Here is a 72,089-nt window from a genome sequence, read left to right as displayed (position 1 = left end):
TTTCCCCCTCCAATCCCCACCCTTCATTTTCCCCTTCCTTTTCCTAATATTCTCCATGCTATTCCTTATGTTCCACAAAAAAGTGAAACCATATGATAATTGACTTTCTCTGCTTGACTTATTTCATTTAGCATAATCTCCTCCAGATCCATTCATACTGTTGCAAAAGTTGGGTATTCATCTTTTCTGATGGCTGAGTAATATTCCATTGTGTATATGGATGACATCTTTTTTATCCATTCTTCTGTTGAAGGGCATCTCGTCTCTTTCCACGGTTTGGCTATTGTGGCCATTGCTGCTATGAACATGGGGTGCATGTGGCCCTTCTTTTCACTACATCTGTATCTTTGGGGTAAATACCCAGTAATATTCATAGGGTAGCTCTATTTTTAATTTTTTGAGGAACCTCCACGCTGTTTTCCAAAGTGGCTGCACCAACTTATATTCCCACCAACAGTGTAAGAGGGTCCCCTTTCTCCATAGCCTCTCCACTGCCTTATCAGTTTTGGCCATTCTAACTAGTGTAAGGTGGTATCTCAATGCTGTTTTGATTTGAATTTCCGTGATGGCTAATGATGATGAACATTTTTTCATGTGTCTGTTAGCCATTTGTATGTCTTCTTTGGGGAAGTGTCTGTTCATGTCTTCTGCCCATTATTTGACTTGAATATTTGTTTTTTGGGTGTTGAGTTTGAGAAGTTCTTTATAGAGCTTGGTATCAGCCCTTTGTCTGTAGGGTCATTTGAAAATATCTTCTTCCATCCCATGGGTTGCCTCTTTGTTTTGTTGACTGTTTCCTTTGCTGTGCAGAAGTTTTGATCTTGATGAAGTTCCAAAAGTTCATTTTTGCTTTTGTTTCCCTTGCCTTTGGAGACATGTCTTGAAAGAAGTTGCTGTGGCTGATGTCAAAGAGGTTACTGCTTATGTTCTCCTCTAGGATTTTGATGGATTCCTGTCTCACATTGAGGTCTTTCATCCATTTTGAGTTTATCTTTGTATGGTGAAAGATAATGGTCCAGTTTCATTCTTCTGAATATAGCTGTCCAATTTTCCCAGCACCATTTATTGAAGAGATTGTCTTTTATCCATTGGATATTTTTTCCTACTTTGTAGATTAGTTGACCATAGAGTTGAGGGTCCATATCTGGGCTCTCTATTGTGTTCCATTGGTCTATGTGTCTGTTTTTGTGCCAGTACCATACTGTCTTGGTGATCACAGCTTTGTAATATAGCTTGAAATCAGGCGAAGTGATGCCCCCAGCTTTGTTTTTCTTTTTCAACATTTCTTTGGTGATTCAGGGTCTTTTCTGGTGCCATATAATTTAGGATTGTTTGTTCCATCCCTTTGAAAAAGGCCATTGATATTTTGATCAGGATAACATTGAAAGTATAGATTGCCCTATGCAGCATAGACATTTTAACAATGTTTATTCTTCCAATCCATGAGCATGGAATGTTTTTCCATCTTTTTGTGTCTTTTGTGACAGTTTCTGTCATGAGTGTTCTGTAGTTTCTAGAGTATAGGTCCTTTACCTCTTTGGTTAGCTTTATTCCAAGGTTTCTTACAGTTTTGGTGCTATTGTAAGTGGAATCAACTTCCTAATTTCTCTTTCTACAGTTACATTTTTTAAAAAGATTTTATTTATTTATTTGACAGACTGAGATCACAAGTAGGCATAAAGGCAGGCAGAGATAAAGAGGAGGAAGCAGGCTCCCTGCCAAGCAGAGAGCCCAATGTAGGACTTGATCCCAGGACCCTGAGATCATGACCTGAGCCTAAGATAGAGGCTTAACCCACTGAGCCACCCAGGCGCCCTACAGTTACATTTTTAGTGTATAGGAAGACAACTGATCTCTGTGCATTGATTTTGTATCCTGCATCATTACTGAATTGTTGTATGAGTTCTAGTAATTTGGGGGTGGAGTCTTTTGGGTTTTCCACATAAAGTATCATGTCATCAGCAAAGAGAGAGAGTTTGAGTTCTTTTTTGTCAGCTTGAATACCTTTTATTTCTTTTTGTTGTCTGATTTAAGTGACCCACTCTTGAGTTTGGTTCAGGTCATGATCTGAGGATCATGAGATCAAGCTCCATGTGGGGCTCCTGGCTCTCCACTCAGCTCAGAGTCTGCTTATCTCTCTCCCTCTGCTCCTCCTTCCCAACCTCTCTCTCATAAATTAAAAAAAAAATCTTTAAAAATTATGGTATTTCAACTGACTTCTCACTTTCTAGGAACTAGTATTACACTAAGAACAAAATGTCTAAAATCAACAATCTTTGATATGATCCTTTCACAACCTGTTTATATACCAGATTTCCTTACCTAGTAAACTGTAATTGTTTTGCTGGCATTAGGTTTTCCAGACATGTTTATTCATTTATAAGTTCTAAAGCATATATTGAAGATTGAAGATCTCTGTGGTGCATTGTCTCTGTCATATGCTGCATGTGCTTTCAGCTTGATATGGGTGGGTCATAGGGAATGCAATTGGGTCAAGGGAATGATTATTTGAACAGAGCAGAGGGGAAAAGTGCCAGAGGAGGAGGACAGGAATCTGGTAAGGGACACCATGAGTCAGGATATCCAGGTCTATCTTAATGTCTGAGGGATGAACTCACAGCAAGAACTGTGAGCTGAGCACATAGTTCAGACACTGGTGGGATACTGAGACTGAGTGGGCAAACCCTGAGCAAGGCAAGGTCACCAGCATACTGAATGGATGCAGGAGGACGCAGGAATATTTTAGGTGTGTACTTTTCTCACACTGTTTCTTGTATGCTAAGTAGAAATAGTTCATTTTCTAAGTGGTCAGCTAGCTCTTAAAAGAACATACCTCAAGGGGTACCTGGGAGGCTCAGTCCATTAAGCGTCTGCCTTTGGCTCAGGTCATGATCCTGGGGTCCTGGGATAGAACCCTACATTATGCTCTCTGTTCAGCATGGAGCCTCCTTCTCCCTCTCCCTCTGTCTGCTGCTCCCCCTGCTTATGCTCTCCACCCTGCTCCCATCAAATAAGTAAATGAATTTTTTTTTTTAAAGAACATACTTCAAATGTTACAATCATTCTGAGTGATTCATCATGGGGTACTTTCTTTTTGCCCTGTTTGTTTCTGACTTGTTTTAATCTCTTAGACCATGACTCCAGATTCCAACTTATAACCCATTTCTGAGGGCTCTGCCTTGAGATGTATCAGAGCTCCTCTGTGTCTCCAGAGCTGTGCCAGTGTTGCCAGACCCTGGTTTTGTTTCATAGTTTTTACCACTTCTACTTGCTGCAAGGACTGCCAGCTTCAGCTTCAGTCCTACAGAAACTTGTCTCCAGCTAGCACCTGTCAGGGCCATCTTCATCCACAGAAAAGTGGACAGAAGTTCAGTGGAGACATGAGAATGGCAAAAGAGCAATGTGCAAAAGTGGACTGAGTTAGAATTTTCCCATAAGTATAGAGTTCTTTTTAAGATATTTAGATTTTATTTTTTCATCTTTAAATTCAATTAGCCAATATACAGTACATCATTAGATTAGAGTTCAATGATTCATCAGTTGCATATAATAGCCAGTGCTCATTACAACAAGTGCCTTCCTTAACGCGCATCACCCTGTTACCCCATCTCCACAACCCAGCCCTCCAGCAACCCTCAGTTTGTTTCCCAGAGTCAAGAGTCTCTCATGGTTTGTCTCCCTCTCTGATTTCTTCCCATTCAGTTTTCCTTCCCTTCCTCTATGATCCTCTGTGCTGTTTCTTATATTCCACAATTAGAAGATGGTTAGATTTTAAAATAGGTTTGGGTAAAATGATATATGCTGATTGTGTGTGTTGTCAATATTAATCCAACTGAACCATTAACATTTGTGTTTTTTTTATTATTTGTGCTTTTCACATCAATAAAAAAATAAATGAAAAATAGGTCTGCAGAAGCATGTGTACTGTAAACCCATTCATGCATAATGATAGTATACATATATTCATTTAAAAGAAGAAAATAAATAGCTGCATTCCCATTATTCAAAGGTAACAGCTTCACTCTTCTTGGCAAACATTCCTTCAGGTACCATTTCTTGTGTATATGTACATACAAATCAGTGGTTCTCAATCAGGGCAGGCCTCCACCCCCCACAATGCACCAGGAGATATTTGGCAATGTCTGGAGGAATTCTTGTCTGTCGCAACCGGGGGATGCTACTGACATGTAGTGGGTAGTGGTCAGAGATGCTTTTTTAAACATCCCGCAATGCACAGGACAACAATTTCTCCCACTCCTCAGCAAAGACTTATGTAGCTCAAAACATCATTAGTGTCAAGGTAGAGGAACTCTGATGTAAATGGTAATATATGTGTGTATTTGTCATATGAATGAATGGGTTCATGGTATAAATGCTTTTGCAGGTCTACTTTTATTTATTTTTTACTGTGGTAAAAAGCATAAATAATTAAAAAAACCCACCAATCTTAAAAGTTTTAGTTTCATTAACTTTGACAATTGTATATGTCTATTTAATCACCCCTCAAAATAACATAGGGAACATTTTTATCACTTGAAAAAAATCTCTTATGTGGTCTTCCAGTCAATTTCTTCCATGCAGAAAAGTATCATTTCTCACCTCCACTGTCATATTCTAGGAAGTCCTATGAATTCCATCATACAGTATGTGTGTGTGTATTCTTTTAGGGAATGAAAGCATTTCATTAAATATTTCTGAAATTTATCCGCGTTCTTGTGTCAATTCATAGACTATTCGTTTTTTTTTTTTTAAATCATTGAGTGGTGTTTTGTTGAGTGGCTATAAACAATTTGTTTATTCATTTTTTTTTGTTAATGGACTAATTAAGACAGTGTTTCACAAGGTCATATAACAGGAAATAAAATTTAAAGGAAAATATTAACAAATAGTATAAATTAAACTGCCTTAACAAAAATAGTATTGTAACTTTGATTGCATTATTTGTACCATAATCAATCTTAATATATGATATTATGATATAAAATACTTTTGAAGGAAGTTGGTGGGTGGTAGTAACAAATAACACAATTAAGGATTAATGAGTCCACTTGTCCACATGAGTGTATTTCAAAAATTTATTTGAAGGGGTTTGAACATCATTCCTTCTCACGGACCACTACAAGCCAAGTAAAATCCAACAGAGATCTGCACACATTAAAAAAGTCACTAAATCAGCCAAAGTTTTGGGAGAGGTTTTCACTTTACTATTCGTTGGAATGCGTCTGCATAGAAGTTTCTTAAGCTGGAATTATATCTCAATTGGTCTTAACAGGCACAGGGAGACCGGACCATTTGCTTTGAAAAATATTTATTTAGAAATGACCAAGCTTAGAAGTGGCTTAGGCTTTCAAAAGTCACTTCTGGAGCAAATATCTGATCTAAAACCTAGTAAAATGCATGAACACAGATGCAAAGTACAAGTTACTATGGGTGGGTTCAAGGTTAGTCTCTTTGGTCTGCCCCATCTGGATTTGAATTCTAACTTCACCATCTATTAGCTCCAGGACCTTGGGTGTTTGAACTTTATCTCTAAAAGTGGCTTAATTTCCTCAAGAGTGATGTGGAAACTTGAAACTGGCTTTGTGAGTTTTAAATGGAAAAATATTTGCGAAGTACTTAAAACAATGCCTGATACCTAGGAAACATTGAGAAACACTAGTTTTACTTAAAACATAACAGAAGTTTGATAGAGAAGTGATGTTCAGTTTTTCAAAGAAGTTGTATGGGTTTCAAGCTGGAAATAAAATCCAGTCAGCATCGGTTTGTGTTTCACAAACTATAAGTAACTTCCCCAAACCCACAAAGTTCTTCCGTACTAGAGATGAAAATCAGACTGAAATTTGTTTGGCCCAAATCCTTGCTCCTGAGCAATGTGCTGCATGGGAGTGGCTTCCCAGTGTTAAAAGATAAACTGAGGCATATTAAAATTTTTTTTACTGTTTAGTTGAGTGAAAATTGATTTGAATCGGGAAGCATCCAATCTAGCAGATAGGAAGGAGCTCCAAGTTGCTGTACAAAATGGAATACTTTTATGAGGAGAAAGGAGCGGAACAAGAAAGTTATACTAGGCCAAAAAGTGGGCTGATTATTGCAAAGTTTAGGGGATGGCAGAGGTCTATCAAGCAGATTATCTAACTAGTGCTGATCAGGAGATTCCCGATTGGCTGGTTTAGATTTTATTTCTGGGAGAGCAGAAACTGTAATTAAGTTAAGTCTCAGTTTGGTGACATGGGGCTTAGCATAAGCAACTCCATTTTGATCCTGTTGTCTTGATCTTAATGACAAGTTCCTATGCTATCTGCCGCACTACTTACAAGCCCAGGTCTGTTGTCCCCAGCTTGACCAAAAAATTGAAAAAGGAAACTCCCTCTTCAATCAGCCTAGAAAATTCAGATATGCAGATTTAAATGAATTTTAAGTGTTATTTTATAATAGCAACATTATAGAAGCTTGATTTTTTTCTCTTCCTATTCAGCTTTGGCTTCTTTCTGTTGTTTTTCTTTTGTGGTGTTGTAATAATTTATTTTCTTATCTGTTTTCCCTTCTAGACTATGAACTTTGTGAGTGAAGAATCTGCCTCTTGGTCATCTCTGTATCCAGGGCTCCTGATGTAATAAAGGGAAGATAGTTTTGAGTGAAAAAAAGTATATCAAAGATTGATGTGAAGCTTGAAATATGGATCGGTTTGAATTACAGCCTCAGGAATAGGGATCTCTATCTGTCTGTCTGTCTGTCTATCATTGGTCATCTTTCTATCTATTCGTCCATTTAGTTTCATTGGTCTTATGGATGTATCATTAAGACTTGTTTTATATTAGAGGCACTCTAGATAAGCATAGTATCTCTGAAGCAAGATAGCAGGAATTTGAGTCCATGTTGTGCATCTTACTAACTGTGTAAGGGAAATTTACTTAACCTCTCTTTCTCTTCATCAATAAAATAAGGACATGATAACACCTATCTCATAGTTTTATTGTGAAGACTACATGAGTTAATACATTTTTACCTTTAAGAAGAGTGGGAAGCATATATCAAGTGCTCAATAAATGTTGATGTCACTATTATTATTATTTTTTTTTTTTGGAGTTAATCTTCAGCTATTCAAATGGTTCTAGAGTAACCAAATTCATGTTTCTGGTTATATTTTATCAACTTATTCACTGAAAATTTCTCTATGTAATATAATAAAACTTTCCTAAAAGTCAACATAGAAAATCATCTTTGAGACTCATCATTCTCCTATTAAATTATGCTGCTATATTAAAAATTACAATACTAATTTAGAACTAAATACTAGAAGTGTCTGAACTAGGTATCTAAAACATAAATTGAGAAAATTAAAAAAAAAGTGTTCAAGACATTTATTTAACTGTACAGAAAGAAACTCCCAGTCTTTTTACATAACACGCTTTAGAGACAGTTTGAGAGAGCAGGGCATCACAGGTGTAGAGTGACTACGCAGGAATCCTGTGAGGGAGGAGACTCTCCCTGGTCCTAGCACGTAGCTCTGTACCCTGCACCTGGTTGCAGATAGATTTTGGCATGATGAGAGCACATGTTCTGCCTATGATAGAACAAAGATAGAAAGTAAAAATTGGTTTAAGGTCAGATACACTTTTCCAGTAATTGTCTGAGTATTCCAGTAAATGTCTGAGAAAGTAAACAAAGGATTCTGTAGAATGTTCCAGTCTTTCTGTGATAAATAAACCTGTGGAGTATTTTACACTGTTTGAGCATAATAGATTGGTCCATGAATTTATGGTAGGGACATAGCCATTGATGACAATGGTAACTGACCCACATCAATGAATGTAACATTCCATGAAGGAAACAACCAGAAAACAGAAAAAAAAAAAAAAAGAGCAGGTGAAACCCTTGTGAACACGTAGGTCCTTGTGAGTTCTTGCCAGATACTCTTGCTCACACTTCATTGTCTGCTGATTGGAATTGGAAAGATTGAAATCCTTCCGAATTCTATTTATTCATGGTCCTGAAGAAACTCATTCTTTCTTGACTTTAATAGTGCTAAGAAAGTTGTTATTCCTTCTATCAGAAGCAACAATTATTTTTACCTGGAAAATTTAATCGTGAAAATATAAAATTACACCATGGGACCCAAGAAGGGGATTGGAGGAAAATTTACTTGGGTAGTCAGGAAATAAATTTTTCCATGTGAAATGTAAAATGTGTAAAATGGCTGCTAGGCACTCATATTATGACAAATTATGTTTGTTTCTGAGCACATATGCGTCCCCCCCTCCCCCTGCCCATTAGGCAAAATGACCTTCTTCTCTCAGTAAGATGGCTACGTTTAAATTTTTTTTTCTTCTGGAGATTTATGTCAAATATTTAAGAAAAGTTTCCAATTAAAACAAACTATTTTTTTTTTTTAATCCCTGGACTCTCTCACTTGAGTTGTAGCTCTTGTTATGGATGTAAGACTTAGCATAAAACATGCCTAAATGGCGCTGCTCAGTATTACTCCTGCAGAAGCCCTAGCATATTGTTATGAATGAGAGCAGGTGTATCTGATGTTCCCCCTTCACATAGGAGACCAAATAAGAGAGGAAAGAATCCGTGGGTATACTCCTAACAAAGGAAGGAAAGAGAAGATCATAAGATAATTGTGAAAATCCTTGGGAAAGGGAGGATTATCTGGTGATTGGCAAGGAAGGAGTGGAGGGACAGACAAGGAGGTACAGATGGGCGGTTCAACCCCCTACCGCTACCAGCGCTGCCTGGAAGCCTGTGGACACCAATTGTCCCATCTGGATAATAAAATAGACCATGCAGGTCACTACTGTGTTTTTCTTCTTTTCTATTCTCATAAACCTGCAAGTTCTTCCTGAGCTCCTTGTCTGTTCAAGGAGATCATTCTACCCACCTCCCCGGCCCCATACTGGCCTTCAGGATGCTCTGGGACATGATTTAAAGTCTGCATCCCTTTCAGGCTCCTGTCAGGTGCAGGGGAAGCTCTTTGTTTTTGCAGATCTGCTGAGACTTGGGGAATTTTCTGAGGCTCTCTCAGTCTGATCAGCCTAGATAAATCCCTCCGGCTCTGCCCTGCTCTGGGGTTTTATTATTTCCTAGTGCTCCATCCAGGCAAGCGGGGAAATAGACAAAGGTACTTTCCACTTCCAAATTCCCCAACCCTCTCTGCCTAGCCTCCTTTCTTGCTCAGACTGGAAGCTTGGGTGGGCAGGTGTTGCTTTCTCAGGGACTCACAACATCTACTCACCTTTTCCTTTGCCTCTCTCTTTCCTCCGCTCCAGGCCAGGGAATGTTCATCACATCTAAATATTAATATTTGAAATTTTATACTACTCCATCACTCAGAGTATGTATTTGAAGTTGCCTGCTTCTCTGACAGTAGGCTGATGTGGGAGGAAAAGAGCGATGGTAGTAAATTGGGACATAGTGTGAAAAGCAAGAACAAGGCGTGCTTTCTTCTAAAAGCCTGCAATTCTGAAACACTTAAAGCATTGATTTTCACTTTCCTTCTTTAAATCCCCACACTTCTTTTTAGTCACTGGAAAGAACTGCTTTGAGTATTAAAATGAGATTTTACCGATTTCTGAGATTTTCAGCCAGAAGATGTCCTTTTGGAGGAAAGGACAGATACATGTGATGGAAGTAATTCCTTCACTTGACGTTATCAATTATTAACAATCAGCATGGGAAGTTTAAGACTTTAGTGGATGTTTGCAACTGCTTAGGAATTGCTTGGATAGGGCTGGTTTTTCCTTTTTTAAAAAAGTCTGTTGGAGACCTGAGAAAGAATAATTTAAGTTCGTCTTCATAAACAGACACTTCCACTGTGCCTTTGCAGAAAGTTGCTGGGTCTCCAGCTCCTATAAACTGGGTGGAAGTGTTCTCCATTGTTGTTCAGCTCAAGATCACACACGTTTTCATTTATTTATTTTTTTAAAAAAGATTTATTTATTTGGCAGAGAGAGACAATGAGAGAGCGAACACAAACAGGGGGAGTGGGAGAGGGAGAAGCAGGCTTCCCACTGAGCAGGGAGCCCGATGTGGGACTGGAACCCAGGGTCCTGGGATTATGACCGGAGCCGAACGCAGTCGCATAACGACTGAGCCACCCAGACACCTCACATGCATTTTTAGATCCAGACAGTAAATTCCTTCTTTTGCCTTCTACAAATAGTCGTGCACAATGTGTATTCAGTGGTGTTGATTTTTTATGATGGGACTGCTGTACAAATCTCTTGTACACTGAATGTTGAACAGCCATTACCATTATTTTGACAAATTTTCTAAGGTATTTGGCACGAGATGTGACAAATGGTCATGAAGAAGCTGATCCAGAGGGTTGATGGGCAGCTGTAGTGCTGTTGTACCAATTGATTTTTAGTCATGGAATGATTCAAAAAGGCTAAGGAAAGCATTAATCTGACTTGACAGTGGGAGACTGTTTTGCACTGTGAACTGCAGGTGATTGTTAATGGGTCAGAAATCCTTGGGAGAGGCTAACTTCTCTGAAGCTAATCGAGTAATTACCATTGTTAAACTAGTCCCTGCAAACCCTGGCCTGTATGGTTGTGCTTAAACGTTTAAGTATTTACATAAAACAAAACTAAACTTTATATGGGCCATGTAAAGTAGATTAGCTATGTCATTAGGGTTTATTTAGATAATGGGCGTGTGTGTGTGCGTGCGCGCGCGCGTGTGTGTGTGTGTGCATGCGCGTGCATGTGTGTATCAGAAAAACTCCATCAGAGAATCTGTGTCCAGGTTTCACCTCTGTAACTACACAGTTCATTTAATACAGTGTTTTCCAACCTTTTTTCATTATTGACTTTCTAAGGAGAACTTTCAGACACTTTTTTCTAATTAGCCTACTCCCATTGAAATTTTAATTACACAGGTATATTGGATACATGCTTATATACTGCAATACATCCATTATTGTATATTGTGCATGAAAGAGATATGACTTTGTTCGATTCTTCTCCAAAAGCCAATTTTTGTCTTCTTGGCAGTGATATCTCTCTTACTGAGAATGCATAATTTAGTACTTTGTTCACTAATGTAAGAGTCATTTATTAAGTACCTGCTCTGTGTCAGATATTGTAATATGTGTTGAGGTTATTGAAAAATATTCCTGCCTAATAGAAGTTTACAGATAGTGAAGAAGATTCCACCAAGCAAAAGCAATTATGATACTGTGAAAAGCTCTACCAGGACTATGTGCCTGGAGATAATGGGAGAGATTAATTCTGCAAAAGTCAGGGGAGGCAAAACAAGAGAAAGAGAGAGTCTAACTGGGTTTTGAAACCTGAGGAAGAATTTGTTGGATAAAGGTGGGGCTCAGGGCTCTCCAGGTAAACAAATAAAATATATGAATCATGTAAGTATGAGACTACAGTCTTTGAGTTTTGTTCTCGCCTATAAATAAAATAACATATACATTATAGGACTATCAGAGGCTTAGGGAAACACAACATGAGAAAAATCTTTTGAGTAGAATACTAGATACTTAGATGCATTTAAGAAATTATTAATATTACTGATATTTCTCTGATTAAACAATCTATTATTTGAAATATTAACTTAATCAGACATTCTGTTTCTAACAAGTTCTGGTAGCCTGAAAATCAAATATAAAAATCATTTTGATTTCAGCTTTTATTGAAAATGTAAATCTTAACAAATTAGAAAGGAAATGTATATCCTGTACAGACTAAGAAAAACAGATGGATCAAGATTTATTTATATATTTATTTGTAAATACTTATGAGCTTTATTGCTGGACAACAAATTACTCCAACATATAGCAGCTTAAAACAATGTTTATGGTTTCACAATTTCTGTAGGTTAGGAAATCTGGGTGTGGGTTAGTTAGGTTAATCTGGACACCTGTCACCCAGGGTCCTTCACGGAACTGCAGTCAGGGTGTGGGATGGGGCTGTGGTCTCCTCTGAGGGCTCCACATGTGGGATGTGGGTGGCCAGCAGGATTTGCTTCTAACTTCACTCATGGGTTGTTGTCAGCATTTAGTTACTCACGGGCTCTGGAAAGGAAAACCTCAGTTCCTTGCTTACTCTTAGCCATGGGCCATGTTCCTCGACATGTAGGTCTCTCTTTGAGTGAGCAGGAGAACAAGAGACAGCCCCAGACAGAAGTCCCATTCTTTTTGTAACCTAACCTCAGGGCTGATATACCATCATTTTTGTCATCTCTTATTCTTTGGAAGAAGTTTATTAGGTCTACCTACATTATACAAAGAAAGGGAGGAATCAATGGAGCCCATTTTTGAGGTTGTCTGCCATATTATTACCTCACTTTTCAATCCGGTTGAGATGACTATTGAAAAAGAGTAATATTTTCAAAAAGATTTATTTATTTATTTTAGGGAAATAGAGAGAGCGAGAGAGCAAGCATGAGCATGGCAGAAGGAGAAGGAGAGAATCCTGAAGCAGATTTCACACTGATGATGTAGTCAAGGGGCAAGGGGCTCGATCTCAGGACCTTGAGAACACGACCTGAGCCTAAACCAAGAGCTGGATGCTTAACTGATTGTTCCACTCAGTCACCCTGAAAATGAGTAATATTTTTATTGTCTTACAGAGAAGCATTTAGTTCTAAAGTATAGCCAACATTTGATTATTACTTGAAGATATCTAGTAACAGATAACTCATTGGTAACAAAGGCATAATTTTGATTTCTGGATTAGAGGCAATTATAGAGAAATCTTTCTTCATGATTTCTCAAGGGGGTGTTTGAAGACTGAGCCTCTTTGTGCATTTCAGTACTTACAAAAAAATGTTTGAGGCCATTAATCAGTTTCTTGAAGACAGGGAGTATAGGTTAGAAGAGTTTGGCTAAGGGAATACTGAGTCAAACCCCTTTGTTTTTGTGAGGGAGTCATCCTTTTATTCCAATATTTACTGAGAACATAGTAAAAGTGCTACAGTACTCATAGTTCCAAATACTGAAAATACAACAGAATAAAAAAAAAAAAAACAAACCTCAACTTTGTGCTGCTATTTCCAAGTGAGGGAAAGCATGTGAGAGTAGCAACGTCGAGAACTAGGGTCATAGAGCAAACTGATGCTAGGTAGGGGAAGGTTACTGGAAAGAAGAAGGCTGTGATATGTATTACCTTATTAAAATGGAGTTCTTAGTATCTCAGTGTCCATAGAGAGACAAAGGGAACAATAATACAACAGTTGCAGTGCATTCATTTATAAACAGGGGCTGGTGTTAGGGATTATCAATCACCAGCCTTAAAAACATTAGAAGGAATCTTTAGTGATAGAATTATTTGCAGAGTTGTTGAAATTCTGTGTGCCCCTCCCTATTGCTGTCTTTCTTCCTTCTCCCCTCACAACATGGGCAAAAATGAAGAGATATTTCCCCTTTATCTGAGGCTGAGAGAGAAATGATGAAGAAAAGCACTAGGAGAGTGGGGAGTTCCTATGTGTCACCTGTGGGCAGCATAAGGTGCTGCACAGGGAGGTGTGTCTAGATAGGCCAGAGAGAGAGGGAGGAGCAGGAGACAGGCTGCATTGTGTTGGAGATGACTTCAGCTGGTGGTGAAGCGAATGTCTGTGTTTTTTATGCTCACGCTCACGCTGAGTGAGCCCACAGATTATAATCCAGCAAAGCAAGCAACAAAGGGGAGTGCCAGAAACTCGGGGATTGAGACAGGAGCAAAGAATGGCCAGTAGAGGGCGCACTACCGCTTTATGAGAAGGCGGCTCCCCAGGGAGACTCTGAAAATGACCTCAGCATTTGAGAAAAAAAGACGACGCACATTGAAGCGTTTGTCAAACCTAGAGAACACTCTCATAGAGCCTGACAGCACCAGCCCTCTAAAATCTTTTTTAATTCTCTCACTTCTTGTGTCTGACCCTGGATGGGTCAGAACCTGAGCTGTAAAAGGAAAGAAACAGAGTAAAAGAGTGACCTGGGGAAGAAGATGCTCAGATGCTCCTCTCCCAAGAACTTCTGGAGCCCGAAGCCACCTCAAGCCTGAGGAAGGAAGGAGCTTTCTTTCTGAATTAAAAAGATGCTCGGTGACGATTTGTTGGAGGAGTAATTGAATGCGTGCTCTTCTGAGGTTGCATGAGAGCTATTCCAGGAGGGATTGGATGTATCTCATACACAAGGAAGAGAAATGGCAGAGGAACATTAAGGAGAGGAAGGGAGTTTCAGCTTAAGACTCCAGCTCCAGGGTCAAGATGACTTGGGTTGGATCCCCAGTGGTCTACTCAACTCTTGCGCATTCTTGGACAAATTACGAAATCTCTTGAAGACTGCGTTTTTTTTTTCATCAATGAATTGGGAATAATAATAGACTCACCTCTCTCAGGGCTGGCTTGAGGATTAAATGTGAGAATGGTGGCAGAGTGCCAGACACAGAGGAAAGCTCAGAAAATGATTTTTTGTTAAATAATTTCAGTGTTTGAAATTGTGGCTTAATAAAGGTTACATAAAAACAACAGCTGATATCTCATGTAGGCTGTATTTTGCTTCAAATATTACTGAATTGACATTTTGAAACTCAGTCGTTCTGGGTTACCTTTTTCTTTCTCTAAAACATCACAACTTTTGTTAATAAGATGTAAATCTTTTGCTTTCCTGAAAAAAAAAGTCATTTGAGTAGAAGAAGCTTAGCCAGAAAAATTTCATGTGTCATGTTTCACAAGTCAAAGGCATGCAAAATGATGAAATCCACAAAATTAAAAATAAACGAGTTTTTACAGGATCAAATAGCAGTAATACACAAAAGCTAACACCTATCAGAGGATGTGAATGAGTTTATTGAAAAAACATTTACATTTTCTGACAAATCATATAAAATCTAGCATCTGGGAAATACATATTTATCAATGTTATTTCTTGTTCAAAAGATGTTACAACAAACATAGTCAGTTAAAAACAATACAAAAAAACTTTGTTTTCAAAATCTTAATAATACTTTTTTCTGTGTAATACCCCACTTTCCTTTTCCATATTTTTACAAGCTTCAGATTTTATATTTAGATAATATTAAATAGTAATATATTCATGTTTCAATGATATTTTTATAATGATCATTTTAATATTATGAAAACTTTAAAACTATTTAAAGATAATGTGTGAAACTAAAGTAGAAAAAAATCCCTCTTAATTCCAAAAACAATCATCATAGCCACTTGATATATTGCTTTTCTGGTCTTGTCTTCATTATATATACATGTACTTTGAACACTATGGTTATTTTCTTTAAAGTAGATACTATACAGTTTGCTGCCTTTTCTACTTAGTTGTCTACAAAATAAATATACTAGTTTCCCAGAAGTGTAGTGGTTTTATTTTATTTTCATTGGCATTTGACTTTCTGCTCAGAGTTTTGCCTATTCTTAAGTATGTTAGTAAAATATAACATCTTAATTGCTTGCATTTCCATTTACATGACTATTAATGATATTAAATATGAACCACAAGTTTGCTTTAATCTGTATTTCTTCCTTTGTATCAGTTTTTTGCCTTTTAATATTTTGGGATTTTTAGGTATTTTTGATTTTTGTGAAAATTTTATATGATAAAATGTTTCCTTATTTGGTAACATTTTAAGGCTACATATTTCCTCCATGGTAAACTTCTCAGTTGTTATTTCAAGAAAGACAAATTTTATTTTATTTTTAAAGATGTTTTTTATTTATTTGACAGAGAGAGTCACAAGTAGGCAGAGAGGCAGGCAGAGAGAGTTGGGGAAGCAGGCTTCCCAATGAGGAGAGAGCCCGATGCGGGGCTTGATCCCAGGACCCTGGGATCATGACCCGAGCCAAAGGCAGAGGCTTTAACCCACTGAGCTACCCAGGTGCCCCAAGAATGACAAATTTTATAAAATATTTATAACAGCAAGATTTTTAAACTAATATATACCCTATAATGGATATTTTTAATCTTCATCTGTTATCTCCGCCTCCCCCAATGGAAGATTGGATAAGTTAGTATCTTCAAATGAGTGCCGAAGATTTCCTGTGATTCTGTTTAATCTGATTAATAATGTTCATTCCTTTTAAATGAGCTATTTTAAACCACAGATTTATAAAGATAATTCGAAAGATTTTTCCAGTTGAATCTTACATAGGACATAGTGACACTCCGGGAGCGAGACTAGACAGTTTCTATCTAGGTTTGAAATTCTTATGACATTTCAAGTCCATTTTTAACTTAAAGAGAATGAGAAATTGCAAGGACTTCAAATTCACGATGTGCCTGAGGCAGAGATGGAAGTGAATTCAGCTGGTACTATTATTCATGGTAGACAAAGCTAAAAATTGAAGTTGCATTCTTTAAATAGTATATTAAATGTGTCTTGAGAAAAAGTTCATTTAATGAGGGAAGAAGTTTTTCGATTTTAGGCTTCCAAATGACTAACATCATTATAAAATGCAAATAATCTGAATTAAAGTTAATGTATTTTGTCTTCAGTTTTGAGGGAAACTTTATATGTGTTTTTATTTTTAAGAAACAGTTAGGGTATAGATAGTGAAATACAGCCTGTAAATTCCCATAGTTTCAAGTTAAAAGAATATATGGATATTTTAAAACTTTTAAAATGCAGATTTCTTACATGTGGATTTAAAATGCTAATAAAAAATAAAAAAACAAAATGGCTAACATAATTCATCAAGTGAAAAAAATGACCATATTTCATTATAAATGTGAAGTCTTAGAACATTTGGGTCATCAAGAAAATGACATCTTACAAGTTATGACGGTTAATTTATGTGTCAACTTGACTGGGCTGGGGGATGCCCAAATAGCTGGTAAAACATTATTTCTGGGTATGTCTTTGAAGGTGTTTCAGCAGAAATTAGTGTCTGAATCTGTAGGCTGAATAAAGATTCCTTCACTGATGCAGGTGACTACTGTACAATTTTTTGAGGGCCATATTGAACAAAAAAGCAGAGGAAAGGAGAACCAGTTCTTTTTGAGCTGAGACATACATCTTCTCCTGTCCTCAGACTTCTGTGATTCTGGTACTCTGGTATTTAGACTTGGACTGGAATTTACACCATTGGTTTCTCTGGTTCTCAGGCCTTTGGGTTTCAACTGAAATTATACCACTGGCTTTCCTGGTTCTCCACTTTGCAGATGGCAGGTCATGGGACACCTAAGCCTCCATAATTGTGTGAATCAATTTCTATTATATATATTATAATGTATATATTACATATATAATAATTATACATATTTAATTTCTGTTAATATATATAGATATATATTATACATGTTATATAATACACACACACACACATAATCTGTTTCTCTGGAGAACGCTGAATAATACACAAGTTAAGGGTTGGTTAAGTATATGAAGAGCTGTGTACAGGAGAGCTGTGTACCAATAAATTTATTCACTTGCATTCCCAGCTTCTCCATTATTCAGCAAAAAAGCAGGAACACAGTGTACTTTAGAAAAGACAATCTATTCCTTCTTTCTGGTGATGAATTTCCTGTTAGTCCCAGAGCCTAGAGTTCTAGAGTGTTGTATGATCTCCACCATTTAAGTTTGGCCCACCTGCTTCTATACATAGTCCTCTTTACAGCTGAACCCAGCAATGCCCAGCCTTCAAATATACAATTCGGGTTTCAGGTCCACTCTTAATCCTTATCTTATTTGTTAAGCTCAATGCACTTTTTATCAGTGAATTCTCAGTGCATTGTGACCACTAAAGTTTCCCCCAGGCTTCTTACTGATACCATTTTCTCTTCTCAAGAAGCCCCGTGTAATTGAACACAGCTGGCCCAAAGATATGAGACCCTTGAATACCATCAGCAATCTTTCTTTACCATGTAATCCACATGCAGTATGATTTAAACCACTTCGTAAGTTTTGTCTATTTAAGTATGTTATCCCCCAGAGATTTCATTTTCCTCTAACAGGAAAGTTGTTCTTTTGCTCCACAATTACATGTGTAGATAAGATGTGGTTTAGTTTCCTGGGGTGGTATTACATCTGTTTGGAAGGAATGACTGCTGCAATTGATCCAGGATATACCCGAGGCTGTGAAATATTATGGTATTACACATGAAAAAAATATGATACAGGAGTAAAATCCTCCAAAGTTACTGCTGGCACTTGCATCTTTTAAAAAAGAAGGGATATCTTCATTGCAATATTGGAATATCACTTATTAATTTCCACATTTGTCAAACTTCATTGAGTTTGTATCAGGGAATGTGCAAAATGGTGGAAATATGAAAATAGTAATTAGATACCTCTCCTAAGGAAGCTTAAAATCTATTGATCTCAATAATGGCTGTTGCTTCAACATTTATTTTATTTGTTAAAATGACTAGGGGTAAAACTAATCATGATGCATTGCATCATTTTATCATGTGGCATATATCCCTAATGAATTAAAAAGTGTCCTATCTACTGGACTTGTTTTATTCATTAATTCATTTATTTATTTAACAGATTTGTTTGAGCACCTACTAGGTGCTAGTGGGAAAGACAGACAAAAATTTAAATAATACATAAGGTGTACTCAAAAGATGTGGCAGCCTTGGGTATACACCACTAAGATCTCCCTTTAGGAGAAAATTTGATGCATGAAATGCAGTCAGCCTACTGCTTCCAGATACAGTGGAATCCGCCCCAGCTCTGGAGCCACAGATGGATAGCTTTAGCTAATGACTGGGCATTCCTGGCGGGTAGGGTATATCCATTTCTGCCTACCACAGTACTCCTCTAAGGGGGCCATCTTTGCTCTGAAACCCTCTGTTGGGCAAATGGAGAACTTCTCAGAGTTGCATTTTGAGTCTGAAGCTCTTATTCTGTCCTCCCTTTCTCCTTCTCCTCCCACATGGTCAGACCTGCATGCATCTACCTGTTCCTGCTCCCTCTCTCTCTCTCTCTCTCTCTTTTTTTCCCAAAGATTTTATTTATTCACTTGACGGAGAGAGAGCTCACAAGTAGGGACAGAGAAGCAGGCAGAGAGAGAGGGGAAAGCAGGCTCCCTGCTGAGCAGAGAGCCAGACGCAGGGCCTGATCCCAGGACCCTGAGATCATGACCCGAGCTGAAGGCAGAGGCTTAACCCACTGAGCCACCCAGGCGCCCCTGCTCCCTCTCTCTTTTATCTTTCACAGTCAATAGTCCCAATTAATTTCTTGTGCTTACAACTCTGTCTTGGAGCCTGCTACCAGAGAAACCAATCTGACACAGATGACATTAAGTATAATGAAAAAAATTGGCAGCATGGGGCTGGGGGTTCGCATCACAGGAAATGGAATTTAGCAATTTTAAGGCATGGTAAGAGATGAATCTCTGAGTTGAATTTTGAATAAACCATTAAAGGAGAAAAGAGGATAGCAAGGCAAAGAAGATGGCTGGGGAGAAGTCCGTGGAGGAGAATGACTCTATCAGTTTTCTTTAAAAAACAGATGTAATCCCACCCAGTGACAGTGTGTGAGATCCATATGCAGGTTTAACATGGTGGAGGGACTTCTCCATTTATCTTTGAAAAAAGTCTTATGGAAGAAGAATGATTTCATGAGTCCCCACTGACAGGGAAGCCACATTGCTCAAGCTGTGAAGTCATGGATGATGTTCCCTTCTATCAGGTAGCACTTGAGTGATGTCATGGGTGTAGGAAAGGAACAAGCCAGTAAAAATGGCTGTGCATGTATTTTTAATACGATGAACAATTGTCCTAGGAGGAGTCAAAGTTGCTATGAAATTCTCTAGTGGTTCTCAGACATTTTTGAGGATAAATGTTATAAAACACAATGTAGTAGTTTTTTTTAAAAAATTAGAATGAAATATGTTATTAAAATAATGCACATACACATTCTATATTTACCCTGAATTTTTGTTTATCCTCTACATATGTGATTGACTATTTCTTGAGGAATAATGTCTTAAAGTTTTTCTGTTTCATCCTATTATTGAAACAATAAAAAAATACAAAGCTAAACCCCTAGGTTACTTTGCAGTTCAGGATGAATATGCTCTGTTGCAAATTATCCTCAAATCTTTAGAAAATTTGGGGTGCCTGGTTGGCTTAGTTAATGGGTCTCAGGGTTCCAAGTTCAAGCCCCACACTGGGTGTAAAGTTTATTTTAAAAAAGCAACATTTCTGGAAATCAGTTAAAATGCCCTCTTGAGAAGCAGTTAAAAAATAAGTGTTATGTTTTCCTCTGGTTGAAATAGAAAACCAAATGATGTAGGGTAAATGCACAGAGGGAAAATGGAAAATATAAGATAAATTATCTTAAATAATTCCTGAAGGTTAAGTTTGCCATCTATCTGTATAGCAGTGGAAAAGACTGGACTGGGAATGGTAAGTCACCAAATGAAAAGTACTAACAGTGCAAAAGAGGAGACCAAAATATATACAAGAGGCAGAGTGGTTGATCAGCATACTTAAAACCAGGTGATGGGCACCTGGGTGGCTCAGTTGGTTAAGCATCTGCCTACTGGTGAGGTCATGATTCCAAGCTCCTGGGATGGAGCCCTGCGTAGGGCTCCCTGCTCGGCATGGAGCCTGCTTGTTCCTCTCCCCTGCTGCTGCTCCTCCTGCTTGTGCTCTCTCTCTGTCAAATAAATAAATAAAATAAAAAAAACAACAACAGGTGAGTATATAATGAAGAGTTGGTTAAATATATCATAGGCATTCCAAATGCCAAAATGGAATCCAAGACTAAGGCTGAAAGAAGAAGCCTAATGTATCTTAAATATCAAGTGCTTGAAGATGAACTGGCGTGTATTCTCAGCAAACTTTTTTTTTCTTTCTTTTCAAGATTTTATTTATTTATTTAAAAAGGCTTTTTTTTTTTTTTTTTTTTTTTTTTAAGGCTTTAAAAAGAGAGCAAGCATGAGTGGGGGATAGAGGGAGAGGGGAAAGAGCAGGCTCTCTGCTGAGCCAGGAGGCCAGTGTGGGGCTGGATTCCAGGACCGGGGGATCATGACCTGAACCCAGGGCAGATGCTTAACCAATTGAGCCACCAGGCACCCCTTCAGCAAACTTTTCAACTAAGAAACTTTCTTTTTGGAGGAGGGCCTGTCAAAACAGCTTCCAGAGGTCAAATGATGCATCTTCTTCCCCAACACAGAGCAGTCTTCTCTGGTTTGATGAGAAAATACTAATTTTTACCCTCTGGACATCCATTCCCAGTCAGCGCATTACTCTTTTCATACCCTCTTTCCCAGAACGGGAGCAATGAAACATGGCAAGAGCAATGGATTTGTAGCAGATGGAGACATTGCCAACCCCTAAAGCTTTGCTTGCCTCTGTGTTAACAGAAAAAGGCAGAAGCACAGATGCCAAAAACAATCAAATAGTTCTCAGGGCAGGAAAATTAAACCCTGAAGGAAACCTGTATCTTTCCAGAACAGATGATTAAAAATTAAAACATTTGTGATAAAAAGCTGTGTCCAGATGGCATTTGTTGCTGATTTCCCTTAGAAAAGAAAAATTACAGACAGAAAAAAAAAAATACAGTTCTCAAGGGTAACTTAAGTTCCTATGAAAACTTGGGATATATAGAAGATAGGGAAACTAAACAAATTTGTTTTTATTTAGAAAGAAATATGAGAGTAATGTTATTAGAGATGTTATCTGACTAAATATCAAAAGCAACATTGCATATGTTTACTTACTCTTGGTATCAGATCAGGGTAATAATGAAAAGTGTAATGACTAATTTTTTTACCCTTTAGAAAACTAATAATTAGTGGCGCCTGTGTGGCTCAGTCGGTTAAGCATCTGACTCTTGATTTGGGCTCAGGTCATGATCTCAGAGGCATGAGCTCAATCCCTGCCTCTGGCTCTGGGCTCAGTGGGGAGTCTGCTCGAGATTCTCTCTCTTCCTTTTCCTCAGCCCCTCCCCCTGCTTGTACACGCTCTCCCTCTCTCTTTCTCAAATAAATAAATAAATCTTTAGAAAACCCTTATAATTAATATTCTGCTTATTTATTAGTGCAAAAATGTCTCCTCCTGGCATGACTTGAAATTAGGTGTGGGCATGGGATTTACTTTGATCATTAAAATGGGTGTGGAAGTGATGAGTGTCACTTGCAGGTGGGATTTAATGTCCAATGCATGGTTTGCTCTGACCCCTACCCCCTCCTTTTTTCTGGTCTTGGCCATTGTCAGAGCCCTGTGATGTGGTGTGGAATCCTGAAAAGGGATGATGCATAGCAGAACAAGATTTAGCAAAACTGCTATAGATCTAGTCACTGCATTGGGGGTTATTAATTGTCAAGCATAACCTAGATTCTCCTAATTGATGTAAATGTTCAGTCAAATCCAGGTACTCATAGGAACAGAGTGGATTTCTTTATTCAGTGCCTCTCAGAGAACCTGGAGTAGAAGGAACTTTCTTATAATGATAAAAGGTCTACAAAGTCCTATGATCTGGGCTCTTTTGCTTTTCTTTCTGGGTCTCTCTGTCTTCTCTCACTTGCTCATTTCTTGGTGTCTGCACCTGGGTTTCTTACTGTTTCTCAAAATGCCAGCATGTTGCCACCACATGGACTTTGCATTAGCTGTGTCCTCTGGGCTATTTTTCCATCAGACAGTGACAGGGCTAATTCCATCCCTTCCTTTGTTTTCTTGTCCAAATGTCACGTGCTCGGTGAGCATTACCACAGCCATTCCTTTTTAACATTCCAAGCACTCCTTCTGTTCTGCCTTTGTACTTACTATTATGTTTTAAATTGAAACTGCTTTTTAAAAGCAGTTCAAGGTTCACAGCAAAATTAAGGGAAAGGTATGAGATTTCACATATACCCTCTACTCCCACACATGCATGGTCTCCCCCATTATCAATATCATCCACCAGAGTGATGCATTTGTTACAATTCACGAGCTTATGTGGACACATCACTATCACTCAAAGTCCATGCTTTATAACATTATGCTTCACTCTTCCTGTTGTATCATCTGTGGGTTTGGACATCCGTATAATGACATGCATCTATCATTATGGTATCACGCAGAGTATTTTCACTGCCCTAAACATCCTCTGTGTCCTACCTACTCACATATTCCTCCCCAAGCTCTGGTCTTTAAACTGTCTTCGTACTTTTGCTTTTTCCAGAATATCATAGAGTTGGAATCATCTCGTATGTAGTCTTTTCAGATTGACTCCTTCACATAGTAATGTCCATTTAAGATTGCTCCATATCGTTTCGTGATTAGATAGCTCATTTCTTTTTGGTGTTAAATAACAGTCCACTGTCTGGATGTAATATAGTCTATCCACTCCCCTAGGAAAGACAACTTGGTTGGTCGAAAGCTTTGGCAATTATGAAAAGAGCTGCTACAAACATCTGTGTGCTGGTTTTTGTATGGGACATAAGTTCTCAGGTAATTTGGGTAAATACCAAGGAGTGTGATTGCTGGATCAGAGGGTAAGAGTATATTTAGTTTTGTAAGAAACTGCCAAAATGTCTTCCAACATGGCTGTACCATTTTGCATTCCACCAGCAATAGCATCTCTTTCTCCACATCCTCGTCAATGTTTGGTGTTATCAGCATTCTGGATTTTGGCCATTCTAACAAGTGTATAGTTGTAGCTCTTTGTGGTTTGAATTTGAATTTCCCTGATGACGTATGATGTGGGGCATCTTTTCAAATGCTCTTTTTGCCATCTGTATATCTTCTTTAGTGAGGTGTCTGTTAAAGTCTTTGACCCATTTTAATAATCAGGTTTATTTTCCTATTGTGTTTTGGTTTTTTTGGTTATTTTGGATAACAGTCCTTTATTTTGGATAACAGTCCTTTATCAGATGTATGTGTTGCAAATATCTTCTTCTAGTCTGTAGTTTGTGTTCTTGTTCTTTTGACATTACCTTTCACTGAACAGAAGTTTTTAATTTTAACGAAGCCCAGCTTACCAATAATTTTTTTCCTGGATTGTGCCTTTGGGGTATTTATTTATTTATTTTAAAAACTTATTTATTTATTTGAGAGAGAGAGAGAGAGAGAAAGAACACAAGCAGGGGTAGCAGGAGAGAGAGCAGCAAATTCCCCACTGAGCAGGGACCCTGATTCAGGGCTCAATCATGACCTAAGCTGAAAGCAGGGGTTTAACCGACTGAGCCACCCAGGCACCCCACTTTTGGTGTATTTAAAGTTCACCATGCTGAAGTTCATCTGGATTTCCTCCTATGCTATCTTCTAGGAATTTTATAGTTTTGTGTTTTATGTTTTGGTTTGTTATCTGCTTTGAGTTATTTTTTTGAAAGGTGTAAATTCTGGCCCAGTACTTTTTTTTCATATATGGATGTTTAGTTGTCCCAGCACCATATATTGAAAGGACTGTATCTGCTCTTTATGTCAATGATCAGTTGAATTTATCTACTATGTGGATCTATTTCTGGACTCTCTATCCTGCTTCACATTTAAAAAAAAATAATACTTACTTCCTTATAACAACTATGTAATTTATCTATTTATTATCATTTTTGTTGTGTAATCTGTAAGGGCAGGCATTTTATTTGTTTTTTTTTAATTACTGTATCCATAGTGCAGAACAGGTTTTAGCCTATACAGACACTTTGTAAATATTTGTTGAATGAATCAGTGAATAGATCAATAAATTAGGAAGTTTTGGAATATGGTATAATAATACTGACTTCTTGAGAATTTTAACTGCCTCTGGTGAATATAGATGTGGAAGAGGGACTCTCATTGCTCTTGGAGAAAATAAAGTCTTAAACCTATAAATCTTTAACTTCCAATTCTTTTGTTTTAAAGTTTTATATTATTTAAATTTAATTAATTAATGTATATTGCGTTATTAGTTTCAGAGGTAGAGTTCAGGTGTTCTCTAACTCTTGTTTTTAAGAATAAATAAAAAAAATAAAAGGAGTCTGGCAGAGAGTTCAATGCTATTTTTAGACAATAGTGACTGCATTCCATCTTCTATTTTTTTTTCTCCTACAATATTATTAAGCTTATTAAGAAAAGGGGTATGTTACTTTTGCAAAAGATTTTATTTATTCATCTTATTTTAGAGAGCCAGAGAGAGCAGGGGGAGGCACAGCAGGAGAGGGAGAGAATCCCAAGCAGACTCTGCACTGAGCATGTTGCCCAACATGGGGCTTGATTCTACAACCCTGGGATTATGACCTGAGCTGAAACCAAGAGTCAGATGCTTAACCAACTGAGCCTCCCAGGTATGCTGGGACATTCCTTTTCTTCAAAGAGCTCTGATTTTCTTCTTCTTTTTGAGAAATACTTGTGGGTGATTGTGACCTTACAGACCTCAGTATCAAAGGAAGCTTTTTCTGCACTGTAGTAACTTAACTAGACTACGGTTCAAGAATTGCCGTTTCCTTACGCTTTTCTTTTTCTGTGTTGACACTGACACTTAGTTTTCTGAAACAAATCTTGGAACACATTGTGTGTTTCATATATAGACTTTTGCTTATCACACAAAGCTTCTTGACTTAAGTTCTGCTTTTGTGGCCATGCCTCTGTGCCCACAGCTGAGAGGTTTGGTTTTCACGATGGTGTCAAATATTGTATGGAGAGCAGCTGGTGTAATAATTCAGGCGTAACTAGGTCAACTTCTTTTAGCTTTTCATTTTCCCATAAATTGTATTCATGTTTCCTTTCTGTTTCTTGGAGTCAGTGTTTCAAATTGTAGAAGTAGTGAATAAATTTAGCAGTCTCTGTGCTTTTGAAAGGAAGGTATTACAATGAAAGAAATGTTATAAAAAAATATTCCTTGAAGGGAAATCCTTAGAGCACAAGTTAATTTTGCTGAACATATACTTGGTATTATAATAACATTGCACAACTTACGTTATTTCTTTGGAATAATAAGGACCATTTCTATTTTTCTTCTGAACCACTTAGGAAAGATTGTGTGTATGTGTGTGTGTGTGTGTGTTTGCTTCAAAAAGGCTTATTTCATTACATGATGTTGGTTTAAGGATAATTTATTACTTTTATATTTAGAGATAGATGGCCATGGGATAGATTTTTCAAATTACTATCTAAGATCATACAAATATGGACAGACTATGACAGTTATTTTTAGTAAGGACAGATGAAGATGTAAAATCATAATGGTGAATTCAATATAGTCAAATGTGTTTATACTTGACTGTGATATACTCTTTTATAAGTTGTGTCATTTCTAAAATGAAATTCGACTAAGATGAAATGCATTTCTTTTATATTTTGGAAGGATAAAAATTTATGTAAGTAAGAATTGGAGGCCCATGGTGTTCCTCCCCCTCCCACTAGAGAGAAGTGACGTGTGAAATGGCAGCATCTTTATAAGAAGTAAAACTAGCTACTGAAATCCTGCACAACTCCAGGAGAGAACGGAGAGGCTTTTTTTTTTTTTTTTAAATCCCTGACTGATCAATAGATTATGTTCATGCAGATGGTATTTGTTTAATTCTTTCTATGGGCTGGGCATTGTCCTAGGACTTGGGAGGCAAATATGAACAAAATGAAAATTCTTTCTCTCCCAGAGAATATACTTCAAAAATAAAACATTACATATGTTTTCAGATGGCATATTTCTTGTGCAGTTTGGTTTACACTGTAAAACAATTAACATTTTTATCATGCATTTTCTGACAGTATGCATAGTTTATGAAACTCCCATGACTCTACAACTAAACCACTGTAAACATTGTTTTATCTTTCTAATCATATCAGTATATCAAAATACTTCTTTTCACTTAGTATGTACATTTTATTAGTGATTTTAATGGTCACAAGATTACACAGAGATAAACAATCTCCTTTATTGAACATTCAGGTTGCTCTTGATTTCCTGCTATTAGGAAGATATTTTTAAAATGTCTTTGGGACACAGATTATATTTTAGAATAAATTCTTATTAGTAATGTTACTCAGTACAATCACTGGGATATTTTTAAAAGTTTTGGTAATATTTTCAAATTGATTATACACTTTGCAAGAACAGTCTATTTTAAAATTACTTTAAAGCTGTTCGGTTAGATTCTTAGATCTGTGACAATTGTTTTCATTTTCACACTGATATTTGTTATTGTACTTACTGCGCAAAAACCAACATTTTCTCAAACATTATTCATTTATCTTGTTCCTTTAGCTAAGAGGATTATGGTGAAAGATAAATCAAGCTGCAGAGTACAGATTGTTTCTTAGAATGACAAATCCTCTGCATGTATTCAAATTTGGCTTCTCTGTTCTTTGCTTATTGTACTTCCAGAGCCAGATTTTATAGGGAAAGATTTCAACTATGTTCATCAAAAGCAGCAATGTGCTGCATAGCATCCCTCCTGAGGTCAGTGTATGTACTGTGTGCTATACCAGTTTCGGTGCTCTGAAAACTGTTTTTAGTATAGGGAATCATCAGAGGGGGAAGAAAGTAACCATGAGCTACTTCAGCTCAATTCACTATACCACTTGCCAGGTATTTTGACTTCATATGAGATAGAGACATTGTAACCATGTGGGAGGACACTTGCCCACCTTGGGGCATTGCATTCAACCATGGAATATCTTCATGGTTAGTAGAAAATGCCCACCTCAGGAGTATGTCTCTTATGGTGCCCTGTGGTCCTCTTTCCCGAATTATGGATTTATGGTTTTTTTTTCCTCCACAAAAGCTATACTGTAGCATTCAATTCTGAAAAGTGAAAACAAACGAGCAAAGGGAATAAAAGAGAGACAGAAAGGCAAGCCGAGAAACAGACTCTTAATTATAGAGAAAAAACTGACGGTTCCTAGAGGGGAGGTGGGTGGGTGATGGGGGAAACACCTGATGGGGATTAAGGGTTGCACCTGTTGTGCACTGGGTGTCTTATGGAAGTGTGGAATCACTATACTGTACACCTGGAACTAATATTACACTGTATGTTACTAACTGGAATTTAAATAAAAACTTAAATATTTCATATTTTCTCAGTGCGTATCCATTGAAAATTGACTAATTCCGTCAATAGGTCTTTAATATTGGTTAAACAGAGTCAATATATGTGAGGTTTTTGCTATAGTCACTTTGAATCACCATAAAAGACTCTGGATATAGACCCACAAAAATATGATGAATGTTCATTGCAGGATAAATTTAAGAATGAAACTCAAAACTTGATTTAAGAGATAGAAATGAAATGTAACTTCAGGAACATAAATCAAAGGTTATTGGTTTCTTGAAATGTATGTTTTAAGTGAATCTGGATGTCCTGCCGCTTATTCAATAGAACTGAAAGTATAAAGAGATAAATTCTGAGATACAGTTGTAGTCTTAGCAGATACTGGGATGTCCAAGTCTCCTTTATTGCAGTGATATTTGGTCATAGTGAAATATTATATCTATTATCTATCACCTGTTTATCTATCTATCATCTATCTACCTATCATCTAACTATAAATCAATTTATCAGTCATCTATCTATATATCATTTATTTTCTATATCTCTATCATCTATCTACCTATTTTAAGGCAGAAGGGAAGCCTCATCATATCAGAATTCTGTTCAGGAAACTCCTGGCAAGAGACATACTGCCAAATACAGAGTGAGTGTATATGTTAGCTTGATATCTCCGTGTGATTTTTGTCATACAATCTAATGAGCTGGCAGGTAAAAAGGAGTACACGCAGATGGTCTTTCCTTCCTTCTATTTGCAATTTCGCCTTAGGAGAATGTTCTTTACCTTTTGACAGTGAGGAATTCCAAATGCTTTGCTCCTTTTCTAAATACCACTTGAAAAAATTCCATTTGCCTATCAGGCAGATGACTCTGATTTATCAGCTCTGGCCTCAAATTACATTCTATCACTTTTTAAGGACACACATAATCGTATGGCTATAAGTACACTGACTAAAAAATCATCCTTTTACTAGGAAGAAACTCATTTTTTTCCAAAATGATTTTCAGCACTATCTTCTGTCCAAAAGATTTGTATCTGAATGCATTAAGACCATTGTTAAATAATGAGATGCATCTCTCTCTCTTTCTCTCTCTCTCTCTCTCTGTGTATGTGTGTTTTAACAATGCCCAGAAATTGCAGGAATACCTAAGATTAATTCTATCTTTTAATTAGATAAGCTACAACTGTTAAAAAATACACCATTGAAAGTCACTTTTTATGTTAAAAACATACAATTTTTTTCCCATTATATGCACACTTGATTATCATTGCATGTTTTGGAGCAGAAAGAGCTGAAGGAGTTGATTAAAAGGTACTTGTATATCTCTTCCATAATAGGAGTGTAAGTTACCTTGTATCTTAAGAAAGTTGTACTTTAATGGAAAAAGTTCAGATATCCTGAAAGAATAATAGCAAAAGGAACACATTATCTTTAAATCATCTGTAACAGTAAGAAAAATCTTTTTTCTTTTTTTAAGGAAAGGCATTTTTATCAAGCTTAATGTCACTAATTCACACTAGCCTGTGTTTCTCCTGGACCCTGAGCATCTGTGGATGCTGGCATTGATAGAGTGTGATTTCAGGCAAGTTCCATAAATTCTCTGAGAGTTGGTGTACTTATCCCCTAAGTAGGGGTAATGATATGCATTAAAACCAGAGTGAGATTTCACTGACTATATGTGAAAAAATCTTAATTTTATTAGATTTTAAATATACTGGTTCTCTTATTCTGTCATTTAAACTGCAGAGCTACCAGCTAGACCCTTGTTCCTCAGCATATATATGACTTTCATTAACAATTAATAAATTTCCTGGTAAAAGACATCTCCACAAATCCCATGGCCAACATTATACTTAGTAGTGAAAGGCTGAATTATTTTACCTGGGATCCAGAAGAAGACAAGAGGGCGACTGTCACCATTTCTATTCAACATTGTACTAGGAGTTGTAGGTAGGACAATTAGGCAATAAAACGGTAAAAAGAAAGTAGCCAGATTGGAAATGAAGAATAAAAACGACCTCCTTTTGCAGACGACATGAACTTATATGTAGAAAATCCTAAGGAATCCACTAAAAATCTTTAGAACTAAGAAAAGAGTTCAACAAGTTTGCAAGATTCAAGATCAATGTGCAAAACCCCTCTATTTCTATATAGTTGCAATGAAGTTTCATTCCAAAAATGGAATTAGGGACACAATTGCATTTATATCATCAAAAAGAATAGAACACATATAGAAATAAAACAAAAGAAGTGCAAAGCTTATACTTTGAAAACTACAGAGCATAGGTGAAAGAAAATGAAGAGCCAAATAAAAGGAAAAATATTCTATGTTCATGGATTGAAAGAGTTAATATTGCTATGATGGCAATATTCCCAAACTGACTTATAGATCCAATGCAATCTTTATCAAGATTGTAGCTGGCTACTTTGCAGAAAATGATAAACTGATCCTAAATTCATATGGAAATTCAAGGGAGCTAGAATTGTCACAGCAATCTTGAAACACAAAGAACAGTTAGAGTCTCACACTTTCAGACTTTAAAACTTACTACAAAGCTATAATAATCAAGACAATGTGATGTTGACATAAAGATAGGCATATAAACCAATGAGATAGAATTGAGAGTCTAGAATAAACTCTCACATTTGTAGCCAATTAATTTTTCACAGAGATGCCAAGATAATTCATTGGGAGAAAGAATAGTCTTTTCAATAATTAGTCCTGGGTCAACTGGATATTTACATGCAAAAGAATTAAGTTAGACCCCTAATACCATTTACAATAACTAGACAAAAATGGATCAAAGACCTAAAAATAAGAGCTAACACTATAAAACTCTTAAAACACAGGCATAAATTTTTGTGATTTTAAATTAAGCGATGATTCCTTAGATATGGCATCAAAAGAACAAACAACAAAATTAAAAAAAAATAAACTGGATTTCATCAAAATTAAAAATTTTGTGCTTCAAAGGATACTAGCAAGAAAGTAAAAAAGATAAGTCACAGAATGGTAGAAAATATTTGCAAGTTGTATATTTGATAGAAAACTCGTATCTATAGTATATAAAGAACTCTTACAAAACAACAATAAAAAGGCAAGTAACTCAATTAAAAATGGACAATGTGGCTGAATAAATATTTTTTCAAAGAATACACACACACACACACACACACACACAAATCATCAATAAACAAATTAAAACGTGTTCAACATTTTCAGCCAGTAAGGAGGTGCCAATATAAAACACAATAAGAAATCATAGGGTAGGGGTGTCTAGGTGGCTTAGCTGGTTAAATATCTGACTTCAGCTTAGGTCATGATCTCAGGGTCCTGGGATGGAGTCCTACATTGGGCTCCACACTCAGTAGGGAGTTTGCTTGTCCCTCTCCCTCTGTCCCGCCCCCCACATGTGCATGAGTGTGTTCTCTCTCTCTCTCAAATAAATAAAATCTTGAACAAAGTAATCAAAAGGTAATTGTCTTTCTCTGAGTGACTTATTTTGCTTAGCATAATACTCTCTAGCTCCATTGATGTCATTGCAAATGGCAAGATTTCATTCTTGCCATTTCCATATATGTGGAGATATATCTATATATCTTTTTCTATATCTATAGATATATAGTGATCTATAGATATATCTATATATCTATATATCAGTCAATGGAAACTTGGGCTCTTTCCATAATTGGCTATTATAGATAATGCTGCTATAAACATCAGGGTTCATGCATCCCTTTGAATTAGTATTTTTGTATTCTTTGGATAAATACCTCTTAGTGTTTAAGAAGCAAAACAAACAAGCAAAGGGGAAAAGAGAGAGAGAGAGGTGCAAACCAAAAACAGACTCTTAACAATAGAGAACAAACTGATGGTTACCAGAGGGGAGGTGGATTGGGGCATGGGTTAAATAGGTGATGGGGATTAAGGAGTGCACCTGTTGTGATGAGCACCTGGTGATGTATGGAAGTGGTTAAATCACTAGATTGTACACCTGAAGCTGATATTATACAGAATGTTAACTAACTTCAATTTAAATAAAAACTTAAAAAACACAGTAAGATATGATTTCAAACCAACAAGAATGGCTATAATTAAAAAGACAGATAAGTGTCCATGAGGATGTGGAAAAACCACAACCCTCATATACTGCTAATAGGAATATAAAGTAATGCAACCTTTTTGGAAAATAGTTCTAAGATCCCTCAGAATGTTAAACATAGAGTGACCATATGAACCACTAATTCACTCCTAAACATACCAAGACAAAAACAAAACAAAACAAAACAAAACAAAACAAAACAAAACAAAACAACATATGCACATGCAAAAGCTTGTACATGCATATTCATGGCAGCATATTCATACTAGTCTAAAAGGAAGAAACAACCCAAATGTTAATGATGAATTCATTTATGAATATGTGGTATCTTCATATGATGGAGTACTATTTGTCAATGAAAAGAAATGTTGTACTAACTCATACTTCAGCACAGATGGACCTTGAAAACATACTTATGAGAGAAACAAGTCACAAAAGACCATATATTTGTATGATTCCACTTATATTAAATATTCAGAATGGGTAAATTAATAGAGACAGAAGGGTTACGAGTTGTGAGGGCTAATGAGGACTGAGGAAATGGGGAGTAAATGGATTGTGAACACACTAAAAACCATTGAGTGGTACATTTTTAATGGGTGAATTGTGTGGTATGTAAATTATATCTCAATAAAACTGCTAAAAGTAGATTTAATGAAAAGAAGTGGCCTTCAGCTTATGTGACTTGGAAACATTTTATAGATTTTATTTATTTATTTGACAGAGAGTAGGCAGAGAGGCAGGCAGAGAGAGAGGAAGGGAAGCAGGCTCCCTGCCAAGCAGAGAGCCTAACACGGGGCTTGATCCCAGGACCCTGGGATCATGACCTGAGCTGAAGGCCAAGGCTTTAACCCGCTGAGCCACCCAGGCGCCCCTGACATGGAAACATTTTACAGCAGAACATACCTCCTCTACAATGCAATCATATGTAATCAAGATGTAGCTTGCTCGAGAAAATGGCTTGCTGAGTTCGTGTGGGTGTTGAGAGCAGTTTAGTTTGGAGACTTTTGTTTGTCTGGAATAGCCATTTGATCTAAAACAAAGAAAAGTAGACCAGAGAATCGGGCTAACCCATAACTGTTTTACTAGGAACCTTATGTATTGCCATGCACATAACAGAAAATAAATTTTATTTTTATACTCACATATATATATATAATTTATATGTATACATACAGTATATGGGTATGCACACATATTTATGCATGCATATATAGTTACCTATACGTCTGTATATGCATGCTTATATTATTTTTAATCTGAAGAATTTTATATTTTGCATTGGATATTTTAGTTATTTAAAAATCTATTTCTGTATACTGTAGTGATCACAGAGCAAAAGTGAAATTCAATGTGCTCACTGTGTGCATCTATATCACATATGTACATATCTATCCATATATATCTACCTGTAGAAAGTTTACTTTACATAGTGAATGAGTTAATAATGTTCAATTTCTTATGTTTTGCGAGCATGTCATTTTCTTTCATATTTTAAAGCTTTGAACAGGGCATCTAAATAAAGCTGTAGAGTGTATGCAGGGACTTCTGGGCATATTCAGTAATGAGTGCTTCTAAAGTGATACAATTTCATCTTATACTTCAATATTTCTTCTCCTCAGGGTAAGTTAGGTTTGTGCTATTGGAAAAATGTTAAATTATTGTTTGCATCCTTTAAAGAATATAACACCTGAGAGGAGACAGAACCATTTGCATTCGGAGACATGTGCCAGTGGGAATCCCTTCTTCCTGATCTTAGAGTCCAGGAATATAACCAGGGAGCAAAATAGGTTAATAAGAAAGAGTGTGGAACTGGTTGATTGCTAATAGAAAGATTAGCCAGTGTTCAATGTAAATAGTTGGCTTAAAATTATCCTAAATTAGAAATAGTGCTGCTTAATTGTAGATGTGCCTAAGTATCCAACTTGATCCATTTCCAAATGACACCAGTGCTTCTGGTACTCCGACGGAGATGCAGGTGAGTGTTTCCTCATATCTAGATAACAAAACTAGGTTCAGTTTTAGATGCTCAAATAAAATCTATGTCATACTGTTTTTCTTCCCTATATTACTCACCACATCTGAATACAGAATACTGGCATAAATATTCATTAGCATATAGCTGATAAAGATGATAGGAGAAACAAAATTTACTGTTTTCCCTATTTATCCCTAAAGCATGTACTATACTACATCAAACATATGATTCAAAAATGATGACAAATGGGTCAATATTTGTGTATTTATTAAAAGTTACAATCTGAAATTTGAAGTGTTTTGAAAGCCATTTCAATGTGAAATAAAAGTATTTATTTTAGTTGCTCTTGGGGTTATCTTTGATTCATTAATATAAAAGAAGTAGATAAAAATATTTAAGGTGTTGGCATTTTTTGCATGATTAGAACTGAATATTTTACTTTCCCTTCTGCCTTTGGTTTCAACAAAACTATTCAATGATTGTAAGCACATGATATCTTTTTCTTCGTTTGTTATCTTGACAACATCTAAATCTAGTTCAGGGATCACCCTGCCCATCACTCCATGCAGCCTAACTGGAACTCCACACTCACCTCCAAAATTTGCAAAAGTGACTTAGGGCAAAAGCCATTTTGTTTAGAGGTGAGCACATAATCAAAACTAAGCTTTAAGTATGAATCATATGACTTACACAGCAACTCTTAGCAAGAAAGCTTCCTCTTACCTGTTGGTTGGAAATCAATTGGCCACCATCATATAACCATAAGAAAAAGATCTCTCTGAGATTGAGGAGCAAGCTGAGGTGGCCTAAGAAGAGGTAAGAAACCAGATCTGAACCACACTAATTATATTCAGCCAGTAACACAAACCCATAAACTCACTTTTTGCTTAAGAAATTTTTAGTCAGGGCTTCTTTCCTTTGCATCAAAATAAGCCCAATTTCATTTATTGTGGGAAATCCTTCTTATATTGAATAATTGATTTTATCAACAAAGTGTCCTATTTTAGATATAAATGTGATATAAATTGGGTAGTTCTTAAAAATATTCTGTTTGAAGATAAATGGATGAAAAAGACGTGGTATATATACATGATGGAATACTATGTAGCCATCAAAAAGAGTGAAATCTCTCCATTAGCAATGACATGGATGGAACTAGAGGGTGTTATGCTAAGTGAAATAAGTAAATCAAAGAAAGACAATTGTCATATGATCTCTCTGATATGAGGGATTTGAGAGGCAGGGTGGGGAGGGTAATGGGGGAAAGGGAGGGAAAAAATAAAACAAGATGGGACCAGGGAGGGATACAAACCATAAGAAACTCTTAATCTCATGAAACAAGCTGAGGGTTGCTGGAACATTGAGTGGGGAGGGATAGGGTGGCTGGGTTATGGACATTGGGGAGGGTGTGTGCTATGGTGAGTGCTGTGAATTGTGTAGGACTGATGAGTCACAGATCTGTACCTCTGAAGCAAATAATACATTATATGTTAATAAAAAAATAGCTTGTTTGAATGATAGCTTATGATATCTGAATGATAGCTCATTTATTCACTTGTCATCCTCTTAGAAATATTGTCCTTTTTCCCAATACAAAAGATGGTTTACATATATTTAGTAAGGTTTCATAAATTATTGAAAGTAGATGGAAGAAATGATGCCTTTGGAAACAAGGATACTGTTGCATTTTGTGTTTTCATTTTTAACTTATTCCTCTGTATGTAAGTAAAATTTTGAATAGTCACAAACTTCAGGCACCCACAAAACTCCTAGAAAGAGAATAAGAGGTGCAAATAAAATTTTAGTCTATATCTTGCCTTGTGGATGATGTAAATCATAATCTATTCATGAAAAAATTCATGAATTTTTAATATATTATTCACTTCTAAAAAAAATAGTTGTAGTCAAAGAATTAAAGTGTTCAATGATCTATGTTAGGCTTTGACAATCCAGCACCAAGATCATTTTAGGCAGGAATTCATATGCAAACATGGGCCTGACTCAATGGTGAGGGGAGTTTTGTATTAGACACTGCCCTGATTGGACAACAGTGGGGACCACCACTGATTTAAGACCTGTGTTCCTGTCTTGGTTCTGAAATTGAAGCTCACTCATAACACCTTTCCGCATTTTTCCTATCCTAGTAATATTTATCTAGTGTTTTGGTTCTTTTGTGTAGACTATCACTCAGGCTAACTTTGGCCAAACTTACAAATATTTCATTTTTATCTTCTGTCTCTCCTTTCTCCAACTAGATTGTGGTACAGTTTGACCAGCCAGTTCAACATTCAAAGGTATGATGACCTAATTCTCACTTTAGTCAGATTTTTCTCTGGATCCCCTCAGAGTACTGGGATTTTGGCCTTGATCATTCTTAGTTTTCTTCTGGGAAATAAATCCCACCTCAAAGTCTTGATATCTGCTTGTCTTTTGCTCAAAATATAGACTCCTCTGGTTCCTCTGTTACCAAACTTCATTTACACATGGGGAGATTTGATTTCTAGTTGAGCTGCTGCAAGTCTTAGCCCTCAATTTCCTTTGAACATTTCTGCTATAACACTTGGATCCAGTCCTTCCCATCAAAACTTCACTGTCCATGAGACTTCCCACTTGGTGGCTGCCTTTCTAGCTCTTATCTCCCAACCCTGTATTGATAAGGAATTCTGATTTATCAACACCAATTCTTTTCCCTTGGTTTTCAACTTTCCTTAGATGCCCAAAGGAACAGGAAAGGGTTTTTAAAACTAGTGGCTGAATTATGACTGGAATTTCATTGTGTCCAATATTGTAAGATATGGGCTTCAGTGTTTGGGAATTTAGGGGTCAGTGAACACCTCAAGTTAAAAAAAAAAAAAGGTTTTGTTTTCTTTCTTTCTTTCTTTTTTTTTTGATCTTGCTTTTTAAAAAATATTGAGGTATAATTGACATATAATATTAGTTTTAGTTATGAGACATAATGATACAATATTTACATATATTGTAAAATGATCACCCCAGTAAGTGGTAAACATCCATCATCACATATAGTTACAGATTTTTTTTTCTTGAGATGAGAACTTTTAAGACCTACTCTCTTAGGAACTTTCAAATATACAATACATCGTCTTTATCCATTCATCAGTCAATGGACATTTGGGCTCTTTCCATATATTGGCTATTGTTGATAGTGCCGCTATAAACATTGGGGTGCATGGATACCTTCAAATTAGTATTTTTGTATCCTTTGGGTAAATACTTATTATTGCAATTGCTGGGCCATAAGGTAGTTCTATTTTTAACTTTTCGAGGAACCTCCATACTGTTTTCCAGAGTTGCTGCACTAGTTTGCATTCTCAAGAAAGTAAGAGGGTAGCCTTTTGTCCACATCCTCACCAACACCTGTTGTTTCTTGTGTTGCTGATTTTAACCATTATGACTGGTGTGAGGTGATGTCTCATTGTAGTTTTGATTTGTATTTCCTGATGATGAGTGATGTTGAGCTTCTTTTCATGTGTCTTTTGGCCATCTGTGTGTCTCCTTTGGAAAAATGTCTGATTATGTCTTCTGCCCATTTTTAAACTGAATTTTTCTTTTAAGTGTTGAGCTTTATAAGTTCTTTATATATTTTAGATACCAACCCTTTACGAAATCTGTCATTTGCAAATACCTTCTCCTGTTCCATAGATTTCCTTTTCATTTTGTTGATTGTTTCTTTTGCTGTGTAGATGTGGCACATATATATCATATACATATATGATAACATACAAACACACACACAATGGAATGTTACTCAGCCCTTGGCTCAGGTCATGATCTCAGGGTCATGAGATAGAGCTCTGGGCTGGGCTCTGTGGTCAGTGGGGAGTCTGCTTGAGACTCTCACTCTCTCCCTCTGCCCCTCCACCCACTTGCACTCTGTCTGTCTGTCTCTCTCTATCTAGAACAAACAAACAAATAAAATATTTTAAAAAAGAATAAAACCTTGCCATTTGCAATGACATGGATGGGACTAGAGCATATTATGCTAAGTGAAATGAGTCACTCAGAGAAAGACAAATACCATATGATTTCATGCATATGTAAAATTTAAGAAACAAAACAGATGATGATGGGGAAAGAAGAGAGAGAGGGAGAGAGGAAAACCAAGAAAAAGACTCTTTTTACTGTAGACAATAAATTGTTATCAGAGGGGGAGTGGATTAATTAGGTGATGGGGACTAAGGAGCGCGCTTGTGATGAGCATTGGGTGTTGTATGTAAGTGTTGAACCACTCAATTGCACACTTGAAACTAATATTATACCACATGTTAATTAACTGGAATTTAAATAAAAATATACAATACAGTATTATTTTTTGTTATGTCTTTTTAAATTTAATTTTTTCAGTTTTTCAAGATTCATTGTGCACCACACCCAGTGCTCCACGCAATACATATTATTAACTATAGTTACCAAGCTGTATGTTAAATCCTCATGACTTATTTAATTTATAAGTGGAAATTTGCACCGTGTGACCCTTTTCTTCCATTTTGCCTATCCCAGTTCCTGCCTTTGGCAACACCTAAGTTGTTCTCAGTATCTGTGCGTTCATGTTGTTTTTAGATTCCACATATAAGTGAGATCATGCAGTATTTGACCTTCTCTGACTTATTTCACTTAGTATAATGTTCTCAAGGTCCTCCATGTTGTTGCAAATGGCAAGATTTCCTTCTTTTTTTTTTTTTTTAATGGCTGAATGATATTCCATTGTGTATATATATGCCACATTTTCCTTATGCATTCATCATGAATGGACATTGAGGTTGCTTCCATGTCTTGGCTATTGTAAATAAAGCTGCGCTGACTATGGGAGTGCAGATATCTTTTCAGGTTAGTGTTTTCATTTCCCTTGGGTAAATACCTAGAAATGGAATTACTGGACCTCTAGTAGTTCTATTTTTAATTTCTTGAGGAATTTTCGTATTGTTTTTCATAGTGACTACATCAATTTACATCCCCACCAATACTATGTGAGGATTCCCTTTTCTCCACATACTCTCCAACACTTGTTACATCTTGTCTTTTTGTTAATAGAAATCCTAACAGTGTGAGGTTATATTTTAATTGTGGTTTTGATTTTAATTTCCCTCATAATTAGTGATGTTGAGCACCTTTTTATGTACTTCTTGGCCATTTGTATGTCTTTGAAAAAATGTCTATTTAGATCCTCTGTCCATTTTAAAATTAGACTTTTTTTTGGCTATTGAGTTATACATATTCTTTATATCTTTTGAATATTAATTCCGTATTGGTGTATGATTCACAAATATTTTCTCTCAGTGTATAGTTTGCCTCTTCTTTTTGTTATGGTTTTTCTTACTGTGCAAAATTGTTTTAGTTTGATGTGGTCCTGTTATCCTTTTTTATTAAATATATGAACTTATTATATAATAGCTAATAATTTCAAATAATGGTTTTTTTTTTCTTTAGGTCCCCTATTGTTATTTGGTATGAACCTCTAAATCTTATCACTACTATGGTGAGGAAAATCAAGTCAATAATAATCATATTTAGAGAAATAATCATAGAATGCATGTGAGCCAATATTATGAACCATACCATCAATTTAGCAGTAAATTATGATTGTTATTTTTTAAGTTGTGTGTGTTAACCTGAACTTTGGGGGAATAGTATTTTCTTTGGTCTGCTTTGAAACCAAGAAATGACTCTTTTCCCATTGACTTTTCTGAACTTACCTATATTTGTTATCCTGTACCTGTCCTCCCCTTTTCCTAATTAAATGGTGATATAATTTGATAAGACAGTAAAAAATTCAAAGTGCTAAATGGAGGCCTTTCATCCCCTGGGAGAGCTGTAAAGCAAGGATGGGAGAAAAGAGAAGGAATGGTGATAAATACAGTTATTGGGACTTAAAGAGGTACTGCAGTGAGGGAGGGTTGAAAGAAATGTGATGTGAAGCACAAATGATGATAAACATATTAACGGACTGGGGATGTGCATTAGGGCATTCAAAGAACTTAGGGCAGCAGAGCCCCTGACTGGAACAACATCATTACTGAGGATGGTACTGGAAAAGAGTGAAGCCTGCTACTCTCCCTCTCTCTGTTCCTTAATTTTCCTTTTAACCTTTGAATTTTTTTCTGGTTTCTCTTACCTCTACATCTACTATTTTATTATAGTTTCAAGATGTTTGAAATCAACTTAGAAGAAGATGGACTTCAAAGTCTAAATAATTAAGTATGGAATTAATGCAGAAAATGTTAAAGTTATGTGCCTTATGGCAACTTAGAAATATAATTTCAAATTGATCCCCTGATAATAGCTGATTCTGCATCAAGATCTGTAAACCAGAAGAAAAATAGATTTAGATAAAAAATACATTATTTTGCAATGACAATGATTTTGGTTTGGCTGATTTCAACTTCTTAGAAATTGGGAAGCAGAGACACCAGGGTGGCTCAGTGGGTTTCGCCTCTGCCTTTGGCTCAGGTCATGATCTCAGGATCCTGGGATGGAGCTCCACATCAGGCTCTCTGCTCAGCAAGGAGCCTCCCCACCCCCGCCCCCACCCGCCTCTCTCTGCCTGCCTCTCTGCCTACTTGTGATTCTCTCTCTGTCAAATAAAGAAATAAAATCTTAAAAAAAAAAGAAATTTGAAAGCGATTCTTGTCTTTTGACACAGCAAGAATTAAAGGTGACGAATGGGACCTGTTGCAAGATAAGGAAGTGTCATCCATTAATTGTGACAGGAAAACTATACTCATTTGTTTGCTTGGGATCTTACAGTCACTTTTCATGTGAAGAATTAATTGAATGCATGAAACACTTTAAATTGAAATCAAAATGAACATTTCCTTGCTCACCCTTGAGTAGGAATAGCCTGAGTGACATGACTGAAAGTGGTGTTCCATACAAAGTAGCTTCTTTCCTACATACAGATTGGTTAAGCAACTGGACAATTTTCACTGCTTATTTTGTGTATTAAGGCATAGGTTAGACAAAAGTTCACTGAAGCTATTGATTAATCTGCATATGAAATGTCAAGTGTTATCCAGGAGAAAGTGCTCCATGTTCCACAGCATTGCAAATTTGCCTAATAGCTGAGAGAGTGCGTAATTTACTATTTACTTGTAAAACCTTGTTGCAATATTTTCACTTTTATACACTTTACAAGTCAATTGAAATAAAAACTGCAGGAGTTTTAGGCAGTCAAAAATATAACTGCACTTTGCTTTTTTAATATTGTCACAGAATGGCAAAATGTTATAGTCTGCAAGTCATTGAAGACAGATATGAAGTTCCAGATGGTAACTTTCTAATCAATTTTTATTTATACCTACTGTAAAATGGTGCCTTTGCAAGAAGAGAGTACAATCCACCATTGGGTGGCATCTAATGTTTTCTGTGATGGCTATAATAGCTGAGAGTTCTCAAAAGAAACCGAGTAAGTCAACAAATTGGAAATAAGCATGTTGCTACCTGCATGCTATCCTCAGAATTTCAACCAAAATGTAGTTGAAAATATTAAGAAAGGATTCTTGCAAGAGGTATAGAAATGAGTTAGAAATATTAGCATGGAATGGGTTTGCATAAGGGGGCTATTTTAAAAATCCTTATAATAAACATAATTTGCATCAAAACCACAGGTGTGCATGGGCATAGGTCTGAGAGTTTCCTTGCCCTCTGAACATTATGTTATGTGCTGTTTTTCGAAGTACTCCTCCTCCCAGAAAATACATTAAAGCAAATAGGCAAATATTGGGAATATCTCTATTTTTTATATTGGACAATAAGGGCAAATATTTCATAACTGCGTTTTTATTTTTTTAATTTTAAGAAGATTTATTTTTTTAATTTGAGAGAGAGGCAGAGAGAGAAGGGAAACTAAAGCAAACTTGGTGCTGAGTACAGAGCCCAAGCTGGGGCTCCATCTCAGGACCCTGAGATCGGGACCTGAGCTGAAACCAAGAGTTGGTCACTCAACCCACAGGACCACCCAGGCATCTCTACTAAATTTTTATATAAAATTTGAAGCTGCTGCTTCTCAAAGTTAGTTGAAGAGTTATAGGTCAAAGAAAATGTTGACTTTATTCATTTCTACACTTCTCTGTGTTTCATAGCCTGTCTAATAGGTTTTATGATATTCTTTTAAAATATCTGCAGTCATTATCTGGAAAATATAAATATTTTGAAATGTGCCATCAAACAAATATATTATTTTGTGTATTTTCAGTTAGTCAGAATGAAGAAACAGTTTGAACACTGCAGGCAGGATTCTTTAAAAAAAAGATTTATTCCTTCTTAATAGCATCATCTCTATGTAACACAAAGCTTAAAACTTTTAAAGTTTTGTACACTTGTATCATTTTGGGTGCCTATTTCTTCTACATCTTCGTTGACTGTCTCCTATCCCTATCCCTTGTTTGCCCCGTTCTGGTGCTCCTACCATCTATCTCTTAAGAGATTGGTTCTGCCAGTTAAGCACACGGGTTGGTCTTGACCATGCAGCTGACTAACTGAAACCCTCAAAAACATATCTGATGCTTTTAGTCACATACATGTAGTGTCATATCCAGAATCCAAATAACTTGAAACCCACCGTAGATGTCCACCTTTTTCATTTGCATTTGTAACCCTCCTGCTCACCCCCAGAATTCTATCCAGAAATGGCTTTTCGGTTATAGAAGTTATCATCTAAATTGCTTAGAAAGAAAAATATCATTCCACATAAAAAACTCATTTGTTAAGACCCCTGCTAATGCATGTTGTTTCTTTGCACAAATTAAAACTCTCCCCTCCCCACACAAATGCACATACCTCTCCCTGAGTAGATATGGCTCAGCAGTTGCCCAGTTTTGTTTTAAACAGAGACACACCAGATTTCTGCTGCGATGTGTTCCTGAGTCAGGCCCCCTTCTGCAGCAACTAGCATCTTCTGTCTTATATAAACTGCAAGCTCCACATGAAGAGATGTAGGGACCATTTATAAAGGAAAATATGTGATGAATGGATTGGAGTCTGGGGCAAACCTGCCTTTCCAAAACACAAAGTGTTAAATGTTTGCATTATACTGTATAGGTTTAATTTTGATATTAATAATACATACTTATTGTAGTAGACTTTGAACAGGTGGAAAGAGGAAGGAAAAATCCCTTATTTCCCAGAGTTAGTCATTGTTAATATGAGTTTTGTAGATTTTTACTGAAAAAGAAAGAATAAACATTGTTGAAGTTACTCAACACTTGTGTATATTGTAACAATAATTTTTAATGATTTTATAATGTTTCAGAACGGATGTACCACACTTTATTAATTCCTAGTTGTGTAACATATGGATAATCTAAGTAAAATATTATTCTATGACTTGAATTTCTGATGTTACACATCTGCATAATGAATTCTTTGCCTCTCTATGATATACAAATTTCTATCCAGCCTAAAGTAGAGGCCCTGCTAGGGAGCAATTTTTTTCTGTTAACAATGTACTATTTTTGCAGTTGTAATTATAAATGCATTGCTACTGGAGAAAATTATTTTATTATGAATTTCAGTGTCTAATCCCAAGGATTAGTTTTTATCCTCCATACTGCAGTTTTAATAACATAATATATCAAGGGTTTATTTACTGTCTTATGTAGAGCCACAGATTTGTTTGTTTATAGAATTTCAAGCAACCAGATTGCAAAACTGAGAATAACTTGCAAATTTGATTAATTTTCTTATCTCAGCTGGGCTCAACTTTAAGAGCATGAATCCTGACAAACAAAACATTCTTTCTATTGCAAATATTCTAACTTGGAAAAGAGAAGAATATTATTATCAGTGTTACTGTTTATTTTACTGTTCTTTTGTTTGAAAAGATTCCTTAACTAGAGAAATTATTTATACCACTGTTTTCCTGCTTGCATTCATAGCACACAAAAACATTGAGTTGCCTAATCAAAGAAGTTGTCTGACTTTTTTTCCTGCTAACTGGGATTGCAAAAGACGTTTTCAATCCATTTGGACAAAGATTTTTTTTTTTTAAACAAGTGGTTCCCTCTTTTATCATCTTTTAATTCTTCTCTCCACATCCTGGGTTCAGTGGCTATTTTCAATGAAAATTCTATTAGCTGTAACTCACTGGTATCATTAATCAGATAGTATCTTTCTAACAGCCAGCCAGGATTTCTCGGAGGAAGCTGGAATAATTTTCAAGGATGTAAAGAAGTATAAAGTGACTGATATTCTTAGATAAAACTCAGTTTACTCATGGTACTCTGGACCCAACAAACTTAGGGTCAGTCCTTCTCTGGCATGGCTACTGTTAAGGATGCAGGTACTCAGGAAGCTAAGACAACTAGATTTGGCCATGAGGGGTCCTGCCTTCTTAAAAGAGCCGAACTTCGGCCACCGACTGTCAGTCAGTGCTCTGTGCTCACTGAGACCTATTCATTTCTCTTCAAAATGCCAGCAGTCCCAGGAATGTCAAAATAACCTCTTCCTTGTTTTATGGGGAAGCACTTTGCTTTTGCTCCTAGGGAGCAGGTAAGAGTGTGAGCATACACACAACTGCTTTTCTGAGAAAAGTATCTCCTTTCAGATATTCCTGTTGTCCACCTCCACTGAAGTGGGGGAGAATCCTGCCCACATACCTGTGAACCTGGATACTCAATTGTGTGTGTCCCACTTCTGTTATACAGTCAATTGAGGCAATGTTTTACTTAAAAGAAATAGCCGAAAGAAAGAAAGAAAGAAAGGAAGAAAGAAAGAAAGAAAGAAACAGCCTAAAGATGATGTTTTCTCCTTCTCTTAATTCAAATCCCCATGAAGCTTGATAACCAGACTACACAACTGGACAGTCCCTTTATGCCCCTGCTCCATGCTTCCGAACACAATGTCCTAGGATGTTACTAAAAAACCATTGATGAGAAGGTCAAATGCCTACATTTCAATTAAAATTCCTGTTGACCATGTATCATTTATTACTTTGTCCCCAGTGATTAATGGCACTCCCAAAGTGGGGGAGGGGTAAGAAAAGTAGTTTCTTATTCTACATTGATATATTTTCTAGTGTTAGATAATGATGTATTTCTTCTTTCCCTTGATTGTTAGGCTACTCAGGTAAGCTATAGTCTCCCTTTCTGTTTTTTTTTTTTTTTTTAAAGATTTTGTTTATTTATTTGACAGAGATCACAAGCAGGCAGAGAGAGAGGAAGGGAAGCAGGCTCCCCGCTGAGCAGAGAGCCTGACGCGGGGCTCAATCCCAGGACCCTGGGATCATGACCTGAGCCGAAGGCAGAGGCTTTAACCCACTGAGCCACCCAGGCGTCCCTCCCTTTCTGTTGTTTTATTCCGCTATAGCATATGGATCAAATAAATGTTTGTATCTGATTTTCTATTGTGTGCTGACTCGACTTTTTTTTGCGATGAATAAGTTTTCTCCCACACTTTTCTTCTGTTTTTCACAATTTTGTTGATTAAATTTAATTGTGACAGGACCACATGGGAACTTTTTTGTGGAATGGAAGTGGTCTGTATCTTGATACAGTGGTTATGTTGGTGTATACATTTGTCACAATTCACCAAGTTGTACCCCTTTAAGAATAGGTGCTGTTTATAATATCTAAATTATGCCTCAATAGAAGTGATTTTTTTTAAAAAATGAATGTACGGAATAAAAATTCATATATTGACTGCAGTTTCCGTTTGCAAACTAAAACATCGTTATTAATCTTTACATGAAAGAAGCATATTATTTCAAAATATAACTAAAAGTTTCCTTGAGAAACCTTCCAATGTCCACGTTAAAGATGGCCACTCTGGTTAGTAGTAAGTATAAGGAACTGAGTCATATGAAATAGAGATAAGCCTCAGAAAATTAACTAAAAGTACGACTTTGGGAAGTGTCTCCTCTTATTGTAAAATTGGACCCAATGGTTTCTCTCTCATTAAGACTGAAATAAAATTTTGTATTTCTATGAGAATCCTATAGTCAATACATGGTAGATACACATTTATATATGTATTTTTCTACTGGATTAACAAAAGATGAAACAAGTTTACATAATCTCACAACCTTGTGCAAGTCCACATATATTACAATATAATACCTATGACTTCACAGAACACGGGACATAAAATAGTTCAGCAGCCATACCAGCTGCGGCAATTCTCCAGGTATGTTATCAAAAACCTGCAAGTGGCATTCTTTGGGGTCTAATACTATGACCTAGAGATAGGATTCTGTTTTTTTTTTTTGTGACAAGAACTCTAAAATTTGTTGAGTATGGTTTAAGTGGCCTCACCATACTCACCCCAAAAAGTAACTATGTGAGGTGATATATACGTTAACTCACTTGATTATGGTAAATATTTTATAATGTACATGTATATGAAATTATCATTGTACACTTTAAATAGATACAATTATATTTGTCAATTATACCTCAACGAAGCTAAAAAAAAAAGAAATTCAGGATAGGAGCTATAACAGTTCTGGGTCCCTCTCCCACAGGACACTCAGACCAAGTCAAGAAGAACAAGGTGATTAACTACCACATGGAGGACATCCTTCATTAGGAGGAGCTGGAAGAGACTGAGAAATGTGACAAACAGAATGCTTCTCAAAATCAAATTAAATAGTTCTTTAACAACTGGAAGCAAAAGCCATAGATAAATCAAACCAGTTACAAGTAATAACCTAAAATGATAATGGAAGTATCAGCAAAAGAGTAAATCATTTAAGCAAGAAAATGAGCCAACTGAAGGCAATTTTAGCACTTTGAGTCTGAGTAAAGGAGACAGAGCAAGGAAAGTACAATGTCACAACACACAAAGAGTGTTTCAACAATAAAGCAGAGGACACAGTATAAATTTTACAGAGACATAGGAGGATGAGGAATACAAACACACATGCACACACACCTCACACTTATTGCCTCTCCAAGAGTCTTATACTTTTTGTTTGAAAGAAAGCTTTCAAAATACTATGGAAGCCTGAATCAGATATAAAGGTATTTGTAGGTGAAGAAGTGGGGGTGGGGAATTTACTACACTTTTGAGAAATGGGACAATGTGATATTAGCTAGAGAGGGTAACAGACTTAGGGAAATATTTTTAGGGGATGCAGACTCAAACAGTTTTTTTTATCTGATTGAAGAAAACAGCAAACAGAGAAGATTGAGGATGAAGAAAGGGTGTGAAGGTATCATTTGGGAAAGTAAGAAAATAAATGGATATTAAAGGAGAAATGGAGGATAAAGGTTGATATATTCATATCATGTGGCTATTCAGAGGACATTTTAAATAGGGCAATTATAGAGATTGCGTATTGGCTCAAGAAAGTATGAAGCGTGTTTGTTAGAGAGTGGAATGGAGTCACATAGAGATATGAATTTGGGAAGAAAGGACAGATATAAGTGTATATCTACATATACATTTTGTCCTAGCATATTTGGAAGCCAGGAACAAAGGAGGCAGGAGGCTGGGGGATGGTGAGGACAGGATAAACATGTGCCATTAGTAAGTAGGTAGGCTGAGTTATGTAACTAAAAGATTATCTGTCTTTAACAAAGTCTGAAGTCCTAGTGGGACAGTTGGTTTGATTCTATAAGTCAGAGTCAAATTGCTAAATGGTAAAGCAGACAGAGGAAGAGAATAGTTGCTGGAAAATCTACATTAATATTAATAGCCAACACTTCTTGAGCATTACTAAGTGAAAGGCACTCTTTTAAGTGAACTGCATGGTTTAACTTATTTATTATTCATACGTGATAACAGCTGTTAATATCTCCATTTTGTCAGGGGCACAGAGAATCTAAGTAATTTGGCCAAGATTTCAGAGCTTATAAATGGCAAATCCAGGAGTAGAACCCAGACTTCTGATGCTAGAGGTCATGCTTTCAACTCCATCACTATTTTGCCTCCTATTTTAATGAAATAGATGAATGGTAAGTGATAGCGTTTTACTTTTTCTTAGGCAGCATTTCGAGGGAAGTTTCAGGCTTGCAAGAAAATAGATGCCTCTTAGAAGCATCTGGCCATTTCCCTTTCATCCCCCAGAGCAGCCCTCTGCTTTCTGTAAGGTAGTGACATCCACTCATATTCCATTCTGCCTCCATGAGCCCATGTTCACTTTTCTTGCCTTGTGCTAGCCAGGGCTGGGGTCAGTCCTACTAATTTTCTTTTTTAAATAAATATCCCATGTCTTCCTAGAATATTATAAGATTAGAAAAGTCATTGAAGATGATGGACATTGTTTCTGTTATGTATTACTATGCAAATAATGACCTCAAATGTTAGTGTCATAAAATGACAGACATTTATTATTTCTTATGATTATGCAATCTTAAAAATGATTGGCTTTCCTTAAGCAGTAGGTAGTAAGAGTTACTAATATTTGCCATTATCATCACCATCAGCACCATCATGATATAAATGATCCACAACCAGGTATGAGAGAACCTATATTCCTTCTCTTCTTGGCCCCCTAACACCCTTGAGACAGGAGTATAGGACTGTGGGAAATCTCAGATGCTGTGCTTTCTAAGTAAATCCAGGAATGTTTTGGGGAACTCAGTCAGCATGATATTGTAGAAAGTTTTTGACCAAATATAAAAAGACTCGATGCCCAGTATGGGTCTACCACTTGATAGCTATGCTAATTTGGGCAAATCCAAATCACCTGTATTCTCTGATTATTAATTTCTTCACATAGTCAGTGGGTGGGGGTTACTTATCTCACTAGCTTATTACAGTGTGGCTGTGATAATCAGATGGATGGTATGTGTAAGGTTGTTTAAAAAGTGTAAAGTGCCAAACCAAAATATTTAGTATGTACTGTAACCTTTCCTACTATGGTACTGTTTCAAAAGCTTTACACGTATGAAGTCATCTGCAGGGTCATTGCTATTATTTTTTTTTTTAATTTTATTTTTTATAAACATATAATATATTTTTATCCCCAGGGGTACAGGTCTGTGAATCGCCAGGTTTACACACTTCACAGCATTCATCAAAGCACATACCCTCCCCAATGTCCATAATCCCACCCCCCCAACCCCCCTCCCCCCATCAACCCTCAGGGGTCATTGCTATTATTGACCCTCCCGCTCAACTTTACTTTTGGAGACTGAAGCACAGAGAGGGCCAGTAAACTACCCAAAGCCAGGTAGCTCATAAATGATGGAATGAGAAACCAGAGAGAGGAAGGTATCGACTCCTGATAGGAAGGGATCTAAAGAACACTGTGCAACACTACCAGATGCCACTATGAGGTCATAGAATGACTGGATCTAGGGGGGGAGGCTGGGCATGGGGTACCTGTCCCAGGCTGACAGGGAGCAGCTGAGTGCAGCCTTCTTGATTATATCTTCATTCTGAGGCACTGGATGTAGCAGAGGAAGATTATTTCCTTCAGGCTTTCTTTTAAGTTTCCTCTAACCAGCCCTTTGGGAATTTTATCCCCAAGCTGAAACCCAGCTTCTACCTTCAGGAGTTTGGGGCTCTTGACAAGGAGTTTTCTTGTTTTTGGTTTTAGACAGAGAAACTGGCTTGGTCCTCAGTGATTTTCTTTACCATATTGGATTTAGATCATATTGTTTCTTTCATTTCCTTTTTCAATCTGTAAAACAGGAAAGAAGATAAAATATAATAATGATTACACCAATGATAGCCCAAACTCCAGATGCTCATCTTCCAAGGCCTGAATCTGAGGCCTTAGCTGAATATTCAAGCAATTTCTTCTTATCCTTACAGTAATAGTTCCTAGGATTTTAGAGAATGCAGACAATTTCATGTATAAAATTAAAATGCATAGTAAAATCAGATGGTAAAAATTCAGGAAAAAATTTTACCTCCCAGATACGTGCACCCTGTTTCATACGTGGCTTGACTCTGAAAAAATACTATTTTCTTAAAATGTGTACATTTATTATCTGAAAAATACCCATAAATTAGACTGTGATCTTGACTCTTCCTAACATTGTCAGGTGCTTATAACTTGGGTTGAAAATAAAATCACTGATGCAGGATGAGATACTAAGAATTCATTATGCCTTTAGCAAACGTTTCTTGAGTGCCTACTTTAGGGAGACACTGTGCTACTGTAAAGGAGAGGAAAAGGTAATCTCAAACCTTAAGGAATTCCTAAAAGGGAAACTGTCAGATGAGTAAGAATTCCAAAACTGAAGGACTGATTAGCTCATAGGAGCCTGTCTCTTTAGTGGAAAGTCAGAAAAGTTGTAGAGCTGGCTAGCTGGCACCAAGTTGCCAAGAAAGTCCCAAGAGGGAGTGCCTGTATATAAACTGGGGTGGAGGAGAAAAAGCTGGGCCACTGTCTCATACGTTCAGATAAACGAGTGAGCCGTTAAGGACTATTACTCTATATATCCCAGAATCTAACCAAGACAGAAGTTTCTAGCAAATAGAGATGTGCCAGGTCACAAAAATGAAAATCAATGGGCACAGTCCCACATGAGTAAATGAATCAAGTTATATGCATGTTGAATATTTAAGGCAAAAACCAAAGGAGAATCTGGTATAGTTTTTTCTGTGCCTCTCTCTTTGTAGGTGGGTATACCTGGCTTTTTTTTTTTTAAGATTTTATTTATTTATTTGACAGACGGAGATCACAAGTAGGCAGAGAGGGAGGCAGAGAGAGAGGAGGATGCAGGCTCCCCGCTGAGCAGAGAGCCCGGTACAGGGCTTGATCCCAGGACCCTGGGATCATGACCTGAGCTGAAGGCAGAGGCTTTAACCCACTGAGCCACCCAGACACCCCTATACCTGACTTCTTTTGCAGTCTCTTCAAGAATATCTCCCTTGAAGACAAGGACTCTCGATGTTTTCTCTCATTCTAGATGGGGTCTACACACAACTCAGTGCCTGAAGCAATCTACAAGGTTCTGGGAGAACTAGTGGGGGAACTATGGTCCACGAATTTCCAGGGAAAAGAAGGAGCATACCAACTTTTCCATCAGTCCTGTGACCTGGATTAGTAAGAGTGGTCTCTGAGTATGTGTGGGGAAGTGCCTACCAAAATAAGTAGAAGGAGAAGGTTCTCTGTACTTGCTCATTTCTAGCAGACACATTGCTCTTAGCTGACTTTTTAACAGTGAAAGAAGGCAGCCATTGATGCCATGTGAGCACACTCATGGTCAAGGACACCCCTGGAATCTATATGGATCTTTTGGGGGCAATCTCCAGCGTACCATGAATAGCATGAAACCCACTAAATGTGACATTAGACTGAAGAAGGCACAGTATTTTTTAGGGGCAAAGGATCATTATTCAATGTTTATTGTTTGCTGCCTTCCATGTGGAAGACAGATGCTTTTTATAAAACAACATGCAAGGAAAGGACGCTAATACACTTTTTTTAATGAGTTGCAGTGATTGGAGTTCCATAAAGTGAAGTGGTAGTAGAGTGGACTGATGGGGGGCAGAGATTTAGAAATTTAACTCTGCTCTATCTTTCTCAAGAAGCATGTGGAGTTTAAGGGTTTACTCATGTATAGCCAAAGTTTCAGTTCCTTTTCCATTTCTTTTTGTTGTTGTTGTTAAATTTTTTTTTTTTGGATGTATGATCTTATGTATTTGTTACTCTTAGAAAATCTCATTTCTGATTGCACTCAGGCTTAGAGATAAAAGCTCTCAAAGAGGACATTCTCTGTTTCTTGTTAATCTGATCCTGGAGTTTTTCTTTGGCTTCCTACATTCTCTTGGCCAAAAGTTTAATATATTCTGCAGCCTATTTCTTATTTTTCTAAGTACTCTGTTTCTTTATGGCAATACATCAGTGTTTGTACTGGAGGACACCTGGAGAAACAAGATGCTGAATCTTGGTTGCTTTGCTTCTAGAATTCTTCTTTGTTTAGGGGCTTTCTCACAACATAATGGTAGGCATCATTTTCTTTAGAGAGATTGAAATGTTTATGGGTTCTGCTAGCTCTTTTGGGCCCTAGGTGATGAAGCACAGTAGTATCAGTGAATCCAGAAATATCCCCCCAACCCCCACTTTTTTTTCTTACAATGACCAAGTTGAGAACATTGAGATTGGCACCCACAGTTCAACCCTGAACAGACTTGTGCTTTCTTTCTCCAGTCCTTCTTGATCTGTAGCAAGAGTGCCCCTTACTCAGCAGCAGGCAGACACAATCATGGGTCAAGATATCTTCTTTCATGGGGAAGCCTTGCTTGTCATTGCTACCACTGATTCAGACCATGTAACACTTCCACTCTTCACCCCAAGCATCAGCAGCAACTTCTGTGACCATATGCTTCTCATAAAAGGTACAGTTTGTGTTCATTGTCCACTTCAATGAGTTTCCGGCATCAGGACCTGGGAAAGAAATGTTCAGCTTCATCCTAACACAGTCTACCACCTCCAAGGTACCATGAAAAAAACCTCTTCCAATAATTCTTGAAGCTAGTTTTGCAAAATTAAGAATCAGATTGAAATCCATCATATGTTATTGTAATTAAGCTACAAAAATTAAATTATTTAAACATTTTTTTAAAAAAGTAGAATGGAATTGCTTAGTAATGAATGTATTTCACTTTCCACATTAGTTATCTTTTAAAATTTTATATGCTTTTTACCTCTAATTCTAAGTATCTCTTAGTTTGGGGACAATCATTCAGTTGATTTTAGTAATGTATATTGTCCCTATCAGAGGTGATGTTCGATGCAGTTTAGAGCTTAATTGGACAGATATTTATGGTCTTATTGACTTGCAAATAAAAACTTGTTATCCAAAAACATTTATAATGTGATTGTAAGATTGTAAGATTGTAAGATTGTAATATAGGTTGTAAGATTGTAAGACTGTAAGATTGTAATATAGGTTGTAAGAAGTGATGATGTTGAAGATGTTTTCTTTATCTTCCCAGCAGTGTTACATTTAGTCAGACTTTGGAGACTGAAAGATTTGAGACTTCAGCTAAAAGCACAAATTTTGCTGCCTGAATTTATTATGAGAGACAAAAGAAGAAGTCAAGTTGGCTGGTACAATTTTACCTTATCTTCCTTGATGTAAAATTGGTTTTAGTAGTTTGGATTCATTTAAAACTCTCATCTTTCTATATGTAGCACTTTTCTGCAGAAATTTTAAAAGAACAAAATGAACACTTTTATTGCACTATCTCCCTTTTAAACATGGTTATTTATAAACATTTAGGATGAATTGCATTTCAGAAAGTTGATTGATTGGCTGGTCCCATTTTGGATGAAGTAGGACCATCTGTTTTAGAGAGAGAGAAAGAAGAGAGTGCTCCATTTTCTATTTGAAAGAAACTCACCACTTAAAATCCAGGTATTTTTTAGTGTTCAAATAATCAAAGTTAAATTCTTTTCAGAACCTTCACTTGATAGACTTTTCAGTGTGTGTTTTGATTAACTGTCTGGTTGATGGATTGATGGCCCTTTCTTCAATGGGCTGAATTGACTGTGAAGGTGTCTGCAGTAAAAGGACCATGCTGTGTATTTTGTGAATGAATTCAGCTGATGATCTTTCTTCAGTAATTTATAAGAGACTATGGATGAGTAGACATTGGGACTTCAAAGTTGTGCTCAGCTTCTTCATTCTGATATATTTCATATACCTAATATACGAATTCTACAATGTATCAATTACAATATAAAGTTTATATTTCTGAAAAAATATTAATATATTAAAAGACATGACCTTATTTTACTACCATATGAATACTTAATTAATGAAGGCTTAACTACTTCTGTAACTATTTGAATAACACTAATACCCCAATTCTGGTTTGTCCAAAAACTCTCCTGGAGAAATGGAGGGAAATACTCTCTATTAGTGACCCCTACATGTTTGGGAAAGTTATTTTAAATTTTCCAATTAAACTTCCCTTGGACTCTGAAACTAGGCTGCTGAATTCAAATTCCAATTCTACATTTCATTATTATAGGTCTTGAACAAGTTTCCATAACTGCCCTGTGCCACATTTTTTTCTCTATAACTGGGATCATATTACCTCTCATAGTATTATGAAGATCACATGAGTTATCAGATACCTAGAAGGTAATAAGTTATTCTTATTACTTTTTATTATTCTTGATAAATAATAATTTATAAATACATAAATAATTTATCATGTAATTTATTACTGATTTATAAGATGCACTTGTCTAAGCTTTTCACATGGAGCTTCTGCTTTATCAACTAAATAATAAAAATTATTATTAAATTAATTAATTATTGATAATAATTAAATAATTATTTTTAATTATTAATAATTATTTTTAATTCTCTGTAATTCTATCATGACAACTTCTTCTACAACTTTCTATTCCCTGATGGAATTAAGTAACTTTGTCTTTAAACCAATTTGTGGATTCATGTCATTCGTAAACAGACCTGTGTCTTTAGTAGGTCTGGGGCAATTGTATGACCCTCCAATAGATCACCCCAGACTGTATTCCATACAAGGTGATGTATGGAAGTGATGAATCACCAAATTGTACACCTGAAACTAATATTGCACTGTATAATAACTAACTGGATTTTAAATAAAAACTTAAAAAATACGAATAACATAGAAGTTGATTGAATAACAATTCTAATTATTTATTATTTAGTTGATAAAGCAGAAGCTTTAAATAATAAATAAATTTATTAATTAATAAATTAATAATAATTCTAGCCTAAAGAATTGTGGTTCACATCTGCGAATTGCTAGGCAAGATGGGATGTTGGCAACATACTAAAATTCCAGAAGGCCTGTTTTTTCTGAATCTTCCTATGAAAGCCACTAAAATTAAATAATACAAACTGAGGCATTTCACCAATTTCCACTAACTAGATAGTTATAGAATATCTACCATGTGTCACACTTTTTATTACCCTTTAGGAATGTGAAAACAATTAAGATACAATCTCTTTTTTTAAAATCTCAGTAAAATAGAAAGGCTATCAAACATTTGAGCATCTGTAATTTGCTTTGCACCAAGAAATATATATGTAGGTCTGGGTAACTGAATAAGTGTAGAGCATAGTCAAGATCTTCAATGTGAACTGTGAAGATCTGTTTTCACATCTTTCAAAGGCCCCATAGAGTATCATTAAAGACAGAAATTTCGTAATTGGATTTTATGATATTCAGGGAGAGATAGAAGTTGCAATGCCCTATGCCCTCAACACCCGGCAAGTTTGAGGTCTGGGGTGATCCATTGGAGGGTCATACAATTGCCCCAGACCTACCCAAGACACAGGTCTGTTTATGAATGACATGAATCCACAAATTGTTTTAAAGACAAAGTTACTTGATTCCATTAGGGAGTAGGAAGTTGTAGAAGAAGTTGTCATGATAGAATTATAGAGAATTAAAAACAGAGGAAGACATTTTACTGTAAGGTTTGATTATAGTACACCCTGATTTTTTTTAACCTGTATTTATTTATCTATTTATTTATTTATTTATATTTTTGCGACAACCTGGATGGAACTAGAGGATACTATACTAAGCCAATTAAGTCTGTCAGAGGAATACAAATACCATATGATTTCACACATATTTGGAATTTAAGAAACAAAACAAAGGATTGTAGGGAAAAAGAGAGAGAGAGAGAGAGACAACCAAGAAGCAGACTCTTAACAACAGAGAACAAACTGATGGTTACCAGAGGAGAGGTGGATGGGGGATGGGTGAAATAGATGATGGGGATTGAGGAGGGCACTTGTGATGAGCACAGGGTGATGTATGGAAGTGATGAATCACCAAACTGTACACCTGAAACTAGTATTGCACGATATGCTAACTAACTGGAATTTAAATAAAAACTTAAAAAATACTAATAATAACATAGAAGTTGATTGAAAGGTAAAGCAGAAGATCCGTGTAAAAGGCTTAGACAAGTGCATCTTATAAATCAGTAATAAATTACATGAATGTGATCTCTTGTCAGTTTCTCTGTACTCTAAACTTTGAGGACAGAGATTGTATCTTTCTTGCTACTATACATTCCTGGCTTCTGGCACATGGAAAGGTAAATAAATATTGTTGATTTAATGGGTGAGTGAATGCATAAGTGATATAGGAAGTCAAACACTGCAATGTGTTAAGCCTTTGGACATTCAGTGGTGGTATTTTTTTTTTAAGATTTTATTTATTTTACAGTAACACAGAGATAGAGAGAGAGAGCGGGGGAGGAACAGAGGGAGAGGGAGAGAGAATCTCAAGCAGACTCTCTGTTGAACATAGTGCCTGACGCAGAGCTTGATCCCATGACCATAAGATCATGACCTGACCTGAAAATCAAGAGTCAGAAGTTTAACCAACTGAGCCACCCAGGGGCCCCATGCAGTGGTGATACTAATCAAAGTATGTCACATTTAGTCAGATAGTCATAAAAATTTGATTGCTTTATACCTCTGTATTTTAAATACTGGCTTCTTGCTAGCCAAGTATTACTGAACTCTGAACACTATGTGAAAACTGGTATTTGGGAACTTAGGTAGCTGGCGAGATCAATCTTATGAAATTCACCCTGGGGAAGCAAAAACATTTGGCTCTATGGGGGAATTAGGAGACTCACAGGATTTATTTATTAATCTACAAAAAATGAAATAGTCTGGCATACGTGATACTGCTTCTCTTGGGTTCTTGGAGGAGACTTAGATTCAGCCTGTGAGGGAATGGCAAAGCTCTCTGCACTGGAAGCCAGGCTGGCACGGCTGTAGCCTACGAACTGAGCATCCAAAGAGTGCTCATTTGGGTCAGGCCACATCTGCAAGTAGGATGGCTTCTGGAATTGCATTGCAAGGATGTTATAATCTGAATCCTCTTTGAGAAATCTGACTCTCTCCATTTGCAGACTTAGTCCAACTTTTATTCTTTTAGATTACCCTGAACTTGCTCTTGATTGCCAGTAGTTTTTCTGGTCCACAAATCATGTGATTATGATGTGATGTGAAAAGATCAATAACCTCTTCAAAGTTTTCATTTTGGTCTGAAATCACCTCATTTTCTATCTCCTTTAATTTTTGCCAAGACAAAAAATTAAAAAGATGGTGCAAAAAAAAAAAAAAAAAAACAAACCATGACGCTAAGCTATGAAAATGTTCAAAACTTGTAAATGTCTAGTAAATGTGATTTTAAATTAATCATTTAAGGTATAACTTTAGGAAAAGTTTGATTTAGATGTCTTTTTCTTTCTTGTACTTGAAACTGACCTTTAGTAGACATAATGGAACTGCAAGGAACACAGTCCAGAAAGAAGACAATTTTGAAACATACTATATTAAACAGACAAATAATGCTCCCCTCCTCAATACTACAACAATAACAGAGACAAAATGATGTCACAAATTATGGAGGAGTCAGATTGTACTTCAGTGTAGTCAAACATTTATTCTGAGCTTTATTACTTGAAGTTCAATGTAGTTTGCAGAATATTCTAGTGCTTTAAAAAGAATTTTGCTGACAAACACGTTTTTTAGTAAACCTTAAGTTAGAAAGTAAATTTATCTGTTTACTTAAGTTTAATACCTCTTCTTCAAACATTGAGAAATTATTCTAAACACAGTTTGAAGTAGAGCAATACAATATATAACCAAGAAATCATGAAAAATAAATTCAATATATATGTATATTTTGTATATATGTAAATGAATGCTGTGTTTTCTCATTTATTTGTATCTATATGTGTATCTACTCATATATATGTATTTAAGTTTTCATAAAGATGTTCTCATTTCAAATAACAGAAAAAAGCTTAACTGGAACTTACAGAACATGAAGTCTAGGAGAGGGCTGGTTATTTCATCTGCTTAGCAATATTACTAAAGGCTCTCCTGTCCTTAGAACTTTGGCTTTAGCCTCAAGCTCGTTCCTTCATGGTAATTCTTGTCAAAAATGCTTGTTTTAAGCAAAACCTCCCCCAAATGACTTCTTTTTATAGAAAAAAAATCACATGTAAATTTTTAGATTAGTTATTTTCCAGGACATGGAGTTCCAAGATTAACTTGATCAGGCTGAGGATGGGGTAACCTTCAGGGTGTGACCAATTGAAGGGTAAAAGTGGTCATTTGGTCTACACTGCAGCTCTGCCAGCCAGGAAGACAAGAGGAGGTGAATGAATTACAGAGAAATAGCAAAGTGTATCTGGTACAAATTCCAACTCTCTGTCATCCACATGTGCTAATATTTTTAATCTCTTTATATTTGGTTTGAATTTGTAAATCAATATTAGGCAAGTAAGGTAGCGAGTCTATTAATGTAAAATTGCATCTTTCCTATCCTGATCATAAAATAATTAAAACAGAAGCATTTTGAAGCAAAAGGAAACCAAAGCAGATTCCAAATTATTAAAAATATAAAGATTTAAAAATAGATTTATTCTGTATTTTCTTAATGCATAAAAAAGAGTATTGTTTCCTTACCACAGAAGTGAAGTTAAACAGTAATACGGAAAAGATTTTCAAATTACTTAAGCATCATACATTTCAAGACAGTTGATGAAATCAGATTAAAGTGCAGTATTACATGATGTGTGTGTGTGTGTGTGTGTGTGTGTGTGTGTATCATGATGATTGTCCTCTTAATTAGCATGAAATATTAGAAAATATTGGAAAATTTTAAGCATTTTATTAGGATCTAAGCGGTCACTAACTAAAGGAGGGGTTTTGTAAACTAAAATAACAGAAAACAAAAGCATTGTTTTTTTTTTTTTTTTTTTTTTTTTTCCAATTCACGAAATACAAGTTTCTTTCTTGGGTGGTTTATTTATTTATTTTTATTTGTATTTTTTATTATTTTTATTAAGTTATGTTAGTCACCATACAGTACATCATTAATTTTTTATGTAGTGTTCCATGATTCATTGTTTGCATATAACACCTAGTGCTCCAGGCAATACATGCCCTATAAATAGCAACCTGCTTTCCTGGAAACATCACCAGGCTCACACATCCCCTCACCAACGCCCTTTCTAAAACCCTCAGTTTGTTTCCCAGAGTCCACAGTCTTTCATGGTTCACCTCCCCCTCTGATTTCCCCTCCTTCACTTTTCCCTACCGTTTCCTAATGTCCTCCGTGTTATTCCTTATGTTCCACAACTAAGTGAAACCTTATGATAATTGACACTCTATGCTTGACTTATTTCACTCAGCATATCTCCTCCAGTCCCGTCCATGTTGATACAAAGGTTGGGTATTCATCCTTTCTGATGGAGGAGTAATATTTCTTTGTATATATGGACCACATTTTCTTTATCCATTTGTTTGTTGAAGGGCATCTTTTTTTTTAAATATTTTATTTGTTTGACAGAGAGAAATCACAACTAGGCAGAGAGAGAGGAGGAAGCAGGCTCCCTGTGGAGCAGAGAGCCCAATGTGGGGCTCGATCCCAGGACCCTGGGATCATGACCTGAGCCGAAGGCAGAGGCTTTAACCCACTGAGCCACCCAGGTGCCCCTGTTGAAGGGCATCTTGACTCTTTCCACAGTTTGGCTACTGTGGACATTGCTGCTATGAACACTGGGGTGCATATGGCCCTTCTTTTCACTACATCTGTATCTTTGGGATAAATACCAAGTAGTGCAATGCTGGTTCATACAGTAGCTCTATTTTTAACTTTTTGAGGAACCTCCACATTGTTTTCCAAAGTGGCTGCACCAACTCTCATTCCCACCACCAATGTAAGAGTGTTCCCCTTTCTCCACAACCTCTCCAACACTTGTTTCTTGTGTTGCCAATTTTGGCCATTTTAACTGTTGTAAGGTTGTATCTCCAATATGGCTTTGATTTGAATTTCCCCGATTGCTAATGACTTAAACAATTCATGGAAACCAATGAGAATGAAGATGCATCAGTCTAAAACCTATGGGATACAGCAAAGATGGTCTTAAGGGGGAAATACAGAGCCATCCAAGCCTCCCTCAAAAATAGAAAAATCTTGAATACATAAACTCTCTTTACACCTTAAAGATCTGGGGAATAAACCACAAATTAAACCTAACTCACACATGAGGAGGGAAATAATTAAGATTAGAGCAGAGATCAAAGAATTAGAAACCAGAAATATAGTAGAACACATAAACAAAAGCTGGTTCTTTGAAAGAATTAATAAAATTGATATGTCAAGTGGCCAGACTTATCCAAAAGAAAAAAGAAAGGACCCAAATTAATAAAATTATGAATGACAGGGGAGAGATCACAACTAACACCAAGGAAATAAAAACAATTATTAGAAATTATTATCAACAGCTATATGCCAATAAGTTAAACAACTGGGAAGAAATGGATGCGTTCCTGGAAACCCATAAACTACCAAGACTGAAACAGGAGGAAACTGACAACCTGAATAGACCAATAACCAGTAACAAGATCGAAGCAGTGATTAAAAACCTCCCAAAAAACAAAATCCAGGACCTGATGGACTCCTTGGGGAATTCTATGAAACATTCCAAGAAGAAATAATACTAATTGTCCTGAAGATGCTTTAAAAAAAAAATAGATACAGAAGGAAAACTTCCAGAGTCATTCTATGGGGCCAGCATTACCTTGTTCCCCAAACCAGCAAAGACCCCATCAAAAAGGAGAATTTCAGACCAATATCCCTGATGAATATGGATACCAAGATTCTCAACAAGATCCTAGCTAATAGGATCCAACAGCACATTAAAAGGATTATCCACCACAACCAGGTGGGGTTTATCCCTGGGAGGCAAGAGTGGTTTAACATTCCCAAATCAATCAATGTGATAGAACACATAAATAAGAGAAGAGACAAGAACCACATGGTCCTCTCAATTGATGCAGAAAAAGCATTTGACAAAATACAGCATCTTTTCCTGATTAAAACTCTTCAGAGTAAAGGGATAGAGGAAATATTTCTCAGGTGATTTAATACTAGAATGAATATAAATAGCAACCTGCTTTCCTGGAAACATACCTCTTTTTTCTTGCGTGGATATTTAAGAACATGATTCGGTATCAACGACTTATTCTGAGGCTTCTATTGTTCCCATACCTTCCTTACTGGTTACAGGGAACCACAAACCACTGAAAATATCAAGAAAAAAGGGATTTGGAACTTAAGGCTAAACTGCCAGGCAGGATCATGGAGTAAAACATGGAACAACATGGTAGATGAAAACTCAAAAACAAGCACAGATCAAAAGCTTTGAATTTATGATTTGCCTTAAAAGTTTTTCTTCATCCATAATCTTTCTAATCCAGTTGCAAAATGGTATTTCCAATTAGCATGCTGGTCAGTGAATGAAATGAACTAATATATTAAGTAAATGGTCTCTGTATTTCTTTAGTAAGCACCCAGCAGGAAGAGGGAGACTCTGTGATGCTTCTCTTTCTGGGAAATGTTGGCAAGTGGTGGGAGACACTGGGGGCAAATGGCTTCCTGAGTTTCATTATTCTTGCTGAAACATGAATGCTTCCAAATTCTCAGGCATCTGTCCTCAGGCATCACCTCTCCCTTTTCAATACAGCTAGCATATAACACAGCTTGGGTCCTCTCCCTGTTGATGGCAATAAGTCTCTGCCCTTCATGGGAAGATCCTTTGTCAGTTTCAATAGCCTAGGGACCCTTAAATGCTCAACAAATCCATTTTCAGTGGCTGCTTGTCATCTCTTGCTTGAGATTCCTGTTCTGAGCACTCTGGTGACTAGTTTTTGCCCTCTTCTAACTTCTCTCTGGGCAATGATCCTCTGCACAGTGTTTGGTACATGCAAGGTCACACCCTCCACCCTGCCTGGTATCATACTCAAATGCACACACCACTCTCCAAAGCAAAAGGGCAGGGAAGCTAAAACTGCCATGTAGCATTAAAAAAGAAATCTGGAAGAGCAGAATGGAATCACAATGTAAAATATTAAAAATATAGGCATGGAAACAAAAGTAAAAACCTTTTTCACAGTTGTCACTGCTCCTTCAAGTGCACCCATTCTCCTTTACAGGGTTCTCTATTTCTTTTGGGTTCCCCTTACCCTTCCTTTCCCTCTACCTCCTACCAGGCTGTTGCCATGCTTTCTCAGGAGCCACTTTCACCTATTTTGTTACTCCTTGGAGTCCAAGCTCCAACCCCCAGACTCAGATAAATAAACAAAAACTTTCTGTCCCCAAACAAATCCCACTTCCTTCATTTTGTCCTTGAATTACTGATTCATAGCAACCATTCTTTCAATTGCTATCCATGCAACCCACATGAAAGTGCTCTGTTTTCCAGATCCTGAAGTAGCAATCTCTAGAGTTGACAGTACTTTTACCCAGCATGGATTCAAGACTTCTCCATGAATAACAGCTAGGTCTGTTACAGCCACCTAACTCATTGTGTTTACCCATGTGGTCCTTCCTGCTACTAAAGGAGAGCCTGTCCCCAAAACAATGTTCAGTTTCCATCCAAGAATACAGAAGTGGCTTCTGACTGAAACATTGTCTTTTTCAACTACAAAATTTAATGATGCAAATTCACCTTTTGTAGCCAAAGGAAATTTCTAGAAACTTTAAAATAGGGTTGTTGTTGCTATGTACTTGATGAAAACTATTACGTGTTTGGTTAGTATATAGTATATACTATTATATATAGTCTGTTGACCATCATCTCTCCATATAGAGTCACAATGACCTTTACACTGATGTAAGTCAGCAGATTTCTTATAACTGCTTTTCCATGCTTTATGCTATTGTAACACATTTTAGCAATATCCATTAAAAGTAGCAGCCGATTTTGTGGTAGAAATATGTAAGTGTGGGTGAGGATTAAAAAAAAAAAACCTACTTGAATATTTTTCTTAGATAAAATTGTGTTGTTTGTTATTTGTGTACTAAATATTTAATGTTTACTGTTGACTTTCCAGCTTTGTTTTATTGTCAATCTTTAGTTTTGTACCATTGTGCCTGGAAAATATACTTGGTATGATTTTAGTCTTCTTAAAATTTGTAATATTTATTGTTTCTCTTTTTATGTGATTTAACCAGGGGATTCTTCTGTGAGTACTTGAGGAAAATGTGTATTCTGTTTTTCTTGGATGGAATGCTATATATATATATCCTTTAGAACCATGTGTTTTGAAATATGCTTCAAATAAAAAATATTCTTGTTGGGAAAAAAAAAAAACCTTCAACTGAGAGTACTCATTTTAAGTAAAGTATATTAGAGGAGAGGAGTGTGGGGGATGGGTGAAGTAGGTGAAGGGGATAAAGAGTACTGAGTAATGTATAGAATTATTGGATCACTATATTGTATATCTGAAACTAATATAACATTGTATGTTAACTACACTGGAATTAAAATAAAAATACTTAATAAAATAAAAAATTAAAAAAAAAGAAAAATTTCCATAGAGACATTAACCAAATAATCAGATTGTATTGCTTAGAACTCACTTTCTAGGCCTGGAAGTGATCTAGGAGGAAGGGTGAGATGCTATTTAAAGGAAGACAAGACTCTGCTGTCAAAATACTTCAGTTGTTCTGATAATGTCCCATTCTTTAAAAACATGGCTATAGAGTTCTGAAAGTCCTAAATTTATTGCATTTAAAAGTAACACTGATTCATATTTTTGAAAATGCAACAGTTAAGGGATAGATAGCCTGCAACAACTATTTTGGCAAACAAATGGTATTTTATATTGCTTTCTCCAGCGAGAAAATGAATATGATTATGTGTCTGATAATAGATGTTTTAATGGTTCTTGGACATAGAAATAATCTTATGTATTTCATTAAAATAGTCTCATGCTGGAAATGTATGTGTTTTAGTTTTATTATATATAGTGGAATATAAATTCCTACTCATTTATTTCTCACTTGAAACAAATATATCTTTCTTATTTCACTAACACTGAGTCATTGCAAAAATACTTCCTCCCACCCTGGGTTTGCTACAATTATACAAAATTCTCCTTAGGCATGTTCTGTCTGGAGGAATAACTGTTCTCTATCTTTGTGACAGAATCTATCAAAGGGGTTGTGCCTCATGGCCTGTCCAGAGACAGTGTTTCAAGAAAAATTGCTGATTGAAAATAATGTGCCACCCTACTACGGGGCACTGCTGAGGTAAATCTCTCTTTTTAATGGCTGAGAGTTGCTTCATTTCAGAGTAACTGCACACACATCCTCAGAGCTGTAGTTTGGAATCTGCCTTTTACTCAAATGGCTCCTTTGCGACCTCTCAAGATGTTTTGAAAATATTATTTAAGAGATCATGAAAATGCAATAGTAAATATATTCATGATCATGTCCAAATGCTGAATAACTCATAGAATATTCTATGGTGCTTCACCAGGGCCCTTTAAAAGTTATTCAAAATCATTCTCAGCTGAACTTTAAAAAATATAACTTGGTCTCAACAACACTCAATTATGTAGAAGAGGGCTCTTCGTTTAATAATGCATCAATGGGGGATTTGAATAGAATTATTTTTATAGTGATAGCCTCTGTTTGCCAAAAGTTTTGTGCTTCTGAACAAATATCTCACTTATATTTTAAATTACATGTACTATAATACTCATATGTGAATTTAAATGAATTTGTATATTTCAAGTTTCATGCTGGAGCATTTAGAATTTAGATGTTTTGTTACTTGTGTTCTCTGATTGAATATTAGTAACAAAGCACTTTTTGGGGGGTTTTGGCTTTATCTTAAAAAAAAACTGTAAGGAATTTCAGTTCATTTCCCTAGCCTAGTAAATATAAAACATAAACGATATTTGATTTTTTTTTCATTTTATGGTTGAGAATCTTCTGTGGCTTTAACGGGTTTAAGCATTGATATATTTATGAGGATAATGAGCTAAAGCTAAACGTGTGTTGATTTCTGGAATTTTGTGAAGTGTTTTGCTTAGTTTTTAATATGTATATTTGTGTGTGTCTATGCATGTGTGTGTATGTGTGTATGTGAGAGAGAAATCTCATGGACTGAAATAATATGATACATTGAGGGTTTTTAGTTATTTGAAGGTTTATCCTACAAAAATAAAGAAGAATCCTTTACAATTTATAAAGCAAAAATATGGAAATATCATATTATGTCAAATGAAACAATTCTTACTCATATTGCTCTTCTACAAACTTGACCCCAAAATCATATTTCTTAAGATGTTAAGCCATATGAAGTCTGCATACACAGCATATGATTTCAGAATGTAGATACAGTTGGCTATATCTGTGTGTATGCTAACAGTGCTTTGAGAATAGTAGTTTTCAAAAGTTTTTATGCTCACATGTAAGAGAAAGTAGAATCCTAAATTGGTGAAATAATTCACACATTAAATATGTTACACATAAGGATATTGCTAAAGATTCTAAACTTGCATATCTTAATGTCTAATTTCTTTTTTCTTTCTTTCTTTAATTCAGTGTAATTACATACAGTGTTATATTAGTTTCAGGTGTACAATACAGTGATTCAACAATTCTATACATTACTCAGTGTTCATCATGATAAGTGTGCTCTTTATCCCCTTCGCCTATTTTACTCATCCTCCCATCCACCTCCCTTCTGGTAACTATAAATTTGTTCTCTATGTTCTTAATATCTAATTTCAATAGAATCATAGGATGTTGGAGCTAAGGAAGGATAAAGATCGTCTAATTAAATTTCTCAATCAATATAGTTTGAAAGCAAAGACCAGAGGTGAAATGTCTTTTCTATGGGCATTTGAGGAGCCCATACTTCATACTTCACTGCTTTCCATACAGAGCTAAGACTTTCCATATCATGACTCTAAGTCTCATTTTTTTTTAAATAAATTTTTAAAAAATATTTTATGTATTTATTTGACAGAGAGAAGGAGAGCAAAAGCAAGGAGTAGCAAGCAGAGGGAGAGGGAGAAGCAGGCTGCCTGCTAAGTAAGGAGCCTGACATGGAGCTCCATCCTAGGACCCTGGGATCATGACCTGACCTGAAAGCAGACGCTTAATGGACTGAGTCACCCAGGTGCCCCATGACTCTAAGTTTTTTAGTCAAGATGCTGCAGGCTGCAGTGCTCAAGGACTAAGCCATGACAGCCCTTACTGGCTCATTTTCCTCATTCATGGTGAAGACACTGTGAACAATTCATACACAGGCATGGAATTGCTTAACAGCAAAACCAGACCCTCTGGACCACAGGCAGCACTTACTGGAGCACCAGAAAAAAATCATCATTAAAATTTGTGGTAGTGGGTGAATATTTTTTTGAGAAAGCATTCCACATGGAAAGGGGTGTGTATGTGTGTGTGTTCCCCATCAGTAGGGCCACCAAATACTCCTTTTCTGATGCCTCTTTCCATCTCACTTCCCTCACCTCCCACTATCCACAACTCTTCTCTCTCCATCAGTGTAAGAGAAAAAGCCATTCTCTGGTTTTTGAAGGTGTTTCCAGTAGATATACTTGCTAGATTTCTTCCCTCTCCATCAGTGAAAGAGAAGAAGCTATTCTTTGGTTTATGAAGGTGGTTCCAGTAGATATATTTACTAGACTTACATCAAAGGAGCATTTTTTCCTTCACGTATTTGTCCTGACTCACTAGGTTGAAACACCATAAAACAGGTATTTCTGTCATCTTTTTTATACCCTGAACAAAGGATGGCACTCAGAGGCACCCACTAAATGGTTGTTAAATGAAATTGAGGTTGATAGACACTCAGAAGAAACATAGTTGTTAGTAAAAGAAATCCTAGGTTTAAGATTCTGAATCTTGAACAAAATTCAGACACAATTATGCATGTACTGACATTCTATTCTAATACGAGGGAGCTCAAATTTCAAGAGGACTGGGTGTAACAATGAACTAAATCATAAAAATAAAGCAGACTTCCATTTAGGAAACACCTACACATTTCCCTTAACATTATATGACAAATGATTTCACAAATTTCCTGTGAAAAAGGCATAGAAATTGCATAACAAAATATAATCAATTTATCTATAATTTTAATAATTCACTTCTTTAGAAAACACTTCTATATCACAGTTTTAATAATTCTTAACTAATACTAATTGCTTCATTAAGTCTTTATAAAAGAGTTTTTAAGGTGCTTTGAGAAGTCTCTAGTTGGGCCAGAAAGAGATTGTTAGACAAGATTTTGATACTGAGGTTAGGAAGAACAGATAAAGAGCTGATCATACCCTGGGGGACTGGTGAGGATCGGCTTCTACTTTTGTACCACCTTGGCTACCCCTGCATTAATCACATACACAAATACAAATAAAAATACAGTAAACTTGAAATAGTACATTAAATTCCTATGGCTGTTGTGACAAATTATCATAAACTTAGTGGATAAAACAACACAAATATATTTTCTTACAGTTCTGGAAGGCAAACATTTAAAATGGATCTTACTGGATTAAAATAAAGTTTTTGTCAAAGCTGCATTCCTTCTGGAAGCTCTAGGGGAGAATTTGTTTCCTTCTCTCCTCTGGCTTAGAGGTCACCTGTGTTCCTTGGCTTGTGGCTCCATCCATGCCCATTTTCAAAGAAGCCATTTAACGTCTTCCAATTTCTTGCAACTTCCGTCACCACATCATTTTTTAAAAGATTTATTTGTCTGAGAGAGAGATTGATAGTGGAGGTAGGGACAGAGGGAGAGGGAGAGAAATTCTCAAGCAGACTCCCCCTCTAAGCATGGATACTGATTTGGGGCACAATCCCAGAACCCTGAGATCAAGACCTGAGCTGGAATCAAGAGTCAGATGCTTAGCCAACTGAGCCAACCAGGCACCCATCACATCAGGTGTTTTAAATCTAACTCTGCTTTCTTCCTATTATATGGAGTCTCATGATTAAATTTGACTCACCTATGTAATCCAAGACAATCTCTCATCTCAAGATCCTTAACTTTGTCACATCTACAAAGTCCTTTTAGCCATGTAAGGTAACAGATTCATGGGCCCTGGGCATTAAGATATCTTTTGGGGGGGGGGATTTTTCAGCCTATTACACTCAAGCATATTTTTCTATGATGAGAGAATCTCTGGATTGTTAAAAAATCAGAAAATTCCTGCATACTGATTTCTTGTTCTACTACACCAATTCCCAACCATAAAGGGGGTGATGGAGGAGGCACTTTTTAAGAAATAAAATTCATAAGAACTTAATACACAAAAGACATTTAATAAGTAAACATTGTATGAATAATTGAGTGTTTTCAGTGGAATTCTTGATTTTTACTTTGAATCAAAAGTAAGAAAATCAAAGCAAGATTATCTCTCTGACCTCAGTTATGATGACTAACATATGGAAGAAGGCAGTAACCAATGCAACCAAATAGAATCTATGCCATTTTATTCTAATCCATAAGACACCAGACATGGCTGAAAATCTCTCCTGATAGAATTAAATGAAGAGAGAACCCGAAATATGTGGCTCTTAGAGATTTGAGCTATAGTCTTAATTTTGTGGGTTAAAAATTACTTTGTCTTGGTAAAATTACAATACTATTAATAACCTCTCTGTATCAATCAATGCAGGTTAGTCCAAGTAAAGATTTTAATAGGACAATGGAGAAGAGTACTTGACAGGTATATTTGGTTAACAACATAGTTAATACTGAAATAGTTAATTTACATGAAAGGTTTGCATATACCTATGGCTTCTCCGTTAAAGACTTGACATGATACATTTCTAAATTCCTCAACTATATATATATATATTTTTAAAGGATATAAATCCTCATAGAAGAATACATTTTTAGAACTGGATGACTTTTTTTTTTTTTTTTTTTTGGACAGACAGAGATCACGAGTGGGCAGAGAGGCAGGCAGAGAGAGACAGAGAGGGGGAAGCAGGCTTCCCACCGAGTAGAGAGCCCGATGTGGGGCTCAATCCGAGCCGAAGGCAGAGGCTTTAACCCACTGAGCCACCCAGGTGCCCCCCTCAACTATATTTTTTCTTGAGCTAGAAGACTTGTTAGGAAGAGTGTTAATATAACAAAGGAGGATCTTTAGTTCTCTACAATATGTTAAATTAGAGAAATTAGCAGAACTAAAAGAAAAGCTTTATAATTTCCCTAACCTTTTCCTAGTTCCAAAACAATTTGATGTAGGTTTGCATTTTAGATAGAAGACCATTTTTACAACATAAATATTTTTGCTGATTGCTTCTTGTTTTTTTTTCTCATTTCCTCAGTAACTTACAAATATTCATACATACCAAAATCTGCCAAATTTTGATTCAAAATGCATCATCATTTGGATTTACTAAGACTTGATGCATGACCACATCTTTTTTAGCAATTTGTCTCTCGATCACTTTAATTTTGCTTTATCTTTTGAATCAGAGCTTTCCATATTTGGAGTAGCCATGCTGTAATTTTCTATAAGAATGAAATTTATGCTGGAACAAAGGGAAGAGGACCAGTACTTCAGGGCACACTGAAAATAGCACCCTTGTGACCAACCAGCAAGATTAATTCCCATTTCTGTCAATAAGGGGAAATTGCCAAAGTTCTCACCTTTTTGACCAGGACTATTTTATGGTGTCCCAAGTGCCACATCGTGTCTGCTTTTGTTCTAACTTACCTAACCACTAATAGATGTATTTCAAAGGAAGAATAAAAAGAAAGCTCAGAAATTCAGTGCACAGACATTTTAACTCTACAGTTACATTTATTAACCTCTTCCTCTAAACTGTTCAGGTTCTTTTTTTAACTGAGTATTCCCTTCCTTAATTTAACATTTATATTCGTATTTTACCTGTTTACAAAAGGAATAAGAAATTGTTTAGAATAAAAATATTAAAGCAAAAAATAGAGATGTAAACATGCTATGGAAATACTAGTGTCAGGTGTGTTTCTAAGTATTTTATTACATATGAAATCATTACATATAAATTATTACATATATTACATATAAATCATTAAATCTTCATAAGAACCCTATGAAGTAAGTACTGTTTTTATCTCCACTTCATACATGGGAAAATTGAGGCTCAATGTGACCTGTTCAAGGACACACAGTTGTCAAAGAGCAGAGTCAGGATTTAAACATAGGATTAAACATAGTTATGGCAGATTCTAAAGTCTATGTTTCTAGTCACTGTGCCCTCTGAAATACTATGCTCTTGAAGCATACCAAAATAGTGAGTATAATTTAGCATTACATTGAAATACAGGCTTCCTGATAACCAAGATAAGATGGAAACCTGGACAAAAACATAATTTTCACAATTAATTCAAAGTAAACATGACTTTTCTTCAAGAAAGGAACAATTTATTTTGCCTCTAAACTTTGCTAGATATTAATTACATAGGACTTTATGGGGGGAAATAATATTGAATAGATTTTACTTATTTTAAAGAATTTTCATATGGCTTTTTCTTTTTTGTTTTCTTTGCTTTTGTCTCCCTGAAATCAAGCATAACATAAAGTGTAATTTAGTAAAATGATGTTTAGTTAATGAGTACAATCTGCTGGTCATTAAATATGAATTAAAATTGACCTTGAAAAACCAAAAGGATTGGATGAATAGCAATTATCTTCTAAAATATAATTTCATGGACAAAGCTGAAAAAAATTTAGCTTGAGTGTTTTTGAGGAGAGGTCCCTTTTGATTAGTAGATACTCTTTGAACCCTTTAACCTGAAGGAGGTTCTGTTAATGGGCTCTCATGGAGCTGAGATAACTCACCTGTGTTCTCACGAGGATGGCAGCTAACCCCTACCTTGCACATATGTATCCATAAGAAATTCTAAGGGTTTCTTCAAAATAACAGCTTTGCATTTGCTCTTGAACCTGGAAAGTGCTAGTTTGAAACATGATAGTCCTGCTCTAAGAACAAAGTAGGACAGATTATGACCAGATCTGTTAAGTTAGCTCCACCCATAAACTTTAACCGCAGGAAAACCCCATATTGCTTTTTAGAGTGATAGTGCTAATAAGAATCGTTTGGTTACAAAGAGCAAATGTTATTTTGGCCTTGGGAGGTTATGCTTAGAAATGAGAATTGCAACAACTTGAAGTTTTCCTCACAGTACTGGTGAGAAGTATGGATCCCTGGCTGCACTCATTTGTCTTCACTCCATGCCAACCTTCCTTTTATGTTTTTCCATAAATCTGACTAAGCTTCTCTCTCAGTCTTTCCTTCTCTTTGTGTTTCTTCTGTTTCCCTTCAGTTATGAACACTTTGATTCATTTCTATATTTTATTTCCAAATGTTCAGAGAAATACCAGTTGGAGTAATTTAATCACCCATGTTCCTTTTTTTTTTTTTTAAAGATTTTATTTATTTGACAGACAGAGATCTCAAGTAGGCAGAGAGGCAGGCAGAGAGAGAGGAGGAAGCAAGCTCGCCACTGAACAGAGAGCCTGACACGGGGCTCGATCCTAGGACCTTGGGATCATGACCTGAGCTGAAGGCAGAGGCTTTAACACACTGAGCCACCCAGGTGCCCCTCACCCATGTTCCTAATGGGCTGTTTATCTAGGGCTGCCTTTTTAGCCAGCTCCAGATTATACCCAGCCCCTGATTTATGATGGTTTGGCTTGTAGTGGTTCAAAAGCTATGTCAACTCAGAAGAAACTGTACTATGAATTTTGAGCTTTGATTTTTTTCCTAGGCTAGCAATATGCCATACGATCTTCTCTTGGGATGCTGGGCAGTGGCGGTGCAGCTCCCTGTCAGCCATGTGAGCATGAGGGTAAATAACCAGTATGCTGACAATCATTGTTTGTCACTTTCACTACAGTATTCAAGACATTACATGAGATATTCAACATTTTATTATAAAATAGACCTTGTGTTAGATGATTTTGTCCTACTACAGGCTCACATAAATGTTCTGAGCACATTTAAGGTAGGGTAGGGTAAGCTATGATGTTTGAAAGTTTAGGTGTATTACATGCATTTTAGATTTAATGATATTTTCAATTTATAATGGGTTTATCAGGCCATTACTTCATCATAAATCATGGAAGATCTGTATGTATTCACTAGGTTCCTAGGGTTCCCATAACAAAGTACTACAAAATTGGTGGCTTAAAACAGCAATTTTTTCTCTCATGGTCCTGGAAGTCAGGTGTTGGCAGGGCTACAGTCTCTCCGAAGACTACAGGAGTGTCCTTCCTTGCTTCCTCCAGTTTCTGGTGGCTCCAGGCTATTCTTAGCTTATGGCTACATAACTTCAGTCTTTGCCTCTGTCTTCACATAGACCTCTCCACTGTGTCTGTCTCTTTCTGCCTTCACATAGACCTCTCCTCTTTTGTCTGTATCTGTGTCTGTGCC

At 36.3% G+C, this 72,089-nt stretch overlaps 1 pseudogene; it reads right to left on the bottom strand.

Annotated features, from left to right (window-relative positions):
• Positions 1-51,513: 51,513 nt before the first annotated feature.
• On the bottom strand, positions 51,514-52,264 carry LOC111151901 (annotated as a pseudogene).
• Positions 52,265-72,089: the final 19,825 nt, after the last annotated feature.

Source organism: Enhydra lutris, unplaced genomic scaffold (genome assembly GCF_002288905.1).
Source record: "Enhydra lutris kenyoni isolate GAN:26980312 unplaced genomic scaffold, ASM228890v2 scaffoldscaffold2, whole genome shotgun sequence".
In the NCBI taxonomy this organism is placed as follows: Eukaryota; Metazoa; Chordata; class Mammalia; order Carnivora; family Mustelidae; genus Enhydra; species Enhydra lutris.
This window is presented reverse-complemented; position numbering and strand designations above follow the sequence as displayed.